At 36.2% G+C, this 72,089-nt stretch overlaps 1 pseudogene; it reads left to right on the top strand.

Moving 5' to 3' along the window:
- Positions 1 to 60,053: 60,053 nt before the first annotated feature.
- On the top strand, positions 60,054 to 60,534 carry LOC140531962 (cofilin-2 pseudogene; annotated as a pseudogene).
- The last annotated feature ends 11,555 nt before the right edge of the window (positions 60,535 to 72,089 follow it).

Genomic DNA, 72,089 nt, shown 5'->3' with positions numbered 1-72,089 from the left:
TGGAATGCTTGAAGGAAGTGAAGAATTTCCAAGGTTTTTTCCTAATTTATTTTCACATTTCCTTACTCTTATATGCTGCACAGAAGAAATTATTTGAACTTCTTTTCTTTCCTGAAAAAAATTCTAGTCTGAAAATATCATTTTAGGAAAACTAGCATGTGATAATTAGTGTTTATAGTTGAACAGAACCTGCTTGTTAGCTATAACAAACCTGTATCAGCTTCACAAGACATTGGGTGTGTAGCCCTTCTGAGGAACAGCACAGTCTATTTAGAAGAATAATCAAATGGGGGAGGAGTCAAAGGAGAACTGGGAAAGGTGAGAAGTAAGGAGAAGCAGTTTCTAGAATTTCTTCTTTATGGTCTCACTTTATAAAAGATGGAGTGGACTGTTTTGTGCCATGTTCCAAGACAAGAAATTGATAAGATTAATTCATTCAGCAAGTATGCAGCAAACTGCTACAGTGCTATATGGTATTCTCTCAAGGTTATGATTCTAGCCCCTCTGTCATCAGGGATGGACATCAATGGTGCAAGAGCCATCACAACTCTATACCACTTTTATAGCTTGTTGTTAAAGTTTTTATTGGTATTTTCTGTTTCTTATGTGACTATAGTAGCCCCAAGTATCCCTTTCCCTCCCCCTCCCAAAGAGCCATTCCGTATGACAAATAGTATTTTAGAGAGGAAAAAAATCAGCACAAGTCATCAAAACAGTGAAAGAGTCCAAAAATATGTCATGCCTACGCACCTCTCACCCACACATTCTGTAGTTAGCACAGATGTTGTATCCATTTTCTTTTTACTTCACTCTGCATCAGTTCATATTGATTTTTCCATGCTTCTCTGTATACATCATACATATCATTTCTTACAGCATAGTAATATTCCATGACATTCATGTGCCACAATTTGTTTAGCCATTCTCTGACCGATGAGAGTCTACTTTGTTTCCAATAATAGAATCTCTGTATCAAAGGATAGAAACATTTTAGTCACTTTATTTGCATAATTTCACATTGCTTTCCAAAACAGTTGTACCATCTTAAAACTCCACCAATAGTGTGTTACTGTTCTTGTCATTCCACAACTCTTAGCTTTGACTATTGCCACTTTTTGTCATTTTTGCCCATTTTCAGGATGTGAGGTAAAATCTCAGTTGTTTTGATTTGCATTTTTCTTATTAGTGATTTGGATCATTCTTTCATATGGTTATGAATACTTTACAATTTTTTGAAACTTTTTGTTCACATCCTTTCATAATTTATCTATTAGGAAGTGGTTACTAGCTATATATGTTCGTATGTACATAAATACACACTATATATAATGTGTCTTATACATAATTATAGATGTGTATATATCATATGTATATATATATATATGTATTATATGTATAATTCATACATATTGGATACCATACCCTTATCAGAAACATTTGATATAAAGATTTTTTTCCCCATTTGACCACTGCTACTCTTAGCCTTGGTTCATGAATATTATCGGTGAGTTTTAAGTAATCAGTTGTCTAGTTTATCTTTGCACTTGCCTTTATTTTGCTCTTGCTTTGGTTAAGAATATATCTCCTATTCAGAGGTGTGAAAAATATAACGTCTATTTCTCTACTAATTTTTAATGTTTCATTTTTAATATCAAGGTTGCACATCTATTTAAATTACATTGTGAAATATGGTGTAAGTTATTGGACTAAGTCTAATTTTTGCTAGACTGCTTTCCACATTTCCCTATACTTTTTGTGAAATAAGGAATTTTTCCTAATTAATTTGTGTTTTCCAGTTTATTGAATACTGGATTGCTGAGTTGTTGTTTCTGAATCTCTCTTGTTTATTTTGTTCCATTGTTCTATCTCTCAATTCTTTTTTTAAAATATGTAATTCATTTATTTTTAAGATTTCAACATCCACCTCCACAAGAATTTGAATTCCAAATTTTCTCCCCATCCCTCTCCATCCCCCACCCCAGGACAGCATGCACCCATCCACCCATTCCGTCAGTATGTCCTCCCTTCTATTACCCCACCTTCTTTCATCCCCCCACTCTGTTTTCCCTTAGGGCAAAATAGATTTCTGTACCCCATTACCTGTACATCTTCTTTCCCAGTTACATCCAAAAACAATTTTTAACAGTTGTTTTTAAAGCTTTGAGTTCCATATTCTCTCCCTTCCTCCCTCCCCACTCACCCTCATTGTATCTCTCAATTCTTAACAAAAAATACCAGATAGATTAGATAAATTCTACTTTATAATACAATTTGTGATTTAGAAGTACTGTTCCCCCTTTAGCACTACTACTCTTCATCATTTCTCTGCATATTACATAGATCTACTGTTTTTCCAAAGATATTTTGTTATTATTTTGTCAAGATCTATAAAACATCCTTTTGGTGTTTTGACTGGTATGGCATTAAAATTATAAATGAATTTTGGTAGTATTGTTATTTTTATCATATTGGCATGGCCTAGCCATCAACACATCAACTATCTATCTTCATTTCTTTAAAGAGTACTTTATAATTGAATCTATACAAGCCTTTTGTGTGCTTTGAGAAGTTGATCACTAGAAATTTTACACATTTAGTAGTTATTTGGGAAGGGCATTTCTCTTTTTATTATTTTTTGTTTTGTTATTATGTGGAAATGCTATTGGTTTTCTTTGAGAATTTATTTTGCAGCTTGCAACTTTGTTGAAGCTATGGTCTTGACTGGTACCTTTGCTGATTATCTAGGATTTTCCAAGTAAACCATCATATCATCCACAGAAATAGTTTTATCTCCTCTTTATCTGTATTTATTACTTTAATTTCTTTTTCTTGTCTTATAACTATTGTAGCATCTCCATTATTATATAAAATAATAGTGAGAAGATTCCTATATTTGTTGGGATAAGTTATAGTATATTCCTATTGCATATGATGCTTGCTTTTTTATGTTTTTTATGACATTAAAAAGAGGCCTTCTATTCCTATACATTGTAACATTTTAGCATAAAAGAGTATCATACTTTATCAAATGCTTTTTTGCTTCTATTTGAAAGGATCATGTGGTTTTGGATGTTTGGAATTTTAATGTTATCAATATTAATTATATTATTTAATATTATCAATAATGTTGGTTGTTTTCCTAATGTTAAACCATCTTTGCATTACTGGTTTAAATCCCACTTGGGCAGAATGAGTGATTTGTTTGATAATTCACTACAGCTTTTTTATAAGATTTTCTTTAAAATTTTTCAATCAGTTAATTGATGATATTGTTCTATAGTTTTCTTTCTGTGTTCTGTTTTTCCCCGTCTTAGTTATTAGGATGATACTTGTTTCACAAAAGGATTCGAGTAGGTTACTTAGTTAATTTTTGAGAATAATTTGTGAGATAGGGGCACTAAGTTTAAAAGTTTGATAGAATTCTACTGTGAATTCATGAGAATCAGAAGGATTTTTTCCCCTTTTGATTACTCGTTTACAGCTAGATCTATTTTATGAGACTGGGTTATTTAAGGTCTTTATCTGTTTTTCTGATAGTTGGATACTTCTATATTTTTGAAAATATTATCTATTTCTTTTGTGTTATCAGTTTTGTTGGCATATAACTGTGCATACTACATTCTAATTATTTTTTTTAATTTCTTCTGGTTTTGCTGTGATTTCACTTTGCTCAAGTGCTATTTTATTGATTTGATTTTTGACCCTCTTTTTTAATTGAATTAGTTAAAGATTTATTAATTTTACAAGTCATTTCTAAAGACCAACGTTTAGTTTTATTTTTCACTTCTATTATTTTTTATTTCTAATCTCTCTATTTCCAATCTAATTTTAATATCTCTTCTTTAATGCTTATTTTGCTTTTGTTTATTTGCTGATTTTCTATTTTTAAATGCATATTCAATTCATTAACCCTTTCTTTTTCTATTTTGATAATATATATTTATAAGGACATGACTTCCCCCCAAATACCACTCTAGAAATTTTATATGGTTTTATCTCTTTAATTTTCTTCCACATGCTTAACTGTGTCTCTGATATGTTCTTTGACCCACTCATTACTTGGGATTTCATTGTTAAGCCTCCATTGATGTCTGTATCTTTTGGTTTTGGTCCCAGAATCAATGACTATTTTAGTTGGATTATGGGTTATAAAGTGTATATTAATTATTTCTACTTGTTACATTTATTTGCAATATCTCTGTGCCTGAGTACGTGACCATTTTTTTGTAGAAGTTCTGTGTGGTGCTAAGAACTATGTATATTCTTTTGCTGTGCCTTTAGAAGATGCCATAGATCTTTTAACTCACTTCGCCAGCAATTTGTTCAGTCTGAATTTTTTTCTTTTGTTTCTATTTCTATTAAACTTATCCAAAACAGGGAAAGGGATATTGAAGTCTCCTCCAATAATTGTGTTATTATCTGTCTTCTTGTAGCTCACATAATGCTTCCTTTATGAATTTGGGTGTTGAATCAATTGGAGCACATAAGTTTATTGCTGATATTGTTTTGTTACCCATATAATTTCCTTCTTTAGCTCTTTTAATTTTTGAATGTTTTTGTTTTGTCAGATAGCATAATTGTAACCCTTGCTTTTTTTATTCACTTGATGGATAGTAAATTTTTTCTATCCCCTCAATTTAATTTTGTATATGTCTTTGTTTTATAAATGTCATTCTTGTAAGCAACAGATCGTAGGATTTTGTTTTGTTTTATTAGGTTGTTTAATTAGAACAGCAACCAAAGTAGGATTTTTTTTGCTAATGCTCTGGATTGAGTTTTAGCCAATCAAGTGCCTTTGACTTAGTCTTGCCTTTGATTGAATCAATCAAGAATCTTTGTTTGGAAGGAGTATGTATATTGTATTGCTTGGAGAGAGTAGAGAAGTCAGAAGCAGAGCTGAGAGAAGTAAGCCTGAGTGGGTTAAGGGAGCTTGCTTGTGAGGAGGCCTAACAGAAAGAATGTGATGTTGGGAGTCCTGTCTGTTGGTCTGTGTTAATTTCTCAGACAGAAGTCCTATCTGTTGGTCTGTGTTAATTCCTCAGACAGAAGTCCTGTCTGTTGGTCTGTGTTAATTTCTCAGACAGAAGTCCTATCTGTTGGTCTGTGTTAATTCCTCAGACAGAAATCTTATCTATTGGTCTTTATGAATGAATTGAGATGATAGCACTGGTAATGTATATAAATATTATTATAACCTTGTTAAGCTTTGTTTTCCTAGAAACAGAAGCTGTGGGCAGGAGACCCTGGATCCTATCAGGCAGAAGCAGGAAGAATTTAGAGTGGAACAGTTCCCATGAAATGAGACAAGGAGCAGAAGCAGAGAGCTGGCTGAATGTGAACCTAAGCAAGAGCTGGGAGTAGTTGGTCCACAGAGGAGGAGTCATGGGGTCAGCCTGGAGTCAAGATGAGAAAGGACTTTACTTGGACACTGTGTATTGATTAAGTAGATTGTTCTTACAGTAACTTAGGTATGGATGGTGTGGTATTTTCTGCTACCCTTTAAGGATGCATCGTGCTAGGGAAGACCCTTGCTTGGGACACCTTGACTTTAGGGATGCAACAATATATGAGATACATGTATGTATTAGATGACACATTTTGCTTAAGGATGTTGGATGACTGTTATGCTTTACTTTATTGAACAATGTTTAGTTTTGTTATGAATGTTATGCTTTACTTTACTGAGCAATATTTAGTTTATTGCTGAATAAATAGAGAGCTCATTTTATTATGCAATTAGATCCTTAAATCATTCACAGCAGCAGTCCTCAGGTTTGCTGCCACGATTGGCTTTACATTAATCCATTCACATTTAAAATTATGAGAGTTAGGTTCAGAGTTACTTTAGATTAAAGTTACTTTCTTCCAGTTATCTCTAATACTGTTGTTTTCTAGTTAAGATTTTCCCTTTCTCTGCTGTAAATTCTATATTTTATTCCTTCAATTACTTTATTTTAATCTTTTTTAAGGCAGATCTGTTCTCACTGGCTCTTTTCCCCTCACCCTTGATCTCCTCCTCTCATTTATTACTCCCTTCCCTTTGGAGTTTTACTTATTAGTTTCTTTTTCTATCCTTTCATCTGCTTATAGAATTCACACACACACACACACACACACACACACACACATTTTTCTTTCAATTACTCAAGTAAATTAGCCTTTCTCCTCCCATTCAACTAGACTTGTACATTGTTTTTTAATTCTCTTTTGTGAACCTTTCTAAAAAGTATTTCCCTCACTCTCTTCATTATCCCTTTATTCTTTCTGTTTACTCTAGACCCTCATGCTCATGACCCCTTAATTATCTGATCTCTTTCTTCTCTTTGTATTTCTCATGCAATCAAAGCTTCCAAGATATCAGTTCTAGGCTCTCCAGTCTAAGGAAGTTTCTACCACTGCCTGCCTGGTTGATCCCCCTTTTCCACTGTGTCTCACTCCCAGAACAAAGACAATTATTACAGGCATCAGAGAGGGTACTGCCCTTTGGAAGGGTCCCTTCCCTTCTACATATCTGTTATGTCAGCTGCAAGTCATGTCATCATCTTGATGTCATGGTCCTCTTCAAGAATGAAGGACAAATACAACAATCTCCACAAAGAAGTGTGGGAAGGACTTTCTAATTCCTCTTCTTTGGGGCCAAGTTTGGTCACTGTAACTTCACAGAACTAGCTTTAATTGTTTTGTGGACTCTTTCCATTAATATTATCATCATAATTGTTTATGGTATTTCCTTGGTTTTGCTTCAGCTCATATAAGTCTTCCCATGTTTTCCTGCATTCATATTCATTGTTTCTTATGGTGTTATAGTAGTCCCTTACATTTACATATAACAGCTTATAAGGCCATCCCCCAATAAAGGGGCATATACTTTGTTTCTAGTTCTTTGCTATTAATGCTTGTCTATATTTTGATTTGTATAGAAGCTTTCTTTTTATCATCGGCCTTTTTAAAGTTTTGTTTTAATTGTAGTTCATTTCTTTAGTCAATAAAATATCTGCTTTTTCACCCTCCCTTCCATCTGCCACCCCAACCACTCAGAACACTGAAAGAAAAGCAAAACCTCTGTTACAAATATGTAGGTGGTGCGGTGGATAGAGCACCAGTGCAGGAGTCAGGAGGACCTAAGTTCAAATCTCACCTCAGACACTTGACACTCACTAGCTGTGTGACCTTGGGCAAGTCACCTAACTCCAATTGTCTCATCCTGGGTCATCTCCAGTCATTCTGATAAATATCTGGTCACTGGATTTAGATGGCTCTGGAGGAGAAGTAAGGTTGGTGGCCTGCACAGCCCTCACTCACTGAAAACAAAGTCAAAGGCAAGTCATGTCATTATTTCTCTGATGGCATGGTCTTTTTCAGCAACGTAGGATGAACACATGCATTATGCAGCCCAGCACAGATTTATACTGACACAATATTGTTAGCATAATTGTTAATATGATGACAGAAAATTGTTAACACCAAATGCTACTTGCCATTCCCTTAAATGATCTTTGTAATGTCAGAATTTTAGTAATGTCCTTATATTCCTACTCTTAAGATATTTACTTTTGATTAAGCTGAGATGAATCATACTTTAAGCCCTCCCATCCAGGGAATTAATCTTTTAGTAAAGAAACCCAGTTCAAGCTGGATCTTAGTTTCTAATGTCCTTGTCCCCTTCCACTGGGATTCATGACATAAAAGAAAAAGTAGCCAGAATGAAGTGGTTTTCCTTGCCTAGATTGCCAAGGGCCACTCATGACCATACCTTACTACCTCATACTACTTTCTCCCTCTCCTCTTAAAGGCATGAGAAACTTTTGCATGGGCCCTGGAGTTAGGAAATCCATTGTGCTCTACTTCATGGGACATTCTCCAGGATGGCAGGTTTACTACTTTATTATCTCAATTAAAGATACTTTATTCCTGAACTCATGGCTTTGATTCATTTCAAAACTTGACAATACCTTCTCTTTGTTACCTTTGTTTCCAAATTTGCCTCAAAATCTCCCTGGGTTAATACTCTCCTACTCCCCCAGGTACCAGTTGCCCCCAGGGGTTTGAACTCAACCTCTAGTAACATAAGATGAGTAAACTTTTCAAACAAGTGCCCCAGACCACATCCAGGGCCCTATCTTCCTTCATTCATAGGAGCATTCATTAGTGGAACACATTTCTAATGCTAAAATAATGCCTCCTTCCTTTGCCTCCCCTTTTCAGTCCTTCCCCCTTGTCCTCACTCACTCCCCTGTAGGGTCTTCTCTTTCTAAGACCAAAGAGATCAACTTCCCTTAATTGCTAGCCCTTGATTTAATCCTAGCACATCAAACACTGCTCTCTATCTCCCTGTTATCCCCCCTTTTATGTTGCCTTCTATGTAGTAATATAGTCACACACACATGAAAACATGCATTCGCCTGTAGGCAGGGGATTGCCAGGTCCTCTCCATAATTCCTCCTGTCTATCTCTATACTGTTATCTCTACCAAATTTCCACCTTCACCCTTGACTTGTGTACATTAGGAAAGAAGCCTCTTACTGGTCTCTTCTGTCACTCTGTTGCTGTTTCTGTCTTTGATAATTTATTTTCTCTGCCTACATTTCTGTAGTTTGGAGGTGTTCAAGAAACAATCTCTTCCAATATTTCAAATGGCTATTATTGAATATCCTTCTGGTTTTTGGTATGGTGATCTTCTGATTTACAGGGTAGTTCATCCTGGGCTGCATTCTGAGCTCCATTGCTCTTTGGAACAGATTATTCATTCACTCCTACATTTTCGAATGGGTCCAGAAAGGATTGTTGTATTCAGATGTCCTTTCCTTTGTATTCGAAAGTCTTCCTGTGATCGCTTTCAGAACTTGTGGCTACTGAACTAAATTATTAAATTTAACCACTATACGTCTAGGAGTTTGCAGCATTGATTTTGGTTTTGGTTTTCTGGAGGCAATCTATGAATTCTTTCAATCTATGAATCTATGAATTTTTTCTATGTCCATAAGTTCTGGGCAGTTCTTTTGTATAATTTCTATATTATACTATTCAGGTTTTTTGACTTGTCATCTTCTTCTGAAAAACCTAAAATTCTTAGGCTGACTCTAAGTACCCTGTCTTCAAGTCTGGTGTGTTTTGCTTGGATAGAGAGAATATTTTCTTTAATTTTTCTCTTCTCTTCTTCTAGAATTTCCTTTAACTTCTATGCATTTGCATTCCCAATAAATTGTTCTTTCTTTTGTTTCTTTGGTGAGACTTGCCATGACATATTCAAATTTTTCTATTCTGTCAATTATTGTTTATGTGAAGGAAATTAATTCTGCTCTCATAATTATCTTTTATTTTTTTTAAGTCATTAAGTGTTAAGATGTTGTGGTTTCATGTTCTCCTCAAATTCCACAGAGACTTCTATCTCAAGTGTTAGGTTGTTTTCCTTTGTTTTTATTGTATTTATCCATAGACACCTGAACTCTTTCAGTAGATGCGAAAACCATATTTCCTTCTGCTGTTAAAATGTTTCTGTTTTGTCTTTTTTGTTCAAGGTCTTTTAGTTTTCCTCTTCCACAGATCTTTGGCAATTTCAGCCTCTCCCTCCCTTTTCCCTCCCTATTGCTCATTTTCCTACTTCCTCTGCTCTGATGGCAGTTTCCTCAGGGGTTAGATCTCAAAGGATTTCAGTTTCCTTCCATACTGGGCAATTCACAGTTAAACAGCCCTAGATTTTTGCCTCAAGTGACTTTTTGTAGGACAGAAGTGGCCCTATTTGGATGCTGGACTCTTTCCCTCAAACTAAATGTAGATTCTGACACTTGGCATCCTACACACACACACACACACACACACACATACATCCTGTCCTGTTCTGTTCTTTAGTTCTCTGAAATGGCAGTTCAAAGTGTTGCCACACTGCTAGCACTGCAGCTGGGTGGTGATTTCTGTCCTTTGCAGTTCAAGTCTCCAAGGCTCTGGGAGGCAAGCAGGGTTGGGCTGTTGAACTGAGCTCTATTTCAAGTGTAGGAATATGTCCTGTCCCTTTCTGTCTGTAACTCTACACTCCTACAGAAATCTTTTGTACCCCAAAATGCTGCCATAGTGCTGACCCCTGAGGCATCCTGGAAAGAGGAAGGAGAACCAAGGGATGGCCTTAGGTTTTGTTTCAAGCTTCTGGGTTGGGTTGACTAGTGCAGCAGTATGTAGCATGGTAGGCAGTATAGAAAGGGGTGCTAGTTGCCCTCTGGGTAGGCAATAGTTCATGAGCATTTTTTTAACCTTTTTTTGGTTTCCAAGTGTCCCAGATCATGCAGATGGCTGAAGTTGTTTTACCTTTGGTACATCATTTCTGTTTTGGAGAAATTTTAGGGGTCATGAGAATCAGAGAAAATGTATGGTTTTTGCATCTTTTTAGGCACAAGACAATCATCACTTTCCATCTCCACTTGATTCCTACTTCATTATTACTCGTTTAGCATTAGAGATATTTTGTTCCTCCAAGTGAATTTTGTTATTACTTTGTCAAGCTCCGTCAAATAGCCTTTTGGTAATTTCATTGATATAACATTATATCTGCACATTAATTTAGATAACTATCATTTTTACTATCTTGGTATAGTCAAGCCATAAACACTAAATATCCCTACCTTTACCTATTTAAGGAGCATGTTGCCTTTTTTCCTATACAGGTTTCTATTGTAAATAGATAAATTGACTTCCAGATATTTGGTACATTTGAAAGTCTTTTTGAATGTGAATGCCATTTCCATTATTTCCTCCTGGATTTTGTTATTCCTATACAGAAAGTCTGTTGATTTTTGTGTATGTGATTTTGTTTGTATTATTACCTTAATGAAGCTATTAACCACCTCATTTAGTTTATTTTGTTATTTTCTAGAATTTTCTAAATAAACAATCATGTCATCAAAACAGATAGTTTGTCCTCTTTTTGTCCATACTTAAGTAATTCATTTCTTTCTCTTCTTACTGTAATTATTAGTATTTGAAGGCTTGTTTTTATTATTGCTGTTATGATGTTCTTATTAACAGGAGAGAAAGGGGAAACTTTGCCTTACTCCTATATTTATTATGAGAGCTTCTAATGTTTTCTAACTGCATATAATGCTAGCTTTTAGGTTTACCTAAGTGGTATCACATATTTTCAAAAAAGTTCACTCAATGTTTATACTTAGTAAGGTTTTTGAATAATAATAATAATAAATAATCAATAAATAAGTGTCAAGAGGTGTTTTTGTACCTATTGATATCATATGTGCTTTTGTTTTTAATATAATTAATTATGTTGAGGCATAAATCTAAATTAATCATAATGAATAATACCTATAAAAGTATTCCAATCACAAATTTAGAGTGTATTTTGCACAAATACACAAAATGTCTAAGAGGAAAGTGTGCTCAAATTTACAGTATAATGATAGTGAGGACATACTTGTAGCAAAGACACCTTGCAATTCCTCTTACTTCAGGGCCAAAGTTCCCTTTCTCTCTTTATAAAATCTACATGCAACTTCCTTTGGGTACTGAGAGGGTTGCTCAGCTCTGCCCCCAACATCTCTTGTCAGTTTACCTCTCCTTGGCATAGTTCCCACTCCTTGAAGCTTCATTTAATGCAGAGCATTAATGGGGATCTGTCCCCCCAAAATGACAATGAAACATTTTAAAAGCACAGAAGAGAAAGAAGTTTAGAAGGAAACACAGGGCAGGGCAATTTTGACAATAATGTGTGGTTTATTTGCCCTAAATGAGACTAGTTTAGGTCCACAGAAAGTTTGCAGGTCTCTAGGCTGAGAAGCCCCAGAGAATCTTGAAGAATGTAGCAATCTAGTAGCTGCCACTCTAAAGGAGTGGAGAGCTTGGAATATAATATTCCAAAAGGCAATATTATTTTGTCATTATTAATTCCTGTTGTTTTTCTTACAAACAAATACCAAAGAAATCAGCAGCAAGATTACGAGTACAAAAACAGACCAAACAAAGCCCTGTTATTTTCTCCTAATGTGAATTTGTCAAAAGACAAAGTTCCAATTCAAAAAGGAAGAATAAGTAAACATGAAAAAAAAGACTTCCACAGTAGAGCTATTTTGGTACAATGGGATCTTAAGATACAGCCCCAGAAGAAGAAAATAACTCCCAAGCAACTATAAGAAAAGGCTTAAAGAAACAGAAAGCTTGGCCATGAGGTCAACTAAAATTCCTAGAAGAAATAAAGCTAGATTTTTTAAAATGGTTGTAAAAGTATATTATAAATGAAATTAGAGGACTAGAAGATTATAAGATAGATCTCAGAGAAAACATTTGAAAGGAGAATTGATAACTTAGTACAAGAGGTACAGAGCTCTACCCAAATTAAGAGATACTTTGAAAATCATAAAGGACTAAAAAAATAAGGACTATATGAGGCAACAAGAAATACTGAAAATAAAATGAAAAGACAAAAGATGTATAGTATCTTATAGCAAAAACAATTGAAGTAAAAAACTGATCAAGAAGATAATAATTTAATAGTCATTCAACTACCTGAAAACCATGACCAAATATTGAATATGTATATTATTTCAAGAAATTGTGAAACTGTCCAGATCTATTAGAACTAGAGGGAAAGTGAACACTAAAAAAATCTATCAGTTACCTCTTGAAAGAAACTTTGAAATGAAATATCCCAGGAATGTCATAACCAAATTCAGAGCTTTCTAGTTAAAGTAAAAATACTGCAAGTAACCGGAAAGAAAAAATTCAAGTACCAAGGAGCCATAGTCAGGAACACACAAAATTTAGTAATTAACACTCTAAAGGAGTAGACAGCTTTATAAATGATATTTCAAAAGACAATGTTGTTATTGCCTTTGTAATTATTACTGGCTATTATTTTTCTCACAACTAAGAATAACTTACCCAGACAAACCAAGTACAATTTTGTAGAGGAAAAAATGGCCCTTTAATAATATAGAAAACTTCTAAGCACTCTTGATGAAAATGCTAAAGTTAAGTAGAAATTCTGAAATAACAAACACAGAAATCAAGATGAACATAAAAAAACAAAATACAAGTGAGCAATATGTATGGACTATTTTAGGATGAAATGTTTATGTTCTAATGGGAGAGAAGATGCAATTGTTCCCTCAAAACTTTAATGTCATTGGGGTGAGAGAGAGTTAAACAAAACAGAGAATCTAAGAGGGATTTCATTATATTTTGATGGTTTTGAAAAGAAAACAGGAAAGGGTTGGGGACAGAAACACAATAGAGAAAGTAAAGGAAGAAGAATGGGAGGATTTATTATGTCATAATCAGGGTCCATGAATAGAAGAATATTCAAAAAAAAAAGAAAAGTGTTCAGGGAAGGATGATATAAACATTTTTATCTGAACTAGTCAAAAGAGGTTACAAAACTTAATGACAAATTTTAAAAGAGGGGAATGGTGAGAAGGTAAAAGTAGGAAAAGGGAGGATAAATTCATGGAAGCTTCACAAATAAAACAAATTGCAACCTCAGAGTGTGGATTGTGAAGAGGGCTTTCAAAGAAAGGAAAAAATAAGACCCATGATTTGGGACCTGTTCAAGAGAAACATAAGAAAGACAGGTTAATGGATGAAGAGTGCATGTAGTATGCAATACTAGCACCATGTAAGCACTGCTGTCACAGTCCTCATAATCTTTGTAAAGGGGACTGAGAGAAAATAAGACAGAGGGAAATACACAATTAATGATCAATAACTATAAATGAGATGAATTCACTCATAAAACCATTCCAAACCCACCCCATACCCTTTTCAATAAACTCTATTAACTTCCTATTACCAACAGAATCAAACACAAAATTCTATTTGATTTTCAAAGTCCTTCACAATCTGTCTTCACCTTCTACCTTTCCAGTATTCTTACTTTACTCCTCTCTACCTACTCTATAATCCCATGGCACTGACCTCTTTACTGTTCCTCAAACAAGAGATTACAACTCCAAACACTTTCTGATTTCACTGTCCCCCGCCTGGAATGTTTTCCCTTCTCATCTCCATCCCTTGGTTTCCCTGGTTTCCTTCAAGTCTTGGCTTTTAGCCAACCTTCTACAAAAAGTGCTTCCCAGTCTTCTGTAACCTTAATGTCTTCCCTCTGAGATTATTCCCAATTTATGCTGTGTATATCTAGTGTGTACGTAGTTGTTTGTATATTTGCAGGCACTTTCTTTTACCTTTCTTTGTAGTCCCAAAACTTAGCACTGTGTGTGGTATTTAAAAAGATTAATTACAAAATAAGAGCAGAATAGATTGGAAAACGTAATCAAATAATCCACTAATATACTATTTACAAGAAACACATTTGAAGCATAAGAACTCACAATGAGTTAAAATGACAGATTAAATTAAACTGTATTATAGTATAAATGAACGGGAAACCTATATGATTGTGGTAAGAGCAATATCCTAGCCCATTCCTTAAATGCAAATTAGGCTAATTTTAAGACTTTAGTCTTTTAAAAGATAAAAAATCTCAAGCATTGGTTAGATCAGGCTGTTGACATTATTTCCTGGTCATCTGAGTACAAAGCAGGCACACATTGTTCCAGGGGCTCTCTGATGCTTGGCTGGAAGATCAGGTCAAGTATCTTTCAGGCAAGGGAGCTTCACTCAGCTGAATCAACTCAAGGTGTCCTCAATATCTATTTTTGTTAACTATTCTCCTACTATGGCTACAGAAATCTTTTTGTTAACTGTTGAATGACCTATGTGGCCCATTTTGTTCTAATATTAAAAATAAACTCCACAGGAAAATAGAGAGGAGGAAGAAAGGAGAAGGGGGGTGATAAAAAGGAAGACAGACTGGGGAAGGGGTGAATGGGGTGCATGCTATCCTGGGGTGGGGGGTGGGGAGAGATGGGGAGGAAATTTGGATTTCAAACTCTTATGAAAGTAAATGTTGAAATCTTAAAAATAAATGATATATATTTAAAAAAATAAACTACTAGGTGAGTGGGTGGTAAACTAAGTTCAGGGAAAACCAGTACCTCTGGTGGGAGGGCCGCTGAGCCCTTTTCAGGGCTGCTTTCTACCTTTGGTGTCTACCTGATCCATCTAGCTCTCATGTGTGGCTCAAGAAGCTGTAGCATACATAGCAGTCAAACACCAGTAAACCATTTTCAACTGACGTGCTAAACCAGCTTGAGGGTTACTTAGGGGTCTCAAACCTACAGGGGTATTAGGGAGGTATCTACCCCAAGAATGTGAAGACTTTTGGTAGAAAGGGTGGAGGAGAGCAATTTGTTCCAATGATCATGAAGGTAACTGAAGCAAGTGCTGTGGAGTGCTTAGAGCTTGATTAGCCATTGAAGATACCAAGGTCATATATTGCATCTTGAGCTATCACTAGTCATCTTTACTCTTTCCTGCCACCAGACTACAATGACTCTGGAAGAGGCGATGAAGCTGACTTCATGCAACCCTGCCTCGCTTAAATCCAATATATGCACAGATAAAAAGACATCACCCATACCATTTTTAAATATTTCAAAGTTCTATAGCAACAGGCAAGTGACAAAACAGCAGGTGTGAATAAACCGAGAGCTGTAATCACAACCTCAAGGACACAGCCTGCCCTAGCAACAACTGTTATCTCCTTTCCTGATATAGCAGCCAGCTGCACCCGTAGGACTTATTAGTTTGAACCAGCTATGTATGGGCTGAATGGGCTGTGCACTGAATCATAATGACATTTACTACACACTGACCAGTCATTTGTATCCTAGACTTAGACATATGTACACACCCTTACATTTATCTTGTCTAACAAGACATTGTTGAGAGCAACCTAGTATTTCTGAGCCAGCCCTGACCACTGGTTGATTTAGTGATGTTTCAGGCCTAAAACCACACCTCCACGTAGCCTCCTCTTGGGCTATTTACCCATGAATTTTAGGTAAACTATCTGCACAGTAGATACCTAAAGTGCATGTTCCTTTAAGAACTGACCACTCCTTAACCACTCCCTAACTCCACCCCCAAATACCTAATTAGCATATTTGGCACATGTTTCACTATAGAATATTCTACATAAACTTTCCCTATACCCCTCTAAGGTTGCAGGTTCCCTAAGAACTCTTGCCTGCTGAAAAGCGTAATAAATCTTTACCTGACCTCAACAGTCAGGGTTGGCTCAGAAATACCAGGTTGCTCTCATCAATATTTCCTATACAAGATAAAAGTAAGAGAGTTTACGTATGTCTAAGTCTAGGATACTTATGATTGGCCAGTGAGTAGCAAAAGTCATTATGACCCAGTGCACAGTCCATTCAGTCAGTCCACTGCTGGTTCAGAGTAATAAGTTCTATAGGTACAGCTGGTTACTATAGCAGGAAGGGAGATAAGAGTTTATGCAGGGATAGGCTGTGTCCTTGGACTGGGGAGAAACTGCCTGGTATAGTGTTTTGAGGCTAAGGAGAAATGTGATTTTTAAAGAGAAATGTGATTTTAGAATTGGTGCCCAAGCACATGTGTTCAAGCACCCCATCAGAGCCACACCTTTTCTCAGCTCTCTCCTCTGCCTATGAGTAAAATTTTTTTCTAAAAATCTTTTCAAGTTTGTTTTTAGGAAACTGAAGCTGAGAAAGTTTAGATGTCTTGCCCAGAGGCAAACAGCTAGTGTCTGAGGCAGGATTCAAACTCAAGTCTTCATGATTTCAAGTCATAACTCTTAACCTCTCTTTTGGGGGTAGAAAGGAAAGAAAATAAATGCTTGTGAATTGAAATTTTTAAATTTTTAAATATTTAAATAAATAAATAATTTTTAAAATAAAAAAACTGCATACCTTCTGATCCTGAAATACTACAACTGTATCTATCCCAAAGAGATTTTTTTTAGAAAAGGAAAAGGACCTATATGCACAAAAATAGTTATCAGGGCTCTTTTTGTGGTGTCAAGGAATTGAAAATTGAAAAGATGACCTATTAGGAAATAGCTGAACAAGTTGTGGTATATGACTATGATAGAATACTATTGTGCTATAAGAAATGAAAGAAGAATACTTTCAGAAAAACCTGGAAATACTGACATGAACCCATGTAAAGTGAAGTGAGCAAAACCAGGAGAACAATGTTCATGGTAATAGCAAAATTGTAAAATGATTAACTGCAAAGAACTTAGCTATTCTCAAAAATACAATGGTCTAAGACAATTCCAAAGGACATGATTTTAAAAATATTATCCACCTACAGAGAAAGAACTAATGATGTCTGAATACAAATTGAGGTACACTTTTTTTTCCTTTATTTTTCTTTGGTTCTGTTTTGTTTTAGTCTGTGCTTTCTTGCACAATGTTACTTATATAGAAATATATTTTGCATGACTGCTTGTGTATAACCTATATCAAATTGCTTACCTTCTCAATGAGATTATAGAGGTAGAAAGGAGACAGGGAGAGAATTTGGAACTCAACATTTTTCAAAATAATGTTTAAAAAATTTTACATGTACTTGGAAAAAATAAAATATTTTTAAAAGAATAAAACACATCTAGTTTTGATTCTTAGTTGAATTTTGTTGAGTATGTGAATATGTATGTGAAACTGGAGAAATATTTCTTTTAAGTGATGAATATATCTATGTGGGTGAAGCTAGGAAGGTGGGTTTAATTTTATGTGCTTCTATTTTTATATGTTGAGTTAAACTGGAAACTTATCTAAGCATAAATCTTTTTTCTCTTCACCTGGTCAACCAGAAAAAATAGTAGCCATATCTGTACCATCTGTGCTTTCTGTGCCCATTTTGTGTTGATGTGGTTTATAAATATAAATTAATTTAGCTAATGTCAATTTTAGAAGGAGTGAAAGTTTTTCAATAAGAAAGTCCTAGCTTCCCAAATACCAAAGTTATTATGTCCAAGATAATTTAGGAGCTAGGCTAGGGAGATCTGTTACATTGGGGTGGGAGCAGGCCTGGAATAGTTAGAAGTAAATGCTGACCTGAAACAGGCCTTGGAGGTGGTAACCACAGCAACTGCTTCAGTAACTCTCAGTCTAGACATAGTAAGAGAGTCAGACAATGGGTCAGACAGAGATTACAAGGGACGCTTTGCTGGCACCGGCTACTGGCTCCTGTTGTAAGGTCCATATGCGGTTCTGGGTAGCAGTACCAGGGTGAAGAGGAGCTCAAGCACTTGTGTCTGCAAGGGAACAAAGGCCCTGGATACCATTCCTGTATAGAAAAGAATGCTGGTGGTTGCTCACAAGGGAGCAGAAGGTCTGGTCCAACTTCTAAGGCAGTAAGGAGAGCAGGGAATCTGATCATAGTTCCAGGGTCAAGAAGAGCACTAGCACATGGGGCTATGGGAAAGTGAACTCCCTTCCTGAGTAAAGACCAGAACACATGCCAGGAGAGCAGTGACCACATGCCTCCTTGGATCATACCATCTTGGTGGTGCCAAAAACTTACAGAACCCCAGAATTACCTCTGCAAACAGCAGCACAAAATAACTGAAGCTTGGAGCAATGCCCACCCCTACCCCAAGAGCAGATTCCAAATTTAAAGCACTAATTTAACTCTTGCTTAGATCATGGAATGACTACAAATTCAAAACAAAACAGCAAGATCTTTCCCACTTGTACCTTACTATAGCAGTTCAGATGCCGTAGTATTAGCCTAAGTAATAGATTCAGTACTGCAAAAGCAAACTCATTGTTTGTCTGCCCTGATAATAGAAACTTGCTATGAAAATTAGAAGCGGGGACATCGTTATAATAGAATCAATAATGATCCTCAAGGCCTATAGTATTAGGAGTAGTCTGGCATACAGGTCCAAGTATACAGATTTATCAATACCATCAAATTATTGCAATAAATTAAGTTGCAATTAAAATTTATGAATCCTTCCAAAAAGCACACCAAAGATTTTTAAACGTGTACACAAAATAATATTTTACTTAAACATTCTTTCCTAAAAGTATCTCTGTTTCTTAAAAACAGCTTGAAGCTTGTCCTGATGTTAAAAGGAAGTCATTAGAATCTATGGAAGTAAAACAATTGGCAACCTGTAAACTGACAGGCATCCCTCTTTTATTCAACCTTAAAGCAAAAATAAATCTTTAAAATTGGAATTTATCAAAGCTAAGTTGGTGTAAAATGTCTTTCAGTATCATAAATAAATCCCAAAACTACCTTTAAAAAACTAAAGTCCAATTCATCACAAATTCCTAAGTACCACCCCACTCTATTCAAAAAATATTTGTAATGCTGAGGAGATTCAGTTTTTCACATGAAATGTAGAGTTAAATTAGCTTTATCACAATAACAAAGTTTGCCGGGCCTTTAAAAGTTTACTAAATATCTTTTTTTCTTCCTTTTATCTGCTCCTAGAGTATAATAAACTCATCCTGGTATAAAAAATATCACTAGAAATCAAGAAAATATTTACATTCTAGAATCTTACATAGATAATGAATATGTGATTTGTTTTAAACCAAAATCTGATTTAACCCCGCCCCCCAAAAAAAACAATACTGGCCAATTACCGTAAACCTCCAGATACAACATGTATATGTATATATGTGTATTGTATTATATCTGTTATACATACATACAATCCTTAGATGTGGTGGATAGCCTGCGTCCCGACGTGGCTAGGTGATGTGGTGAAGAAGAAAGACATGGGCAGGCGGAAGAAGATAGGGCAACTCCATTTATTGATCCATGGGTCAGGGTATTTATAGACAGAAACTGCAAGTCTATGTGACATTCTGCTCGTCTCCTCTCCTAGTGATTTGGCCAGTCTTATTGTGTTAAAGACTGTTAGCCTAGAGGGCATCTATTTTACATATCCCTTGTATTCTGTAGTTCTCTTGTTTATCCCAGGGAGACAGCAACATCTGGGGGCATGGAGAACCATTTGGGATGATAATGAGCACAGTCTCAAAGAACAGTTTCTCCGAAGGTCTATCCTGAACTTGTCAACCACACTCCATCCTGGCCCTCAACACTTAGATGAAACTCATTCTTCATTATATATAAACAGATTTGAAAATTATACCCCCAATTATTGTTGCAAGGGGTATTTGTATTCCATTTATCCAGTTGGAAATACACAATATAGGCAAGCTCTTGCACAGGGTCGATACAAATTTATGACTAGATAGTTACAAAAATTTAATGTAACTTTACAAAAGGGATTTTTACAAGGCCTTTTCTTTGTACCTTTTCCCACATATTAATTGATTATCAATTTTCCTTTTAAAATGCCTACGTGAACACTTGACAAACTATAACCTCACAACAATAACTCCAAATAGCTTAGTTGACAATCTCATAATTTTCATAAGTGATAGCCAAGTAATTTTAAATGAAACTTCCTCTTAAATATAGGCAACACTGGAAGTTTAAGTTCCCAATTATAGTATTTCAGAATATTACATGGTCAGTATGGCTGATAAAATAACCTAACAGCTTTCTAACCCATTTTTTTTTACCTTCTTTTAACAATATAATTTTCAATCTAACAATATGTAGATTATAAGAAAAGTTGCCTTGTTAACAACAAAAAGCTGATACAATAGTTTACCAAATTTCACAATAAAAGAAATTTTGGAAATATAACAATATCATAAATGATATCACATATTTGAACCTTGAAACAAAACCCATTACCAATCAAGTGAATCAATTCAGTTGAATGCTTTTCCAAATTATCTTATACAGAAAATCATTCATCTCAACACCATTGGAATTGCATACTGATCACATCTAAAAATCTATACAAAGTTATAAAGTGTGAAACAATTACATCTACTTAAAGAAATAATAAAAATCGTTAACATTAATGTCAAGTACTGTTTTAAGTACTTTACAAGCATGTGATCCTCATAAAAACACTAAGAGATGTGAAAAAATAAGCACACTAACTGTTGGTGGAGTTGTGAATTGATCCAGCCATTCTAGAAAGCAGTTTCAAACTATGCTCAAAGGGCTATAAAACTCTACATACCCTATGATCCAGTAATACCACTACTAGGTCTGTATTCCCAAAGAGATCATAAAAATGGGAAAAGGACCCAAATGTACAAAAATATTTATAGCAGCTCTTTTTTGATGGCCAAGAATTGGAAATTGAGGGGATGCCCACCAATTGGGGAATGGCTGAACAAGCTGTGGAACATGAATGTAATGGAATACTGTTATTGTTCCATAAGAAATGATGATCAGGTCGATTTCAGAAAAACTTGGAAAGATTTACATGAACTGATTGTGAATGAAATGAGAAGAACCAGGAAAACAACGTACACAATAACAAAAACATTGTGTGATGACCAGCTGTGGTAGACTTAGCTCTTCTCAGCAATGCAAAGATCTAAGACAATTCCAAAAGACTTATGACAGGAAATTCTATTCACATCCGGAGAAGGAACTGTGTAGTCTGAATGCAGGTTGAAGCATACTGTTTTCTCTTTTATTTTCTACCTCATGGTTCCTCCCATTGGTGCTAATTCTTCTTCACAACATGACTAATTTAATATGATTATACATGTATAAATATATCAGATTGCATGCCATTTTGGGGAGTAAAGGAGGGGGGAAATTTTAGAACTCAGAATGATATAAAAGCGAATGTTGAAAACTAAAAATAAGTTAATTACTTAAAAAAACATATGCCAGAATTTATCTAGTCATTCACCAACTGATCATCCTCTCAATTTTCAACTCTGCCACTCCAAAAAGAATTTTCATAAGCATCTTTGCACAAATAAGTTTTTTTCCTTTTTTCTTTAATCTCTTTGGGATACAGACCTAGCAGTGGTTTTGTTGGGTCAAAGGGTATACACAATTTTAAAGCCTTTGGATATAATTTCAAATTATTCTCCAGAATGGTTGAACCAGTTCACTACTCCGTCATGAGTTTGTTAGTGTATCTATTTTTTCCCTCAACCCCTCTACCATGTTTTCCATTTCTTATACGTGGCAAGTAGTACCTCAGAGTTGTTTTGATTTGCATTTTTAAGCAATAGTGATATAGAGCATTTTTTCATATTACTATGGATAGCTTTGATTTCTTCTTCTGAAAACTCCTGTTTATACCCTTTGACCATTTATCAGTTGGTCAATGGTTCTTATTTTTAGAATTTAACTCAGTTCAATGTTCATTATACATTTGAGAAATGAGGCCTTTATGAGAGAAAGTTGGCTGGAAAATTTTTGATATTGCATCATTTTGTTGGATATCCTTTAGCAAAATGAAATTTTCCTAATTATCTCTTTTAATTGGTCTCTTTTTTGCTTTTGCTTTGTTTGAGATCATGATTACTACCCCTGCCTCTTTTTTCATTTTTGATTTATTTATTTAGTTTTAGTTTTCAACAATCACTTCCACAAGATTTTGAGTTCCAAATTTTCTCCCCATCTCTCCCTTCTACCCACCCCAAGACAGCATGCATTCTGATCTCCCTTCCCTCAGTCTGTGCTCCCTTCTATCACATCCCTCTCTTACCTTATCCCCATCCCCTCTATCTTCCTATAGGGCAAGATAAATTTCTATACCCTATTGCCTGTATATCTTATTTCCCAATTGCATGTAAAAACAATTTTTAACATTTGTTTTTAAAACTTTGAGTTACAATTTGCCTCCCTACCTCTCTCCCACCCTTCCCAACTGAAAAGGTAAGCAACTTAATATAGATGATACATGTGTAGTTAGGCAAAACACTTCCATGACAATCATATTTTGAAAGACTAACTATATTTCCCTCCATCATGCCCACCATATATTTTATTCTCTCTTTTGACCCTATCCTTCCTCAAAAGTATTTACTTCTAATTACCCCCACCTCCCATTTCCCCTCCCTTCTATCATCCCCCAGCCCCCACTTATCCCCTTCCCCCCTACTTTCATACCCTTTTGAGTGTGTATGTTATTCCCTCTTTAGGCCAAATGTGATGAGAGTAAGGATGACTCTTTCCCATTCACCTCCCCATTGAAAAAGCTTTTCCTTGCCTCTTTTATTTGAGATAATTTGCCCCATTCTATTCCTCCCTTTCTCCTCCCAATATATTCCTCTTTCACCCCTTAATTTTATTTTTAGATATCATCCTCTCCTATTCAACTCACCCTGTGTCTGTATGGTTGTAATTCCTCCAACTATCCTAATACCGAGAAAGTCTCAAGAATTATAAATATGATATTTCCATGTAGGATTGTAAACAGATCAACTTTAGTAAGTGCTTTATGACTTTTCTTTCCTGTTTACCTTTTCATTCTTCTTTTGATTCTTGTGTTTAAAAGTCAAATTTTCTATCCAACTCTAGTCTTTTCATCAAGAATGCTTGAAAAGTCCTCTATTTCATTGAATGACAATTTTTTCCCCTGAAGTATTATACTAGGACTTGGTTTTTGCTGGGTAGGTGATTCTTGGTTTTAATCCTAGCTCCTTTGATTTCTGGAATATCATATTCCAAGCCCTCTGATCCCTTAATGTAGAAACTGCTAGATCTTCTGTTATCCTGATTGTGTTTCCACAGTACTTAAATAGTTTCTTTCTGGCTACTTGAAATATTTTCTCCTTGAGCTGGGAACTCTGGAATTTGGCTACAATATTCCTAGGAGTTTCTCTTTGGGGATCTCTTTCAGGAGGTGATCGATGGATTCTTTCAAAACTATTTTACCCTCTAGTTCTAGAATATCGAGGTAATTTTTCTTGATAATTTCTTGAACGATGATGTCGACTCTTTTTTGATCATGGTTTTCAGGTAGTCCAATGATTTTTAAATTGTCCCTCCTGGATCTATTTTCCAGGTCAGTTGTTTTTCCAATGAGATATTTCACATTATCTGTTATTTTTTCATTACTTTGGTTTTGCTTTATAATTTCTTGGTTTTTCATAAAGTCATTAGTTACCATCTGCTTCATTCTAATCCTTAAGGAATTATTTTCTTCAGTGAGTTTTCAGAACTCCTTTTGCATCTGGCTAATTCCTCTTTTTAGGGCATTCTTCTCCTCATTGATTTTTTGTATCTCTTTTGCCATTTGGGTTAGTCTATTTTTTTAAAGTGTTATTTTCTTCAGCATTTTTGGGTCTCCTTAATCAAACAGTTGACTCATTTTTCATGATATTCTTGCATCACTCTCATTTCCCTTCCCAATTTTTGCTCTACTTCTCTTACTTGATTTTCAAAATCTTTTTTGAGCTCTTCTATGACCTGAGACCAGTTCATATATTTCTTGGAGGCTTTGGATGTAGGAGCTTTGACCTGATTGTCTCCTTCTGGTTTTATGTTTTGGTCTTTCTTGTCACCAAAGTAAGATTCTATAGTCTGATTCTTTTTCTAGTTTTTGCTCATTTCCCCAGCTATTCATTTGACTTTTGAGCTCTTTGTCAAGATAGTTCTCTGCTTCCAGAGGGGATGGGAGGTATACTGTCAGCTGTTCTATCCCCCCACAACCTTTGGATGTAGAGTTCCTGAAACAGCAGCTGCCTCTGCCTCTGCCCCTGTTGCTGCTGCTACAGGCTCCTCCACCCCCTCTGCCACTCTGGGGCTGGGTTAGACCACTCTCCTCTCTCACACAGGATAGACAAGTTTTTTTCCACTGACTTTCCAATTTGTCCTCAGCCTTTTGGGGTCATGAAGTCTGAAAACTGCCACAGGTACCAGAGATTCAGTCCCCCAAGACCTGCTTAGGTCCCATCTGTGCCAGTGTACCCCATGCTGACCTGAACTATGCTCCCCAGAATGGTGCAATAGACCCTTCCCATTGATCTTCCATACTGTCTTGGGTTGGAGATTTGCTTCACTCTGTCATTCTGTGGGTTCTGCAGCTCCAGAATTTGTTTAGAGTCATTTTTAAAGGTACATGACTGGGTTTGGGGGAAAGACCTATAGCAAGTCCCTGCTTTTACTCCACCATCTTGTCTCCACCCCCTATCCCTGCCTTTTTTACTTTAGCTGAAGCATAATGGATTCTTCCCCAGCACTTTATTTTAATTCTGTGTATGTCCTGTTTCAATCACGTCAATCATGCCAACATTGTTGGACTGTGATTTCTAATCCATTCTGCTATCTGCCTATGTTTAATGGGTAAGCTCATAAATATTCATGGTTATAATTATTGAGTGTGTATTTCTCTCCATTCTGCTTTTCCTCCCTGTTTATCCTTCTCTCTCTCTCTCTCTCTCTCTCTCTCTCTCTCTCTCTCTCTCTCTCTCTCTCTCTCTCTCTCTCTTTCTCTCTCTCTCTCTCCCTCTCTCTCTCTTTCTCTCTCTCTCTCTCCCTCTCTCTCCACTCTGTCCTTCCTCAAAAATATTTTCATTCTGACTATACCATCCCCTAATCTGTCTTCCCTTCTATCAACCACACCCTTCTCTTGTTCTTCTCCCCTTTTATTTGCCTATAGGATAAGATAGATCTCTATACCAACTGCATGTAAATGTTAATCCCTCTTTTGAGTCAATTCTGATGAGAGTAAGGTTCTAGCATTGCCCACCACTCCCCCACTTCCATTTTCCCCTCCACTGCAGAAACACTTTCATGACTTTTTATGTGAGATAATTTGCCCCATTCTACATCTCCCTTCATCCTTCTCTCAGTGTATCCCTTTCTCATCCCCTTAATTTTATTTTTTATATTATTACATCATATTCAACTCACACTGATCCCCTCTACCTATGTGTATACTCCTTTTAACCCTAACAGTGATAAAGTTTTTAGGAGTTACAAGTATTGTCTTTCCATGTAGGAATATAAACAATTTAACCTTGTTGAAACCTTCATGATTTCTCTTTCCTGTTTACCTTTGTGTGCTTCTCATGAGTCATATCTGAAAGTAAAATTTTCTATTAAGCTCTGGTCTTTTCATCACTTCTCCATTTCATTAAATATCCATTTTCCCCCCTGAATATAATGCTTATTTTGCTGTGTGGGTAATTCTTGGTTGTAAGCTCAACTCCTTTGACCTCCAGAATATCACATGCCAGGTTCTCCAATTCTTTATTGTAGAAGCTGCTAAATCTTGTATTAGCCTGACTTGTGGCTCCATGATATTTGGATTGTTTCTTTTTGGCTTCTTGGAATATTTTCTTCTTGATCCAAGAGCTCTGGAATTTAGCTATAATATTCTTAGGAGTTTTCATTTTGGGATCTCTGTCAGGAGGAGATCAGTAGATTCTTTCAATTTCTATTTTACCTTCCAGTTCTAGGCTATCAAGGCAGTTTTCCTTGATAATTTCTTGAAAGATGATATCTAGGCTCTTTTTTTAGCATGGATTCCAGGTAGTTCAATAATTCTTAAATCATCTCTCCTGGGTCTATTTTCTAGGTCAGCTATTTTGAGAAAGTGGTATTTCACCTTTTCTTATATTTTTTTCATTCTTTGGACTTTGTTTTAATTTTTTTCTTGATGTCTCATATACCCATTAGTTTCTACTTGCCCAATTCTAATTTTTAAGGAATTATTTTCTTCAGCAAACTTTGCATCTCCTTTACCATTTGCCCAATTCTGTTAATTATTTTCTTCAGTATTTTTGTGTCATATTTTTTACCAAGCTGTTAATTCTCTTTTCATAATTTTACTGTATCACTCTCATTTCTTTTCCCAATTTTTCTTCCACCACTCTTCTCTTGCTTTAACTCTTCTAGGAATTCTGGTTGAGTCTCTGCCCAATTAGCATTTTTGAGGCTTCTTTTTAGCTGTCTTTACATTGTTGCCTTCTTCTGACTTTATGTCTTGGTCTTCCCTGTTATTATAGTAGCTTTTTATGGTCAAATTCTTTGTTTTTGTTGTTGTTTGCTCATTTTCCAGCCTATTTTATGTTAAATTGAATTTGAATTTTATGTTAAAGGTGGACTCTGATTACCTTGAGGGATAACAAACATTTTCCAAAGCTTCTGGCTTTGTCATGCTGCTATTTTCAGAGCTAGTTCTGAGGGTCTGAAAGTTTTTGATGCTTCCAAGGTGATGTGATCCTAGGAGAAGTATGGTTACTGCTCTCCTAGTCTGTGCTCTGGTCTTTACCCTGTCGTCATAAATCCTAAAACTCCTCTTTATTCAGAACTGTGACCAGGATCTCTACTCCATTGTAACCAACCACCAGTTCTTCTCTTCATTCTGAAACTGTGACCCTAACTGTGTTTGGGCAACAGAGTTGCCAATCATCACCAGCTGTGCCCAGTACCAGCAAAGTGATCTCTTTCTTACCACTGCCTCTCCCCCTTACCATCTCTTTACGTCTCACTGCAAACTTTTATTAGATTTACCACTCCAGAATTTAATTTAAGGCATTATTTTAAAATTGTTGGGATGGGAATATCGAGAGAGTTCAACTGGGTGGCTGCCCCTAATCCGCCATTATGACTCCACCCTCCCAGGCTTTCCATCAATTGATCAGCAGTTGCCAATCAAGTTCTTCTCGGCCCCCCCCCCCTGCAATGCATCAGTATTGCCTCCAGGTGGGTTCTCTATCTTCAATGCAATGCTTTTCAAGGTTGTTATCAGTTCTACCATCCTATTAGTTCCCAGGAAGGACTAGTGACAACTGTTGATAGCAGCAACTGGCAACAGTCAGTCATATGCTCCTGTAAGTTCTCATTTTAAATGGCAAATGGACAAAAATCTAGTGGTTTCCATTTCTGCTCCCTATGCAGTCAAAAAAAAAAAAAGGGTTATCAGTACGGTAAAAAAAAAAGTATCTCAAGGGCAAATGGAAAAGAGAGGGGGAGAAGAGAAGTATCCAAATACAGATGACCCAGTATCTCTTTGTCAGGATTTTATCTTCTCTGTCCTACTCCAGAACAAGTGCATGTTCCCCTACTCCTAGGAGAGTGGAAAAATGTCAAGAGCTAGAGAACAGAATTGTAATGACAAAGTGGGAGATTATGACCTACAGATGATCTTTGTTAGCCCTTTTCTGTTCTCCTCATAGTAGCATGGTGCTGGGCCCTCAGATAAATAATAATTGAAGAGGAGCTAAGGGAGCCTGGCATGGCTACTAGCTATATTGTGATTATCTAAAATGCCCCATACTATACCTAAAATAAAGAGGGGTGCCATAGTTGAGAAGGACCTACACTTAAGTGTCAAATTAGAGAGGAATCCTAAATCAAATCTGATTAAAGTGCTAATTCTCTATGATCTCTAACACTATTCTATTCACTAAAGAGTCTGGGAAGGGAAGGGAGCAAGACTGAAATATGCATCAATTCTCTCTTTTGACTGAATTGAAATTTTATGCAAATTGACTCAACATGAAACTGACTAAGGTCATACTGGGCATAGATTACTATTCTACTCTCTGAGGGGAGGTATAAAGATTAGATAAGACATAGTACCTGTCCTCATGGAGCTAAATAGAGAGATATGACACATAGAAAATTATAGTGTTGTGATACATAATAAGCATATTAGAAAGGGGAAGGCAAAATGTAATAAGGGATACTAAGCAAAGAAAGTCAAGAAAATCTTTGTGGAAGGAACTACATTTCATTCATTATTTGAAGGATGGATAGTCTTTCAACAGTCATAGAGAGGGTGTGGGACATTCAGACATAAAGAATATCATGGCCAAAGTCACAGAGGTAAGAAAGCAGTATATCTCTAAAAAAAAAGGTGAAAAGTCTCGTTTGACTGAAATATAGAGTATAAGGAAGAGAGTAAAATGAGATAAAACTGGAAAAATTATTTTGCACTAGATATGGAAGGCCTTAAACACCAAGAAAAAAATTCTGAATTTTCTTCAATAGACAACAGCAGTCATAGAAAAGTTATGGGATCAAGTGTACAAGAAAGTTGTATGAAAGATGGGGAAGAAAGTTAAGATGAAAACAAGTTAGGAGAGTGCAGTTTTACCAGATATATGATAATGGTGACCTATTCCAGGATAACCTCAGTGAGAATGGAGGGGAAAGCAAAGCTACAGAGGAGGTAGAACTGTCAGAAATTGAAAATTAATGAGGCATGGAAAGTGAGGGAAAAGGAAGAATCAAACAGAAACATCACTTATAGAAAGGGTGAACCCAGAGTAGTGAGTTTGAGGAGAAAAACAAACCAAGCTCAATTTTGTTCTTGATGATTTTGAGGTGCTAGCAAGGACATTCAGAGAATGTTATCCTTATCCTATAGGGAGTTGGAAGTGTAGTTCTGGAGTAGAGAAGGACAGGAAGAAGGAAGGAAAGAAAGAAAGAAGGAAGGAAGGAAGGAAGGAAGGAAGGAAGGAAGGAAGGAAGGAAGGAAGGAAGGAAGGAAGGAAGGAAGGAAGGAAGGAAGAAGGAAGGAAGGAAAGGAGGAGAAGAGGGAAGAAGAGAGGGAGGGAGAAAGGGAGGGATTATTTATTTAAGTATCTACTGTGTTCCATGGATCATGGTAAGTACTTTACAAATATTTTCTAATTTGATCTTCACAATAACACTGGGAGTTAGATATTATTTATCCCCAATTTGTAGTTGAGAAAACTGAATCAGAGGTCAAGTGAATTGACCAAAGTCTCACAGTTATTGAATGTGCACATTTTGACTTAGGTCTTCTTGGTTTTCTGTGCAATGCTCTATTCATTATGTCACCTAGCTGCTTCTAGGATGAAAAGAATGAAGATATGTTGGGGAGTCATACAGTCAAAGTGTTGGGTGTTAATAATATTACTCACAAAAAGAAGAAACAGAAAAGAAAGGAATCTTAAAGTATATGGGTATTTAAAGGTCAGTGAGGAAATAAAGAATGAGCCATAGATATTGAGAATATTCTCAAAAAGCAGAAAGAGAAAAGAAAGCCAGTAATAGAACCTAAGAGTATTAAAAAGAGTATTAAAAGGTCAGTGGGGAAATAAAGAATGAGCCAGCGACATTGAGAATACCAGACAGCACAGAAATAAGAAAACCCTTAGCTTTCAAAAGTAGTAAGTAGTCAATAGTGTTAGTTGCTGAAGAGAAATAAAAAATAAGAAATACTGAGAAAGGGACTTGAACTATCTATGCAGATGACTTCTAACTAGCCTTCTTGGATCTGGTAATGACAAAGTGACCTTTGAGAGAACAGTGCTTGTTTAGTGGTAGGGACAGATTGCAGAGTTTACAAAATGGCAGGTGAGAAGGAACTGGAGTGATCAAATATCTAAGTAGCTTGCCTAATGTCATATACTTAGTAAATGACAGAGTTGAACTCAAAGCTAGATTTTAGGAGAAGTCCAGTACTTTTTCAAGCACTCCAAGCTACTTTTGGCATGAAGCAAACCTTCAGTGGGTGTGAGAGAAATGTCACTAAGTCTTTTTGTATATGTGCAATAGGTCGTGAAAGGAATCTTTGCCAATTAACTAAATCAATACCTTCTGCAAAGGCAAGAGTCAAAAATTATGTTGGGAAATAGGTTCTAGAAAGACTGAACAGCCTTGCCAAAGTGAATTTACCTTATAACTTGGGAGCTTGGGTTAATGCTCACATTTAGATAGAATTAGAGGCATTTGGCTTATCAAACTCAAAAAATAAATGAACAAAAAATCGCAATTGTATGGCAGTGATTGTTAAACATTACAAAATAAAAAAAAAATGCAAAAAAAAAATAAATGAACAAGGAGACACAGAGATTATACAACAACTGTTAACTATGAAAATACCAAAGAGCTCACAGAAGTTATAAACAAGAATCCTTGTTTATTCCATTAAAGGAAGGAAACTAGACACATGTGCTGGGGTCCCATCCAGGAGGCTAAGCCTTGATACACCTGATAACAGCAGCAATCAGGCAAGTAAGATTCATAGCTGGGCTTCAAACTGGGATGTGGTTCGTACAAGTACTTGTCTGAGCTCAGGGACCACCTGGAGCTGGTGTGATTTAGGGTTTCTAAAGTTTCTTCCAGAGAAGACTTAGTCTATGGACAATTAGTCCATTAGAAGAATTAGTCTATGGACAATTTTTTTCGGAAAAAAATTGTCCATAGACTAATTCTATAAATGATGTAAAGTACAAAACCTAGATGGTCTGTTCAAATAAAGGGAAATAAGAATATGCCATATACTTAGTTACTATTTCTTTCCTCCTTAGTCTGTCTTGGGTTTTCATTTGCATTTTAATTTGCACATGGAGAAAATTAATAATAATAATATGTTTATAAAATGCTTTAATATTTAAGTACTTTCCTCTGGAAAAAGAGATGGTAAACTATTGCAGTATCTTTGCCAAGAAAATCCCATGGACAGTGATAAAAGAAATCATATCAGAAGATGAGCCCTTCAGGTTGGAAAGTATAGAATATACTGTTAGGAAATAGTGAAAGACAGAAACAAGTAGCTCCAGTACTGATGAGTGGTTAGGCCAAAACTGAAAGGAAGCTTAACTGTATATGCATCTGGTAACAAAAGGAAGATCCAGTGCTATAAAGATCAATATTGCATAGAAACCTGAAACATAAGATCTATAAACCAAGGTAAGCTAGATGTGGTTGAACAGTAGATGGGAAGATTAAACATTGACATTTTGACTATCAGTGAACCTAAATGGAAAGAAACAGGTGAATTTAACTAAGTTAAGTGATCATTGTGTATACTACTGTGGGCAAGAATCCCTTAAAAGAAATGGAGTAGCCCTCATAGTCAATAAAAGGATGAGAAAAGCAGTACTTGGAAATGGCCAAATGATATTTGAATCCAAGGCAAACTATTCAACATCATAGTAATACGAATCTGTGTTCCAAACACTGATCTGGAAGTTGATCAGTTCTATGAAAACCTACAACGTCTTATAGAAATAACACCAAAAAAATGATGCCATCTTCATCATAGGGGATTGGAATGCAAAAGTAAGAAATCAAAAGATAATTGGAATAACAGGCAGTTTTGCCTTTGGAGTGCAAAATGTAGTGTCCTAATAGAGTTTCATCCACTAGTAGGGGAGGCAGACACTAGTAGAATTCTGTTACTCAGTGGTCATAACATAGACTCTTTTTCAACATTGCTCTTGAATGTTGAAAGAGCAATGACCCAAAAGGTGACTCTACACATGGATATCACCAAATAGCCAAAACGGAAATCATATTGTTTATATACTTTACAGTCAGTGATGGAGAAGCTCTATATAGTCAGCAAAAATAGATCCTGCAGCTGATTGTGGCTCAAACTATAAGCTTCTTCTTTTTAAAATATATTTAATATTTTCCTTTATCCCCAATTATGTGCTAAAACTATTTTTAACATTTGGATTTTTTTTAACTTTTGAGTTCCAAATTCTCTCCCTCACTCTCTTTCCTTTCCTCTCAATGAGACAGTAAGCAATCAGATATAGGTTATATATGTGCAATTATGTAAAACATTTCCACATTAGCCATTTTATACAAGAAGACTCAAATAATTTTTTTTAAAAGAATGAAAGAAAGTGAAAAAGACCTTGTTTCAGTCTGTATTCAGATAATATCAGTTCTTTCTCTGGAGGCAGATAGTATGCTTCATCATTAGTCCTTTGGGATTGTCTTGGATCATTGTATTGCTGAGAATAGCTAAGTTATTCACAGTTCTTCATCATACAATATTGATGTTACTGTGTACAATGTTCTCCTGGTTCTTCTCATTTCACTTTGCATCAGTTCATGTAGGTCTTTCCAAATTTTTCTGGAATCATCCCATTTGTGATTTCTTATAGCAGAACAATATTCCAAAATAATTGTATACCACAGCTTGTTTAGCCATTCTCCAATTGATGAGGATCCCTTCAATTTCCAATTCTTAGCCACCACAAAAAGAACTTCCATAAATATCTTTGTACAAATATATCCTTTTCCATTTTTATGTCTAAAATATAGACCTACCAGTGATATGGCTAGATCAAAGAGTATGCACTGTTTTATAGCTTTGAAGACCTAGTTGCAAATTGCTCTCCAGAACGGTTAAGATCATGAGCTTCTTATTGGAATATTCAAACTTAAATTGAAGAAAGTAGGAAAAACCATCAGACTATGTCAGTATGAACTAAATAACATCCTTAATTATTATGAAGTGGAGGTGATAAATAGATTTAAGGAATTAGATCTGGTAGGTAGAGTGTCTGAAGAACTATGGACAGAGGTTTGCAATACTATAGAGAAGACAGCATCAAAAACATAACAAAGAAAAAGAAGAGGAAGAAAGCAAAATGGTTATCTGATGAGGCTTTACAAATAGCAGAGGGAAAAAAGGAAAGGGAAAGGAGAAAGGGAAAGTTATGCCCAACTGAATGCAGAATTCCAGAAAATAGCAAGGAGAAGGAAGTTTTTGTTAAATAGCAATGCAAAAAAATAGAAGAAAACAATAGAATGGGAAAAACGAGATCTCTTCAAGAAAACTAGAGATATCAAGGGAACATTTCAATTAAAAATCAACATGATAAAATACATTAATTGTAGAGATTTAACAGAAGCAGAAGAGATTAAGAGGAAGCGGCAAGAATACACAAAAGAACTATCTGAGGAAGATCTTATCATCACCAATAAGCACAATGGTATGGTTGCTATCTAGAGCCAGACATCTTGGAAAATGAAGTCAAATGGGTCTTAGGAAGCATTACTAGCAGTAAAACCAGTGGAGGGGATGGATTTCCAGCAGAGCTATTAAAACCCTAAAATATGTTAAGTGCCACACTCAATATACCAGCAAATTTGGAAAACTCAATAGTGGCCAATGGATTAGAAAAGATGTTTGTCCCAATTCTAAAAAAAAGCAATGACAAGAAATTTCCAAATTACTAAAAAAAATATTGTATTCATTTCACACACACCAGCAAGGTTATCTTAAGAATCTTCAAGCTAGGCTTCAGCAATATGTGAACTGGGTATTACCAGACAAGCAGGGTGGTTTTCAAAGAGGCAGAGGAACTACAGAGCAAATTACCGACATTTATTGGATCGTAGAGAAAGCAAGGGAGTTCCCCCAAAAATCTGTTTCTGCTTCACCGACAACACTAAAGCCTTCATCTTTGTGAATCACAACAAAATGTGGCAAGTCCTCAAAGAGATAGGAGGACCAGATCATCTTACTTATCTCCTGAGGAACTTGTATGTGGGTTAAGAAGTAACAGTAAGAACCAAATAGGAAACAACTGTTTGATTTAAGATTGAAAAAGGAGCATGACAAGTCTGTATATTGTTATCTTATTTATTTAACATACATACAGTGTTCATCAAGAAAAATGACAGACTGCATAAATCAAAAACCAGAATTAAGGTTGTCAATAGTAATGTCAATAGTCTTAGACATGGAGAGGGTACCACTCTGATGGCATAAAATTAAGAGGAATTAAGAAGTCTCCTGATGAAGGTGAGAGGGAGAGTATAAAAGTTAGACTGAAGTTTAACATAAAAAAAATACCTAGCATCTTGAAAACTTGTTACATTACTTCTTGGCAAATAAAGCCAGAAGAAATGGAAGCAGTGTCAGATTTTATACTCTTGGGCTCAAAGGTCACTGCAGATGGTGACTGTAGTTATTAAAGTAAAAAATGCTTGCTCCTTGGAAGGAAACTTATAGAAAATCTTGACAGCATTCTAAAAGGCAGAGATATTACTTTGCCCTCAAAGGTCCATGTGGTCAGTGATATGGTTTTTTCCAGTCACAATATATGGCTACGAGAGTTGACTAAAAGGAAAGTTGAGCACTCCATTATCAACACTTTATAACTGTGGTACTGAAGAAGACTTTGAGAGTCCTTTGGTCAGCAAGAAGATCAAGAAGTCAATACTTAAAGAACTTAATTCATTGGGAAAAGCCAATGCAGAGAAAGAAAATTATACACCAATTTCCCTAGTGAATATAGACACAAAAATTTTAAATAAAATATTAGGGGAAAGATTATGGCAACTTATCATGAGAATAATATATTACGATCAGGTAGTATTTATGCCAGGAATGCAGGGCTACTTCAATATAAGGAAAACCATCAGCATAATTGATCATAACAATAGAACTAACAGAAACATATGATTATCTCAACAGATGCAGAAAGAACTTTTGACAAAATACAACACCCATTTCTATTGAAAACACTGGAGAGCATAGGAAGAAATGGAGCCTTCCCTAAGATAACAAGTAAAGGAGGTAGAACCAAGATGGCAGAGAAGAAGGACTGACCTACTCAAGCTCTCCCCCCATAACCTATAAAATACCTGTAAAAATGGCTCTAAATAAATTCTAGAGCAGCAGAAGCCACAAAATGACAAAGTGAAACAGAATTTCCAGCCCTAGACAGCATAGAAGGCCAACAGGATGGGTCTATTGCACAGGGCTCAGAGAAGAGTGCAGCCCAGCCTAGGCTACTCAGCACAGACAGGACTGAAGCAAGCTTCAGTGCACAGAATCACCAGTAGCAGCAGCGGTTCCCAGATTTCTCAACCCACAAACTCCAAAGACAGCTTCAAAGATCAGAAAGAAAGCTCTTTCACCTGGGTGAGAGGAGAGTGTGGTCTGGCCCTAGCCCTGGCCCCAGGGCAGCAGCAGCAGCCACTTCTGGAGCCTTCAACATAAAGACCCTGGGAAATCAAGCAGCTGATCTGGGTCTCAGTACTGAGTAGTGGTCCTGAGGTGAGGAGGAGCACTGGCATTGTGGAGCTAGTGGTGGCTGTGGAAAGGGAACCCTACTTGCAGTTCCAGGACAGGAAAGAGTGATTATGGTTGTTCACAGAACACAATGCAGGCCAGGAGTGGAGTAAACTCCTCTCCCCTGATTGTGCCATCTTGGAGGAACTGAGAACTTACAGGTCCTTGGAGATATCTCAGAGAACAGCTACATAAAACCTCTAAAGCCTAGGGTAGTACACCCTCCACTTGACAAAGGACTCAAAACTCAAGTAATTGGCTGATAAAATGCCCCAAAAAAGAAGACTATAGGTCACCTTCTCTATGAAAAGGTATTTTCTTCCATCCCTTCAGATGAGGAAGAACAAAGCGTACCATCAGAGGAAGACATCAAAGTCAAGGCTTACACATCCAAAACATCCAAAAAAATGTGCATTGCTCTCAGGCCATGGAAGAGTTCAAAAAAGATTTTGAAAATCAAGTAAGAGTGGTGGAGGAAAAATTGAAAAGATAAATAAAAAAATAACACTTTAAAAATAGACTAATCCAAATGGTAAAAGAGATCCAAAAAGCCAATGGGAGAATGCCTTAAAAAAGCAGAATTGGTCAAATGGAAAAGGAGATTCAGAAGCTCACTGAAGAAAATAGTTCTTTAAAAATTAGAATGTAGTAGATGGAAGCCAATGACTTTATGAGAAACCAAGAAATTGTAAAACAAAACCAAAAGAATGAAAAAATAGAAGACAATGTGAAATATCTCAGTGGAAAAACAACTGACCTAGAAAATAGATCCAAGAAAGATAATTCTAAAATTATTGGTCTACCTGAAAACCATGATCAAAAAAAGAACCTAGACATCATCTTTCAAGAAATCATCAAGGAAAACTGCCCTGATATTCTAGAACCAGAATGGAAAGAATTCATTGATCACCTCCTGAAAGAGATCCCAAAAGAAAGCTCATAGCAATATTGTAGCCAAATTCTAGAGTTCCCAGATCAAAGAGAAAATATTCCAAGCAACCAGAAAGAAATAATTCAAGTATTATAGAAATACAATCAGGATAGCACACGCAGTTTCTACACTAAGGGATCAAAGAGCTTGGAACATGATATTCTGGAGGTCAAAGGAGCTAGGATTAAAACCAAGAATCACCTACCCAGCAAAACTGAGTATGATGCTTCAGGGGAAAAAATGGAATTTCAATAAAATATAGTACTTCCAACCATTCTTGTTGAAAGGTGAATAGAAAATGTGACTTTCAAATACAAGCATCAAGAGAAACATGAAAAAGTAAACAGGAAAGAAAAACCTTAAGGAATTCATTAAAGTTGAACTGTTTACATTCCTACATGGAAAGATGTTATTGGTAACTCAAGAGACCTTTTTCAGTAGTAGGGTAGTTAGAGGGAATATATGTGTGTATGTATATGTATATATGTATATGTGTATATGTGTGCATGTGTATATGTGCATGTGTGTATATATATGTAAGTGTGTATGGGTGTGTATGTATGTGTATATTATATATGTGTAGGTATGTATCTGCGCATGAGTGTGTGTTTGTATATATATGTATGTTTATATGTGTGTATGTACGCATGTATACATACATATATATGTGTGTGTGTGTGTATATATATATATATATACATACATACACATACACAGAAGGCACAGATGAACTGAATATGAAGGGAGAATACCTAAAAAAAAGTTTACTGTTGAATGGAATGTACTAGGAGTAAAAGAAAAGAAGGGGTAGAATGTAGCAAATCATCTCACATAAAAGAGGGAAGAAAGAGCTTTTACAACGGAGGGGAAGAGGGGGGAGATGAAATAAGTGAGCCTTGCTCTCCTAGGATTTGGCTTAAGGAGGAATAACACACACTCATTTGGATATGGAAATCTATTTTACTCTGCAGGAAGGCAAGGGGGAAAGGATAGGAGAGGTAAGATAATAGAAGGGACAGAAAATTGGAGAAAGGAATAATCAGAAGTAAACACTATTGGGGGAGGGCAGGTCAAGGGAGAGAATAGAATAAATTGAGGACAAGATAGGACAGAGGGAAGTGTGGTTAGTCTTTTATAACATAACTACTATGGATGTGCTTTGCATTGTTACACATTATGAACTATATTGAACTGTTTGTTTTCTCAATGAGGGTGGTTGAGGAGGATGGGAGAGAATATGGAACTCAAAGTTTTAATATGAATATTAAAAATTGTTTTAGCATGCAACTGTAAATTAAGATATACAGGCCATGGAGTATAGAAATCTATTTTGCCTACAGGAAAATAGAGGGGAAAGGGGACGGAAGAAGGGTGGGTAATAGAAGGAAGGACAGACTGAAAGAAGGGATGGATGGGGTGCATGCTATTCTGAGGTGGGGGTGGGGAGAGATGGGGAAAAATTTTGAATTCAAATTCTTGTGGAAGTGAAGGTTAAGAACTGAAAAATAAATAAATTATATATTAAGTAAAAAAAATAATAAGTAGTATCTACCTAAAATCATCAGCAATCATTATATGTAATGGGGACAAGCTAGATGCATTTCCAATAACATCAGGGGTGAAGCAAAAATGTCCATTATCACCACTGTTATTCAATATGCTATTAGAAACGTTAGCTTTAGCAACAAGAAAAATTGAAGAAGTAGAATAGGTGAAGAAGGAACCAAACTATCATTCTTTTCAGACAATATGATGATATGCTTATAGAATCAAGTAAAAAATGACTTGAAATAATAAACAACTTTGGCAAAGTTGCAGGATACCAAATAAACCCACATAAATCATCTGCATTTCTATATACTAATAACAAAGCCCAACAGCAAGAGATAGAAAGAGAAAATCCATTCAAAGTTAGTGTAGACACTATGAAATATTTGGGAATCTACCTGCCAAAACAAATCCAGGGACTAAATGAACACAATTATAAAACTTTTCGCACAAATAAAGTCAGATCTAAGTAACTGGAAAAACTTCAATTGCTTATAGGTAGGCTGAGATAATATAATAAAAATTACAATTCTATCTAAATTAATTTACTTATTTAGTGCCATATCAATCAAATTACTAGAAAATTTTTTCTAGAGTTCAAAAAAATAATGTCAAAATTCATCTGGAAGAACAAAAGGTCCAGAATATCAAGGGAATTAAAGAACAGAAATGCTAGGGAAGGTGGCCTAGCCATACTAGGTCTCAAATTGTATTACAAAGTAGCAATCAAAACCTCTCAGTACAACTAAGAAATAGAGGGGAAGATCAGTAGAATAGGTTAGGTACACAAGGTAGAGTAGTCAGTGATTATATCATTGTACTCCTTGATAAACCCAAGGACCCCAGCTTCTGGGATAAGAACTTACCGTTTGAGAAAAACTGCTGGGAAAACTGGAATTATCCAGTGTGGCAGAAACTGGGCATAGACCAATACCTGACACTGCACACAAGAGTAAAGTCCAAATGAGTACATGATCTAGGTATAAAAGCTGATACTATAAACAAATTAGGGGAGCAAAGGATAGTGTATCTATCAGATTTATGGAGAGTGGAGAAATTTATGACCAAATAAGAGACAGAACTTTATGAAGTATGAAACAGATAATTATGATTACATTATATTGAAAAGGTTTTACACAAACAAAACCAATACAACCAAGATTAGGAGGAAAGCAGAAAACTGGGAAAGAATTTTTACTATTAGTACCTGTTATAAAGAATTCATTTCTAAAATCTATAGAGAACTGAGTCAAATGTACAAGAATACAATTCATTCCCCAATTGATAAAGGGTCAAAGGATATGAACAGGCAGCTTTGAGAGGAAGAAATTAAAGCTATCTATAGTCATATGAAAAAATACTCTAAATCACTATTAGTTAGAGAGACACAAATCTAAACAATTCTGAGGTACCACATCACACCTATCAGATTGGCTAACATGACAAAACAGGAAGATGATAAATGTTAGAGAAGACTGGATAGAGTTGAAACACTAATTCATTGGTGGTAGAACTGTGAGCTGATCCAACCACTCTGGAGAGCAACTTGGAACTATGCCCAAAAGGCTACAAAAATATACATACCCTTTGACCCATCAATATTGCTTCTAGGACTGTAGCCCAAAGGGATCATAAAAATGGGAAAGTGTCCCACAGGTACAAAAATATTTATATCAGCTCTCTTTGTGGTGTCTAAGAACTGAAATCTAAGGGGTACCCATCAATGGGGGAAAGTCTGAACAAGTTGTGGTATATGAATGTAATGGAATATTACTGTACTATAATAAATGATGAACAGGAAGACTTCAGAGAGGCCTAGAAGGACTTATATGAGCTAAGTGAAAGGAGAAAAACCAGAAGAACTTGGTACAGAACAAAAACCACAGCACGCAAGGAATTTTTCTAGTTGACTTAGCCCTTCACAACCATGCAAGGACCTAAAAAATTCCCAATGGACTCGAGGCAAAATGCCTTTGACATCTAGAGAAAGAACTATGGAACTGGATCACAGAATGAAGCTGACTATTTTCTCTTATTATGTTTTGTTTTGTTTTCATGGTTTCTCCCATTCATTTTAATTCTTCTATGCAACATGACTAAGGTGAAAATATATTTAATAAGAATGTACATGTAGAACCTATATAAGATTGCATGCCATTTTGGGGAGGAACAGGAGAAAGAGAGAGGAAGGAAGGGGAGAGAGGGGGAAATCCAAAATATACGGAAGTGATTGTAGAAAACTGAAAACAAATTAATTAATTTTTTAAAATAATAAAATAAAATTGAACCAACATTATTGCTTCTAGGGCTGCATCCCAAACAGATCATAAAAATAGGAAAAGGTCCTACATGTACAAAGATATATATATATAGTAGTTCTTTCTGTGGTGGCCAAGAACTGGAAATCAAGGGGATGCCCATCAATTGGGGAATGGCTGAACAGGTTGTGGTATATGAATGTAATGGAATACTATTTGTGCTATAAGAAATGACAAACAATTGAACTTCAGAAAAACCTGGAAAGACTTATATCTTCTGATGCTGAGAACATTGTACACAGTAACAGCCACAGTGTGCGAGGACTGTTTCTGATAGACTTAGCCCTTCACAACAATTCAAGAACCTAAAACATTCCCAAAGGACTCGAGGCAAAATGTCATCTACATCTAGAGAAAGAATTATGGAATCAGAATGCAGAATGAATCAGACTAGTTTCTCTCGTGTTATGCTTTCATTTGGTTTGTTTTTCCTCATGGTTTCTACCATTCATTTTAATTCATCTATGCAACATGACTAATGTGAAAATGTGTTTAATAGGAAGGTATGTGCAGAACTCATATAGGATTATATGCCATCTTGAGGTGGGGGAGGGAGGGAGAGAAAATTTAAAACTTATGGAAGTAATTGTTGAAAACTGAAAACAAATAAATTAAATTTAAAAGGTAAAAAGAAAAGAAATGAATTCAAACTTTTCATTGGAATAGCTAGTGCTTAAGTACTTTGGCCACACAATGAAAAGATGGGACTCACTGGAAAAGACAGATGTTGGGAGAGATTGAAGGCAAAAGTAAAATGGGGTGGCAGATGATGATAGATAGTATTCTGGAAACAACAAATATGAATTTGAACAGACTTCAAGAAATAGGAGAGGATAGAAGTTCCTAGCATGCTATGGTCCATTGGATCATGAAGTGTTGGACATGACCGAATGACTGAACAGCAAGTACTTTGAAGTAGACAATCAAAACATTATTACTGCCATTTTTCAGATGAGGAAACAGACTCAGCAAAGGGGCTTTCTCAGAGCCAATCCAAACTTGGTTCTCTGAAGTGTTGTTTGCATTATATAATAAAATTACATGCGATCTATGACTAAAACTGTGTAATTTTTCCAAAGTCAAAAGAAATTCATCAATTAAAAAAGATTTAATAATTACCTACCATGCTCCAGGAACTGGGTATACACATACAAAAGAGAGACAGTCTCCATTCTCAAAGGGTTTGGTGGAGGTAGGAAGACAGAAGAGTGAATTGGAAAAAAAAGAAAGAAGAAGAACAAAACCAGCCATTGTGTAACTTCTGATGCTTCTGTTTTGATGATCTACTCAACTGAACCAGCTGCCTCCCAATAACTTAAAAGTAGGAATAGTGCAGAGGTGAAAAGAGAATATGTAAAGACACTATGACTTAGATCAGTAATGATTGTATTTGAACTCAACATTTGAAAAGCCTGATGTTCAGAGTCTGTGATGTAGGTAAAGTCTGAACAAGCATAATAGAAATGTGTCAAAAGTGCAAAGTCAACTGAGAGATTCTTACACAGATCATGTCATTTGAAAGAAGAAACAAAGAAAAGAGAAGGAGCAGTAAGTTACAAGAGAAAAGCATTTAATTCAACCAACAGAACAGCTTGGTCAACAGAAACGCACGGTAAGCTTCAGAACGACATATTTGGCTATTATCAGCTGAAACCTCCATGCCTATCCTTTGATCCTCCATTCCCCACTGACACAGAGCACAGCCCTTTGATCACATTGGAAAAGGGCTCTTAATTTTTCTGTGTGCCAGGGATCTTGGAGGCAATCTAGTGAAGCCTATGGAGAGTTCAGAAAAATGTTTTTAAATGCATAAAAAAATTACATACAATTGCAAAAGGAAATCTAGTATATTGAAAAACAGTATGTATATGTGTGTACAAGTGTATGTAGTAAATATTAATATTTCAAAAAATTTAAAATATATATTATTTCAATGATCTCAGATTAAGAACCTCTGATTTAGTACATGGTTTTCATGAATTTCTATGTTCAGAAAATATCACCTGAAAGCCAAACCTCAAGTCACGATCCTCTCCGTACTTAGATGCCTGGTCCTCAAATGAGAGCTATATTGAACTCAATGACTATTCAGCTTAGTAGCAGTTACCAGAGTTTGCAATCTACTGGTTCACACAAGAACCCAGGGACATATCTTCAACATGATGAACCACTGGGATAGGACTTTAATGGAAAATATAGAAGATCTATATCATCAAAAAAAAACATGTTAGAGAGATCTTGTTGTGTTGTTTTTTTTTTAAAGAAAAAAGATGCTCCTTTGTTGTGGTTATGTTTTAAACATTTTACTAGAAGAATCCATTTCTAAAAATCTTTGTTGTAAGGAAATATCCATTCTATTGTGACTGTATTTTCATATGTAGAGTAGGGGGGGAAAGGGTTGTATGTGCCCATAAGTATGTTGTCCATGTAGGAGAGTGGGAGAGTATACTGTAGGTCAATAGCATGCACGCACACACACACATATAGTTGCATAGATAAATATGGATCTCAAAAGAGGAGAGTTTACTTAGAGATGGTAATAGAGGGAGTGAATGCAAGTGGTGATGGGAATCAAGGAATATTTCAATTCTTCTACCCACAACCAGTGGTCACCTACCACAACAATATAGGGAACAAAGGTAGAGTATTAGTGAAAATTCCATCAGTGATGGAGAGGGAGGCCAATGTTGCCATGTAATGAGGAGGAGGCCATTTTTCAATAAGTTTAAGATGAAAGGCATGAGGAAAGACAAAGTTTAAAGTGAAAGCAAGTTTATTACATGTGAAGTAAACATTCCAGACAGCATTGTAGAAGGGTAAGGTAGATCTTGAATGGGGTTAGAGATATGTTAGGTTGGGGAGGATAGGAACAAGGATAGGAACAAGAGAGGGAATAATAGGCATAGAGGAACACTCTGGGGTTCAGATTTGCTGCAATGGGCAGGGTATGAATGCATTGGGGTATGATAATCATTAAGAAATGAGTTCAAGCAAGCTATACAGATCCCAAGGGGATCAGGCAGCTGGTTTGAAGGTGGGTCTAGCTGGAGAGCTTTCCTAAGGTATTGAGGTTCCAAATAGAGAGACTGATCATTGAATTAATTATTGATGTCCCGGAGCCCAGACAGTGGTGTGCAGCTGGAACATGGAGAAGAGAAACAGAGGAGACAGGATGGTGTAACAGTCCAGGGGAGGTCCGATGAAATAGTTGATCCAGGCAAGACCCTGAAGGCAAACAAGCAGGGTGCAGTCGTAGTAGGTCGAGATCAAACAACTCATGCTGCATTAATTTGTACTCATGCTTTTCTGCAAAGCATTTTGGATTTCCTCCCTATATTTAGAATCTTAGCTACTAGAGGGTGTTCATCATGGTTTGTTAGTTTATTTGTATTCGGTTAGCTAAAGAAAAATCCCTATATTTTCAAGGCAATTTACTAGACGGTTATTAAATGCTGATGTGAGTTCTCTAAACAACTCACCAGTAACCTTCTTCACTGTGAGAACCTATAGCACCGCTCCAAATTCTCCACATGAAAACCTTTCTCTGACAATTAAAAAAAAGCTTTTACAGACTACTTTATGTGAACTATTTCAAGGTCACTTGATTTTCCTCCATCTATTAAAATAACTATTTTTTTCTTATATCTTGACTTATTTTTCTTGATATTAGAAGAAAAGTATTCTACCAATCAGGGAAACAAGTTTTTAGTGTAAAAGATTGAGAATTTGCTTTTGTGTGCAATAGTTATTCAAACCAACACACACACACACACATATATGTATATATATGTATGTATGTATATATGCGTGTATGTATGTGTGTATGTATACACAATTTTCCTGGTGACATATACTGAATATTACTTTATATTCAAAGGATCTATTTTATGCAAAGATGAAATACTTAAATATAGCACCATGCATTGAGAACTTACCAACAACCTTCTCATGTTTTTATTAATACATGTTGATGAGCCAGGTGTTTGCAAACATACCACCTTTCTCCTATTTCCTCAATCACACACTGGAGCTAGTCTCTCACTAAGGGATGAAGAAACGTTTCTTTTTTATTTTGCTGGAGGCCAGGCTAGTCCTCTACAAAATTACAAAGGAAGTGAAGTTTGTCTTTAGGGACTCATTCTCTGTCTTCTTCACATTTTCTGAACCCATCCAAGCCTAGTAATTGAAAGTCCATAGTAAGGCTTTTACTAGGAAGGACATCCCAAACTGGAGGCATGTAGAGACCCAAGGAGTCTTTGGAATATTTCCATACATGTCTTCACTACTTTGCATTATGTATGGGGAAGTGAAACTAGCTATGAAAATGGCACGTTTCTCTTTCATTAGTCTATTTCTTTCTCTCCCTTCTGTGGCCTAGGTTTAAGCCTAGGTCAAATGATTTCCACAACATGAGATCTACCTTCACTTCAGAGATAGGCACTTCTCACTTGTTTCTATATAAGGAAATAAATAACCAAGTATTATGACCCATTTGTCCCATAGGGTACTAGGCCAGGAAGAAAGGAAAATAAAAAGAAGATAGTTTTGCCAGATAAATAGTCTCAATGGTACACAATAGGAAGGGTAAAAAAAGAGGATAAAAGTTTCAGTCTGGGGGACAGAGAAGCCAATCACAACAGGAAAAGCAGAAGAGTCAGAGACAGTGGCATAGTGTCCTAAAATGGGGAGAAAGGAATAAGGATGGATTAAGCCCCCACTGTTTTCCAGGCCCTATGCTAAGCACTTCACAAATATTATCTCATTAGATCATTACAATCTTGTGAAGAAGGTGCGATTATTATCCTCATTTTACAATTGAGAAATGCCAAGCCTAGAGGCCTGTATTGGGCTACCCGAGTCTTTCTTACCTGTCCCAGGTCTTCGGTTGGCCACACCAGATAAACGTATGAGAGAAAGGACGTTCCAGAGTCGAACAGGGGTTGAGCTTTATTTCAGGGAATCGGTTACAAGAGCAGGGAGGTCTTCCTTAGGAGGAAGAGGGGGAGATTTCCTAAGGAGGCTAAGCTTAAGGGATTGGAAGTAGAAGTACAAGCGGGGAGAGAGGGAGAGGGGAGAGAGGAAAGAAAAGAAGCGGAGCCTGCTGTCCTCTTGGCTCCACACGTGCTAAGAGAGAGCTTTCTGGCTTCCTCAATCCTACTTAATCTTCAGCCACACAGTTTGCATCTCAATACCATGCTGTTAGGTAACTAGGTGTGCTCCAATCCGGGACGACCTCGAGGGCAGGGAGACTCCACCCATCAGGTATCTCCGGGGGAGAGGCGGAAATACCCGAGCTAGCCGAGCTAGCTCAGTCTGACCTTCTCGAACCCCCGCTGTTCATGGAGGGCCTCGTAAGACTCTAAGATTTAGAAGTCCCACTTTTACCCGCCCGAGACCGTCCACACGGAATTGAGCTTCCAGTCCCAACATATCCCCTTCTTTGTTATGCGCGGAGCGCACCTGGCTCTGGAGCAAACAGTGGCTGGAGGCTGAGTGGATTAGGAAGGCCTTTAGCATATGAGTACCCTACAACAAGACTTCATTCACACAGAAATCTGCAGCTAGCACAACTGACAAAGGGAGGCATCAAATAAAACAAAGATGAAACTAAATGGCTGAGTTACAACAGGGGAAGTGCAATCAACTAATCCCAAAGCATATTTTAAGAGGAGCAGCTGGTGTAGGCGCCTTACATCACCACTCCCTCAGTCATGCAAATGGATCTATACAGGTGGAAAATTGGTCACCTCCTCCCCACCCAAGTGTCCTGGGTTTGTGATATCAAAGTCCTCATTCAGCTGGCGAAAAAAGGATGCCTAGATTGAAGCTGTCAGCAGCAGTGTCTGCGGTTGTGATGAGGGCTGCTTCCTCTCTGGGCAGCAAGGTTAAAGATGTCAGCAGCAGGCTCAGGTGGTGTATGATCCTTCTCCGGGGTCTCCGGGCTCTCCGGGGTCTCCGCCATCTCTGACATCGGTTCCCACTTACGGATCCTTCTAATGGGAATCCACGCATGACCTTTTCCTATGGAGACACAAACATACCCTCGACCCCCTATTAGTATCTTAAAATGTCTCATAGCTGGAGTAGTATGTGCGCTTTTTGAGACAGCTGTATCAAGCTCTGATTGTATTAGGCCTCTTGATCTTAGCTCTGATTGTATTAGGCCTCTTAATCTTAGCTCTGATTGTATTAGGCGACCTTTTCCCCTTCTTTGTTTAGCGAGGATAGCCTTAAAGGTGAGATTGATAAGAATGCATACTGGCTCTTTACTTAGGTATAGCTGCTGCCAGGTGCTCACAAATGCTTGATTAACATTTGTAAGGAACCTGAATTTCCCAGATTTTTTCTTTATAGCAAACACAGGAGCATTCCAGGGTGCTGATTGCTCCTTAACCAGTATTTGTAGTGCCTGGAGTTTTTCTGGAGTCAGGGGCCATTGCTCCACCCAAATCGGGGTGTCTGACTTCCAATTCAAGGGTGGGGACTCCAGTACAACAGCAATGGCCCTTACTAAAAATTTGATAACCTCATCCCGAGGCGGCTAATAGCCATTCCGGCAATCAAAACATAATCGGAGGCTGAGTACTGTAATTGATTTCCTGTAGCCTCAAACTGCCCTGTTCCTGTAAATTGCTGATAAGCCTGGGGGGGCCTGAGCCCCTAGCCCACCGGTAGTGCTCTTTACCTTCTGAGAAAATTCTGATACCCAAATCACATTCTGCCCAGGGGTAAGGCAGGCTCTGGCTAAGCTCTTCCAGTCATTAGGAGTCAGAACGAACTGACCACTGAGAGTTTCAAGCATGGCTATGACAAAGGGTGAATTAGGGCCATGCTTGGTACAAGCCTCTTTAATAGTCGCCACTCTCTTCCACTCTATAGGTATGTGGCTCCTCCAAACCCCACCGGGGACACTGGGGTCCGCTATTTCTAACACAGGAAATGTCCCTACATCTTCTCCATTCTCTATAGCCTTTCTTATTCCTTTTTCCAAACTGGACTGTGGCCCTGAACTGTCTGACCAATGGAGCAGGTTATAAGGAGGCGCAGAGGGAAGGCACGGCGTATTCTCCCCTGCCTCGCCTTTTCCATCCGCTAGATGGAGCTCCGAGTCTATTTTTTCTTTACGCTCCTTAACTTTCCGCTTAACTTTCTGCTTGCCTGGGTCCTCCCCTCTCCTCTCTCCACTTCCACTCTTATTCCAGTCCTCCCTGGTCTCTCCGGCCCTTCTAGCAGGCTCCTAATTACACCGAATATCAGGAAATCTAAATCCTCCAGCTCCCCAGGGTATTGTTGCTCATGAGCAGTCATTTGCTCTCCGACCGCTCCCCATTTTTCTCTTGATATTCCTGCCTGCTTGAGCCAAGGAGAAACTTTCCAAATCCTTTCACAAAATTCTCGGAGGTCATCTAACTCTATTGTGACCCCCGCCTTCCTGCATTCCCTGTGAAGTTTCTCAGCCCAGACCTCCTGTTCCTCTGGCTTTATTACTGGCAATAGATTCCCCATCTCCGCCCTTTTCCCAGGGGTTTGGGAAGCTTCTCTCCCCTTTCTCTCCTTCCGAATCTAGGATTCGGGACTCGCTTCTTTCACAGCCCCTTCCGGGTGTACCCCAAAAGCACCCAGGATTATCTATGCTCCCAATCCCTGTTGGGGCGCCAACTGCCAAGCCTAGAGGCCTGTATTGGGCTACCCGAGTCTTTCTTACCTGTCCCAGGTCTTCAGTTGGCCAAACCGGATAAACGTATGAGAGAAAGGACATTCCAGAGTCAAACAGGGGTTGAGCTTTATTTCAGGGAATCGGTTACAAGAGCAGGGGGGTCTTCCTTAGGAGGAAGAGGGGGAGATTTCCTAAGGAGGCTAAGCTTAAGGGATTGGAAGTAGAAGTACAAGCGGGGAGAGAGGGAGAGGGGAGAGAGGAAAGAAAAGAAGCGGAGCCTGCTGTCCTCTTGGCTCCACACGTGCTAAGAGAGAGCTTTCTGGCTTCCTCAATCCTACTTAATCTTCAGCCACACAGTTTGCATCTCAATACCATGCTGTTAGGTAACTAGGTGTGCTCCAATCCGGGACGACCTCGAGGGCAGGGAGACTCCACCCATCAGGTATCTCCGGGGGAGAGGCGGAAATACCCGAGCTAGCCGAGCTAACTCAGTCTGACCTTCTCGAACCCCCGCTGTTCATGGAGGGCCTCGTAAGACTCTAAGATTTAGAAGTCCCACTTTTACCCGCCCGAGACCGTCCACACGGAATTGAGCTTCCAGTCCCAACAGAGAAAACTGGGACAGAGAAGTTAAGTGACTTCCCCTGGGTCACACAACTAGGAAGTGTCTGAGTAGGGTTTTTAACTTAAGTTCCTGATTCCAAGCCCAGTGCTATCCACCGTGATACGTAGCTGGCAATTTGTGTTCCTTAAAGTCTTATTAGTGTTATAGTTGAAGCCAAGGCATGTTTATCACACCCCCACACTGTTTCCCACAGTGCAGCAGTTGGCATCCTGACAGTTTAGATAGAAAGGGTCCTTGGAGCAAAGAATCCAACTCTCCACATTTCAGTCATTCAGTATTAGAGGCAATTCTAGTGTCTCTTTTTTGTACAACCCAAGGTACAGGCTCTCTCTTCTCCCCTCATCCTTTTACTCTGGTGGTTAGTTTGTCTCTAAGTATGGTTGGTTAAGAATTCACCCCCTTGTATAACCAAGTGAGACAATGATTTCTGATTTCTATTTCAGGGAAAGGGCATTATCCTGAAATCAGCAATGAACATGTTCTGGAGTCAAATCTTGGGGTGACTGGCACCTGAATGTTCAGTGTCTACAACATTCAAGTTTCTGGGGCTTTGGGGTGGCTGCTGAGCTACTGGGAATGTCCCAGGGGGACTAGAGGACTGAATTTTGTTTTTTTCAGGTCCCAAAACTAGATTCTAGTTATAGGACAAGGCACTATTTAGAAGGAGCAGCTAGGTGATACAATGAATAGAGTGCCAGACCTTCACTTCCTTAGTTCAAATGTAACTTCAGACATTTACTGGATGTATGACCCTGGGTAAGTCACTTAACCCTGTTTGCCTCAGTTTCCTCATCTGAAAAATAAGCCAGAGAAAGAAATGGCAAATTACTCCAATATCTTTGCGAAGAAAACCCCAATTGGGGTCATGAAGAGGCGGATGTGACTGAAAAACAACTGAGCAATAAATTGTTTAGAAATCATTATGATTTATATACATATATGTTTCTTTTAAACTGATATCTACAACCATATTTGATTTATCACATGTTAATAAAATTAAACTTTTCTTGGGGAGGGGGAATCTGTCTGTTTTATTCCTGTGTGTGTCCCAGTCTCCATAAAAGCCAAAGTATTATATTTTCAAAATTAAGACTGGTTCCAAGAAGAGATGTGATGCCCTGTGGCATAGAAAGCAGTCAACAATGCTGTTAGAGCTTTTCCTTGCCATTAACTGCATTATTAAATGAGGTGTTTGCCACTGAGACCTGAAGCTTGTTTTTGCTTTTTTTCTTTTTTTAATCTGAAGTGTTATATCAAGAGAATTCTAAAGCTTTGCTGGGATTCATTTTTAATTTTGAAGTGTGACTTTTTCAAAGCCAAAAAGACTTTCTCTGAACTTATTCCTTTCCTGTGAGGTCCCAGAGAACATGCTTTCCAAATTCAAGACCCTGAATTGCTTCAAAGGGAAAAGGTAACCAAGTGGAAGAGTATAGTCCAGGAATTAGCCTAAATAAAACTCCACAGAACCATGCATATTATTGCTGTAAAACTATGCACAAAGGATCTCAGGGATAGTTGTCAATCCCCTGCTTTCCCTAGTCCAGGGCTGGGAAACCTTTGGCCTTGAGGCCTTGTAGGTCCTTGAGTGCAGCATTTTGACTGAGTCCAGGTTTTATAGAACAAATACTTTTATTAAGGGAATTTATTCTGTGAAGTTTGGATTCAGTCAAAGGGCCACACTTGAGGACCTAAGGAGGTCACATGTGACCTCAAGGCCACAGGTTCCTCGCCCCTGCAGTTTGAGGAAAGGACTCAACCAGCAGGTCTGTGAAGGAAGCTTGCTTTGGTTTGGAAAGCTGAATAAGGCTCCCAGCCAAATACTATCTCTGCAGAATAATGTGTTGTTCTAACTTTTGTATGCACTTGGCCCTGAATGCTTTCAAAGTAAGCAATAAATTAAACAGCCCTGGATTTCATTGGGATCAAAGTGCACCCAAACATTTACTACAGTGTTCATGCTCTTATGAGTCCTCTTTAGCAAGCAGTGCAATATTTATTCACTTATTTATTTAAGATTTCCGTGAGCTCTTTAAGGCAGTTCCCCCTGAAGTCAGTAGCAGCTGTACGCATCCCAGAGACGCAGGCAAAAACTCCTACCTGCAGATACGATGGCAGCTCAAATTTCCCAGCTCAAACCTAAAGAGAAAGTATGTGTGTACTTGTGGATACAATTTAAAAAGAAATCTTCTTGTGCTGCATGTAGAATCACATGGAAGAAGGAAGTTTTTTGATTTGGTAGTAGTCACAAGCCAAAGATTTTGGTTTGATTCTGGTCCTTTGAAAAGTGATGGGGGAAAGGAACAAGCATTTATTTATTAAGTATATACTGTTCACCTGGCACTGTGTGATTCTACAAATAGCATTTAATCTTCACAAAAAAGTAAGATTTTTGTTACGCTAACTTAACTGCCATGGTCTAGGGAGAGAAGGAAAGGATTATAGAGAGTTATGGGCGTCACAAAAGGGCAATTAGATTTGGAATCAGAAGACTTGAGTTCAAAAACTATCTCTGCTACTTTCTACATGCTGGACTGGGGCAAGTCACTTATCCTCTCTGTGCCTCAGTTTCCTGTAAAAATGATTGGGTTAAAGTATTAATGCTTTCTAAGATTCCTTCCAGCTCTAAATCCTGTCATCTTATATAGTAGGATCATAGAACTGGGATAAAGTTTTAGAGCTGAAAATAACCTTAAAGGTCATGTTGTCCAATCTCCTCATTTTTACTAATGATGAAACCAAGGCCCTAAAAGGTAAAGTGACTTTCCCAAGAACACACGGTTTTATCAAAGCAAGAATCTGAACATGGGTCTACTGATTCCAAGTCCAAAACTCTTCCTACTAAGTCAGAGTTGTATCAGGAATACAAATGAAACTGGAAAATAACTTGCATAATTAAGTCCAACCTCATGTTACAAATAAAGAAACTGAAGCCCAGAGAGGTTGATTGAGATGATCAAGGCAGGACTTGGATTCAAACCCAAGTCTTCTCCCTTTCTCCTGAACTATTCTGCCTCTCTTTGGTTAATTCTGTGCTAGATGTCAACATCCTGTTTGGCAATAATATCACCTACTTAGCACCCACTCACTAGATCTAGGTCTTAGTGCCAAGTGGGGAACCTTCAGTTTCCAGGCTATATGTGTCCTTCTAGACCCTCAAGTACTTTGACTGAATCCCAACCTCACAGAACAAATCCCCTTATATACTCAACCCTCACTTAGTGTCTGGAAGGTCAAGCATCTAGAAGTCACTCTGCTGTGATGCCAAGAGGGTTAATAAATTATCACCTTTAGTTCTAAAAATATGGGAAGGATGAAACAGGGATATTGATCGATGAATCATTAAGCAGTTAGATAACACAAGTGGTAGATCTGAGTCAATAAGACTTGAATTTAAATCCTACCCAAGATACTTATCAGCTATATGATCCTAGGTAAGTAAGTTAACCTCTCTCACCCTCAATTTCCTCATCTACAATAGTGAGAATAATAATACTTCACTAGGTTGTGGTGAGAATCAAATGAGAAAATATGTAAAGTGATTTTCAACCTCTAAAATGCTGTCTATAATTATTCATTTCATGAAAAGATATCGAAATGATTGGTATTCACTGCTAAGCACTTCACAGAAAGGGAAATCTTTGTAACAAGCTAATACAAGTACAAGGTCTTCTTCAAACCAAAGTGTATTCTTTGGTTTTGTTTTTTATGTTTGGAGTTCTTTTTTGCAGTTAACAAGTGCTTAAGCACTGCCAATGTCACAAATCTTCTTGGTCAAGCCTCTGGAAGTTCATCTTGGGCAAGCCACTAGTAGCTTAGTGTCACCTTGCTAGAGTAGATTAATCATGTACAAAGAGCTAATGGCTCCTAACATTGTGAGCCATCACACATCTACCTCATGAGATTATCTTTCTTTGGCATACCACTTTTTATAATATGTGTATACAGAGATTAACTCTAAGCCATCCTAAAGAAATCTCTAACTATGGAAAAAATTCCACAATTGGATGACCCATTTGTTGATTATGACCTGCAACTGAGAGAAAGAGAAGTCCCAAATGACTGCTAACTCCTACAAATAAAGCCTTTGTACTAAGATATCAAATGGTTAAGTTTCAGAAATTGTTTACTTCAGAATAACAGGACTTTAAAAGTGAAAGATTATTACAACTGATTTTATTTATTTACTTTTTAAATTTGTTACTCCATTTTATTTTATTTTTAGTTCCAAATTCTCTCCTTCCCACACCCATTGTGAAGACAAGAAAAACAAATATATTACAAATGTGTATAGTTATGCAAAACAAACTTTTCCATTAGCAGAAGGAAGGAAGGAAGGAAAAGGAAGGAAGGAAGGGAAAGGAAGGAAGGAAGGAAAAGGAAAGAAGGAAGGAAGGAAGGAAGGAAGGAAGGAAGGAAGGAAGGAAGGAAGGAAGGAAGGAAGGAAGGAAGGAAGGAAGGAAGAGTCAGACAGAGAGGGGGAAGGAAAAAGGGGGAGAAGAGAAGAAAAAGAAAATTGCTTCAATCTATACTCTGACTCCATCATCTCTATATCTTAAAGTAGATAGTATGTTTCATCATGAGTTCTTTAGAATTATGATTTGTCATTGTGTTAATCAGAGTTATAAAGTTTTTCAAAGTTGATTATCTTTACAATGTTGCTATTATATAAATTGCTTTTCTGGTTCTTCTCATTTTACATCAGTTCATACAAGTTTTCCTAGGTTTTTCTGAAACTATCACTTTCATTTCTTCCACAACAACTTCTTCAGCCATTCCCCAAATTAAAAGAATTTCCAATTATTTGCCCCAATAAAAGAGCTGCTATAAATATTTTTGTACATAAGGGCTCTTCGCCTCCTACTTTAGTTTTTTGGACTATCAACCTACTAGCAGTAGCTTAATGCCTTTTTCAGCATAATTCCAAATTGCTTTTCAAAATGATTGGACACAGTTCCACCAACAGTACATAAGTGTACCTGTGTTCCCCTAGCCCCTTTAGCATTTGTCATTTTCTTTTTTTTGTTAACTTAGACAATCTAATGGGTGTAAGGTAGCATCTCAGAGTTGTTCACATTTCTCTAATTATTAGTGATTTGGAGCATTTTTTGATAGATTGGATTTATAACGTGGATTTCTTCCACTAAAAAAATGCCTAGTCAAATCCTATGACTATCAATTGGGAAATGGTTTTTATTCTTATAAAGTTGACTCAGTTCTCTATATGTTTTAGAAACTAAACCTTACTCAGAGAAACTTGCTGCACAGATTTTTTTCTTTTCTTTTAATTTTAGCTAAATTGATTTTGTTTGTGCAAAAACTTTACAATTTTTATTACAGAAAATGAAATTTTATGCAATTATGCATTTTATTTTCTGTGAACCTTTCTACTTCTTGTTTGATCATGAACTCTTCCCCTACCCATAAATTTAGCAGACAATTTCTTTCATGCTCCATTAACTTGCTTATATTACCACTTTTGTCTAAAACATACACCCATTTGGGGTTTACCTTGATATATGTTGAAGTATTGATCTATACCCACTTTCTACCAGACTACCATCCAGTTTTCCCCCATGGTTTTTTTTTCAGATAGTGAACGCTTGCCTCAGTAATTGGTGTCTTTGGGTTTGTCAAACAGTTAAGTTACTGAATGCATTTGCTACCATATATTGTGTACCTAATCAACTTCTCTATTTCTTAACCAGTACCAAACTGTTTTCATGATTTCAGCTTTGCAGATATGATATTGCTAGCTCGCCTTCCCTTTGCACTTTTTTATTGATTCCCTTGATATTCTTGACCTTTTATTCCTCCAAATGAATGTTATTACTTTTTTCTCCCTCTTTAGAATAACATTTTGGTATTTTGATTGGTATGGTACTGAATAAATAAATTAGATAGTATTGTTGTTGTTATATTGACTCAGCCTACCCATGAACAACTAATATTTCTCCAATTATTTAGGTCTGTCTATTTATATAAAAATAAATAATGTTTTTGTACTACTACTGTTTTGTACTATGTGTGTCTTGGCAAATAAACTCTTAGGTACTTTATTCTCTGTGTAGTTACTTTAAATGAAAAGTCTCTTTCAATTTCCTTCTGATGCTTGGAAGACAGAGAAATGAGGGTGATTTATGTGGATTTGTTTTATATCCTGCAACTTTTTTAAAATAGTTTTTGCTTAGTTTTTTAGCTCATTTTCTGGGTTCTCTAATTAAGTCATGATCTGCAAAAAGTGATAGTTTTGTTTCTTCTTTGCCTATGTTTATCCCTTCAATTTCTATTATTTTTCTAAATTGCTCAATAGTTAGCATTTCTAGGACATTGTTGAATACTAACAGCAATACTAGACACCTTGCTTCATTCTTTTCTTCAACATTTATTCATTTATTTTTAGTTTTTGAAATTCATTTCCACAAGATTTTGAGTTCCAAATTTTCTCTCCATCTCTCCCCTCCCCCACCCAAAACCATCATGCATTCTGATTATCCCTTCCCCCAATCTGTCCTCCCTTCTATCACACCCCTCCCTTCCCTTATCCCCATCTTCTCTCTTTTCTTGTAGGGCAAGATAGATTTCTATACCCCATTACCTGTATTTCTTATTTCCCAGTTGCATGCAAACACAATTCTCAACATTCATTCCTTAAACTTTGAGTTCCAACTTCTCTGCCTTCCCCCCTCCCAACCCATTCCCACTGAAAAGGCAAGCAATTCAATGTAGCCTATATATGTGCAGTTTTACTAAAGTCTTCCATAACAGCCATGTTATGAAAGATTAATTATATTTCCCTCCATCCTACCCTGCCCCCTATTTATTCTATTCTCTCTTTAGACCTTGTCCCTCCCCTAAAGCAATTACTTCTTATTACTTCCTCCTCCCATGTGGCCTCCTTTCTATCATCCCCCCACCCCACTTATCCTCTTCTCCCCTACTTTCCTGTAGTGTAAGCTAGATTTTCATACTAAATTGAATGTGCATGTTATTCCTTCCTTAAGGCAAATGTGATGAGAGTAAGCTTCACTTTTTCCCCTCTCACCTCTCCTCTTTTCCCCTCCATTGAAAAAGCTTTTTCTTGCCTCTTTTATGAGAGATAATTTGCCCCATTCTATTTCTCCCTTTCTCCTCCCAATATATTCCTTTCTCACACCTTAATTTTACTTTTTTTGATATCATCCCTTCCTATTCAACTCACCCTGTGCCCTCTCCTTGCATATATGTGTGTGTATGTATGCATGCATGTATGTATGTATATATGTATGATCCCTCCAACTACCCAAATACTGAGAAAAGTTTCAAGAGTTACAGATATTATCTTCCCATATAGGAATGCAAACAGTTCAACTTTAGTAAGTCCCCTATGATTTCGCTTGCCTATTTACCTTTTCATGCTTCTCTTGATTCTTGTGTTTGAAAGTCAAATTTTCTTTTCAGCTCTGCTCTTTTCATCAAGAATACTTGAAAGTCCCCTATTTCATTGAATGGCCATTTTTCCCCTGAAGTATTATACTCAGTTTTGCTGGGTAGGTGATTCTTGGTTTTAGTCCTAGTTCCTTTGACTTCTGGAATATCCTATTCCACACCCTTCAATCACTTAATGTAGAAGCTGCTAGATCTTGTGTTATCCTGATTGTATTTCCACAATACTCAAATCCTTTCTTTCTGGTTGCTTGCAATATTTTCTCATTGATCTGGGAACTCTGGAATTTGGCTACAATATTCCTAGGAGTTTCTCTTTTTGGATCTCTTTCAGGAGGTGATCAGTGGATTTTTTTTTCAATATTTATTTTGCTCTCTGGTTCTAGAATATCAGGGCAGTTTTCCTTGATAATTCCATGAAACATGATGTCTAGGCTCTTTTTTTGATCCTGGCTTTCAGGTAGTCCCATAATTTTTAAATTGTCTCTCCTGGATGTATTTTCCAAGTCAGTTGTTTTTCCAATGAGATATTTCACATTGTCTTCTATTTTTTCATTTTGTTTTGTTTTGTTTTGTAATTTCTTGGTTTCTCATAGAGTCATTAGCTTCCCCCTACTCCATTCTAATTTTTAAAAAACTATTTTGTTCAGTGGGTTTTGAACCTCCTTTTCCATTTGGCTAATTCTGCTTTTTAAAGCATTCTTGTCCTCATTGGCTTTTTGGGCCTCTTTTGCCATTTAAGTTAGTCTACTTTTAAAGGTATTATTTTCTTTAGCAATTTTTTGAGTCTCCTTTAGCAAGTTGTTGACTCGCTTTTCATGATTTTCTTGCATCACTCTCATTTCTCTTCCCAAATTTTCCTCTGCCTCTCTTACTTGGTTTTCAAAATTCTTTTTGAGCTCTTCCATGGCCTGAGACCATTGCACATTTATTTTGGAGGTTTTAGATGCAGAAGCTTTGACTTTTATGTCTTCCTCTGATGGTGTGTGTTATTCTTCCTCATCTGAAAGGATGGAAGAAAATACCCATCACTAAAAAGTACCCTTCTGTAGTCTTATTTTTTTCTCTTTTTGGGGGCATTTTCCCAGATGGTTGTTTGACCTTTGAGTCCTTTGTCAAGTGGAGGGTATACTCTGGGAACTTGTAACTTCTCAGTTCCTCCAAGGTGGCACCATCAAGGGAGAGGAGTTTATTCCTCTTCTAGCCTACGCTCTGGTCTGGAGCTACCAAAGCTTTTCTGCCCAGGATCTGCGACTAGAATTCCCTTTCCAGAGCTCCACCATGCCAGCACTCTTCCTCACCAAAGGGGCCACCACTTAGTATTGAGACCTAGATCAGCGACTCAATTCCCCAAAAAATGGACACTGCTACTTCTGCTGCCACCTGGGGCCAAGGCTAAGGGAGGATCCTGCTCCCTTCTCACCCAGGTGAAAAAGCTTTCTCACTAACCTTTAAAGCTGTCTTTGGTGTTTGTGGGTTGAGGGATATGGGAATCACAGCTGCTGCTAGGGATTCTGCCCCTGAGGCCTGCTCCCACTCTGTTCCTTCTGGTACTGTTCAGCCAAGGCCGGGCTGGGCTCCATGGGCTGCCCTCTGCTCCACTCCCTGTGTGATAGACCTTTCCTATTGGCCTTCCAGGCTGCCTTGGGCTAGAAATCTCTTTCACTCTGTCAGTATCTTCTGTTGCTCTAGAATTTGTTTAGAGTAATTTTTTACAGATATTTTATGGGTTATGGGGGAAGAGCTAGAGTAGGTGCATCTTTGTACTCTGCCATCTTGGCTCCACCCCTCAACTTGCTTCATTCTTGACCCTATTGGAAAGCCTTCTAGCTTATCCCTATTACAGATCATACTTGTTCTTGGATTTACATAGGTATTTGTCACCATAAGGAAAACTTCCATCTATTCTTGTGCTTTCTAGTGTTTTGTTTTTCTTTTTTTTTTTTTTACAAGAATGGGTATTGTATTTTACCAGAAGGGTTTTCTGCATCTATTTAAATAATCATAAAGCTTTTGTGGCTTTTCTCATTAACACAGTCAATTATGTTTAGATTTTCTCAATATTAAACGAGTCTTATATTCCTGGTATAAATTCAGCCTGGTCTTAGCTTAAGAGTTTTATGATACATTCCTGTAGTCTCATTGTTCACATATTTTACTTAAAATTTTAACATCAATATCATTAGAGAAATTGGTCTTTGTTTTCTTTCTCTGTTTTGACACTCTCCAATGTAGGTATCAAGACCATATATATGACATAAAAGGAATTTTGTAGAACTATTTTTTCAAACAATTTATATAGAATTAAAATTTTCTTTAAATGTCTAGTAGAATCCTCTTATAGTATCATCTAGTCATGGTTTTTTTTTTCTTTTTTATGGCTTGTTCAATTTGTTTTTAAGTAAATTTTTAACATTCTGAACTTAAATTAAACAAGCATTTTCACTACATAGTAGAGCAGAAAAAAAAGATAACGCACTTGAAAATGTAGATCTGTTATATTACAACTTGCTCCTCCTTTTATCCTCACTTAATAGTATTTTATTTTTTGCAATTCATGTAAAGATAGTGTTCAAAATTTATTTTTATAAGATTTTGAGTTCCAAATTTTTCTTGCTCCTTTGCTCCTCTCTACCATCCCAAAGACATTAAGCAATCTGATACAGGTTATGCATATGTAATCATGTGAAACATTTCCACATTAGTCATGTTGTGAAAGAAGTATCAGAACAAGAGAGAAAAACTGTGAGAAAAAACAAAAATAAAGAAAAAGTGAAAATAGTATGCTTTGATCTGTATTCAGACTCCATATTCTTTCTCTGGATATGGATAGCATTTTCCATCATGAGGCATTTGTAAGTGTCTTAGGTCATTGCATTGCTGAGAAGAGCTAAGTCTATCATAGTTGATTATTGCACAATGTTGCTGTTCCTGTATGCAGTGTTCTCCTTGTTCTTCTTCAGTTCATGATGCTTCAGCATCAGTTCATATAAGTCTTTTCAGGTTTTTCTGAAGTCTATTTGCTCATCATTTCTTATAACACAACAATATGGCATTACATATATATACCACAACTTGTTCAGCCATTCCCCAGTTGATAGGCATACTTTCAATTTCCAATTCTTTGCCACCACAAAAAGTTGCTATTCTTTTAAAATATGTATTAAAAGTTATCATGTACCTTTTTCCCTTTTTTCTTCCCTCTCTCAGTCCTTTCCCTAGATAGGTGTCATTAGACACAAGTATGTATGTATATACATATATATATACGTGTGTGTGTATGTGTGTGTGTGTAAGCTCATTCTACATGTACTTCTATTTATCAATCCTTTCTCTAGATGCAGATAGCATCTTCCTTCATAGGTCCTCTGTAGTCAGTTTGAATAATTATAATAGTCAAAATAACTTAGTCTCTCAGAGTTGTTCTTAAAATAATACTTCTGTTGCTGCATACAGCATTCTCTTGGTTCTGTTTATTTCACTCTTCATCATTTCATGCAAGTCTATCCATATTTTTCTAAGGTCATCATGATCATATACCTTAACTTGTTCAGCCATTCCTCAATTGACAGGTATCCCCTCAACTTCCACTTGTCACCACAAAGAGAGCTACTATAAATATTTTAGAACATACAGATTCTTTTCCTTTTTTTCCTAATCCTCTTTGGAAACAGACCTAGTAGTGGCATTATTGGTTTAGAGGTTATAGGTAGTTTAATAACTCTTTGGTCATAATTCCATATTGCTCTCCAAAATGGTTGGATCATTTCATAGTTCCACCAACAATGAATTGGTGTTCCAATTCTTCCACAGTCCCTTCATTTTTCACTTTCCCATGCATTCATTTTACCCAATCTGATACATATAAAATGATGTCTCAAAGGTATTTTAATTTGCATTTCTCTAATCAATAATTAGAGTATTTTTTCATATGATTATAAATTATTTCGATTTCTTCATCAGAAAACTGCCTGTTCACTCCTCTCTCCTCCACTTCTCCTCCTCTCCCCAGTGCCTTTGAATGAGGATCTGCTGCCACAGCCTTTACCATTTCAGTAACTATGGCTTCTGGAGTAACCTTGAATGATGAAGTAATTTTTTTTGCTTTTAATGACACAAAAGTAAGGAAATCTTCTGCATAAGAGGACATCAAAAAAATAAAAAGAAAGAAGTTCTGTTTAAGTGATGACAAAAAAACAAATAATCATAGAAGAGGCAAAACAGATCTGAGTGGGTGGCATTGGTGTTACTATAGAGGTTCCTACACATCTTTTGGGAAGTTGTTACCTCTGAATGATTGCTGTTATGCATAGTATAATGCCACATATGAGACAAAACAGTTAAGAACGAAGACCTAGTTTTTATATTCTGGGCTCCTGAATGTGCACCTTTAAAAAGAAAGTTGATTTATGCTAGTTCTCAAGATGCCATTAAAAAGACAGTTACAAATATTTAACACAAATGGCAAGTAAATTGCTTGGATGATATCATAACAATTGTTCAATGCTTGGAGAGAAATTTGGAGAAAATATAGTAGCTTGAGATCAAACTCCCCACTCTCACAAAATTGACTACATTGCACTTGTAGCTTATTATGAAACACAGACAGAGAGAAAGAAAGAGAGAAAGAAAGAGAGAAAGGGAAAAAGAAAGAAAGAAAGAAAGAAAGAAAGAAAGAAAGAGAGAGAGAGAGAGAGAGAGAGAGAGAGAGAGAAAGAAAGAAAGAAAGAAAGAAAGAAAGAAAGAAAGAAAGAAAGAAAGAAAGAAAGAAAGAAAGAAAGAAAGAAAGAAAGAAAGAAAGGAAAGAAAGGAAAGAAAGAGAAAAAGAAAGAAAGGAAGGAAGGAAGAAAGGAAGGAAGGAAGGAAGGAAGGAAGGAAGGAAGGAAGGAAGGAAGGAAGGAAGGAAGGAAGAGAAAGCTGCTTGTGCCTATTCTTTGATGATTTCTTAATTGGGGAATAACTTGTATTCTTATAGATTTTACAAATCTGTATGTGATATGAAACCTTTATTTGAGAAACTATAATTTTTTCCCAAAATTTTCTGCATTCTTTGTGATCTTCATTTGTTTTATTTGTACAAAACTATTTTAATGTAATGTAATCACAATTATCCATTTTACACTTAACATTGCTCTCTATCTCTAGTTTATTTATAAATTATTCACCTGTTCACAAGTCTGATAGGTGACATTCTATGTTCTTTGAATTTTCTTGAAATATCTCTCTTTATATCTAGGTCATGTATCCATTTTGACTTTATCTTGGTAAATAGTGTAAGATATTGGTCTATGCCCAGTTTCTGCCAGGCTGCTTTCCAGCTTTCCCAACAATTTTTAACAAATACTGAATTCTTATCCCCAAAACTTTTCTTTACACTGGTCAAATACAAGGTTACTACATTTATTTGCTGCTGTGAATTATATGACTACGGTGTTCCACTGATCTACCTATTTCTTAGCCAGTATCAGATAGTTTTGATAATTACTGTTTTATAATATAGTTTAAGATGCTATTGCTAAACTGCCTTTCTTTACAGGTTCTTATTAGTTCTTTTGATATTCTTGACATGTGTGCTGCCAAAATAATTTTTAATATTTTTTCTAATTCAGTAAAAATATTTTTTTGGTAATTTAATTGAGATGATATTGAATATGTAAATTAGTTTAGGTAAAATTCTCATTTTTTATTACATTGTCACTGCCTATCCATGAACAATTAACATTTCTCAATTATTTGAATCTGATTTGATTTATATAAAAAGATTTTTTATAATTTCATTTATATATTTCCTGGGTTTGTTTTGGCAGGTTTACTCACAAGTATTTTATACTGTCTAGGGTTATTTTAAATAGGATGCTTCTTACTATCTCTTCTTGCAGAGTTCTGTTTGTGACATATAGGAATGCTGATGGTTAAGGTCCTGCTACTTTACTAAAATTATTGCTTCAAATAACTTTATAGTTAAGCCTTTCAGATCTTCCAACTATATCATCATTTCCTATTCTGATTCTTTCTTCTCTTATTCTTTTTTCTAGGATTTCTAATACAATGTTGAACATTAGTGACACTGGGCATCCTTGTTTTACGCCGGATCTTACTGGGAAGGCTTCTAGTTTTTTGCCATTATAAATAATGCTTGCTGATGGTTTTAGATGAATGCTTTTTATCAATTTGAGAAAAATCCATTTATACCTGTGCTTTCAAGTGCTTTTAATAGGAATGATTGCTGTATTTTAGCAAAAGCTTTTTCTGCATATGTTATTATAATCATATGATTCTTATTTTTATTATTGATATAATTATGTTAATAGTTTTCCTTATGTTAAGCCATCACTGCATTTCTGCCAAATCCCACTTGGTCATAATGTAAAATCTTTGTAATATATTGTTGCAAACTTTTAGTTAGTATATTATCTAGGGGTTTTACATCCATATTCATTAATGAAATTGATCTATAATTTTCTTTTTGTTTTTACTCTTTCTAGTTAGTTATCAGTATCATATTTGTTTCATAAAAGGAGTTTGGGAGAATCCCTTCTTTGCCTATTCCAAATAATTCATTTAATATTGAAACCAGTTGAACTCCAAATGTTTGATAGAATTCACTTGTGAGGAAATGATTAATTTAGACCCCCTTTTTATGCCAAACTTATCTCCAAACAGTATTACCAAATTTTGGTTTTTTTTAGAATCACCCCTGCATACTCAACTCAGCTCCAACCTTTCTTTCAAACTACCTAAGTAATGATGACAGTCTTAAGAATATTGGTAACCATTCTCATATATAAGAAGTAAATAGTTTGACCTCAATGCGTCCCTTATAATTGGTCTTTAGGGTTTTCCTTATATTTCTTCTGGATCTTATATATCAAATTTCTATTAAATTCTGATCTTTGGTCAGTTTGTTAAATGTCCATTTTTTTCCGGGTTATACTCAGCTTTGCTGAGTAAGTTATTTTTGGTCACAACCCCTGTTCTTTTGATCTTTGAAATACAATGTCCCACTGTGCATACTCTTTGATCCAGCAATACCACTACTAGGTCTGTACCCCAAAGAGATCATAAAAAGGGTGAAAGGACCCAGATGTACAAAAATATTTATAGCACCTCTTTTTGTACGTAGTAACAGTAACATTGTGTGATGACCATTGTGTGATAAACTTAGCTCTTCTCAGCAGTGCAATGATCTAAGACAATTACAAAAGACTCATGATGGAAAATGCTATATACATCCAGAGAAAGACGTAAGGATTCTGAAGCATACTATTTTCTATTTTTTTTTGTTTTTGTTTTTTCTTTCTTGTGTTTTTTTCCCTTTTGTTCTGATCTTTCTTTTACAACATGGCCAATATGGAAATATGCTTAATATTTAATTAAATTAATGAGTTAATGTTGTGTACATTTATATAACCTATATCAGATGCATGCGATCTTGGAGAGGAGTGCAGGGAAGGAGGGATTTAAAACTCAGAATCTTATGAAAGATAATGTTGAAAACAAAAAAAAAGATAAATATTTAAAAAGAAATATAATGTTCCAATATCTATAGTCTTTTGGTGTAGAAGGTACTAGGCCTTGTGAAATCCTGACTTTAGTCCTGCTGTATTTAAATTGTTTTTTCTTGTCGCTTATAATATTTTCTCCTTAATCTGGGAGCTTTTATATTCTAATGTTTTCCTTTTGGTATCTCTTAGGTGACAATTTCTTTTTCTTTTTTTTTCTTTTTTTTTTTTTTATTTTGTAATGTTTAACAATCACTGCCATACAATTGTGATTTTATCCCCCCCACCTACCCCCCACTCCCCCCCTCCCTCCCCACGACTGCATACAATTCTGTATAGATTCTACATATACTTTCCTATTGAGTATATTTTCACTATAGTCATGCTATGTAGTCAGACTAAGATAAATGAAAGAAATCATATAACAAATCAGAACATGATATACAAACACATACACATACACAAACATGATCTGCTACAATATGTGAGTGACAATTTCTTTTTCTAAGATAAGGTTATGTAAGTATCCTATTTCTTGTTCTGTTAATCAGGACAATTTTTATTTTTGTAAATATTCACCCACTTTCTTTTGATTATCAATTTTACTGGGATATACTTGAATAAAATAGCTCCTAATAATTGTTTTTATTTCTTTCTTCTTAATTTGGTTGTGATTTCATCTTCTCAGTTTTTGATATTGTAATTTGGTTTTCTTCTGTTTTAAATCAAATTAGATAATGGCTTTTCTATTTTATTAATTTTAAAAAAACAGCTCCTACATTTATTTATTAATACAAAGGAGTTTTTACTTTAAATTTTGTGATTCTGTCCTTTGATTTTCAAGATTTCTATTTTCATGTTTAAATAAGAATTTTCAGATTGTTGGTTTTGTTATTTTTTTAGTTGGGTGTCCATGAAAAGATCTATTCTTTTTCCTTTTTATTGGTGAAAGAGTTTAATGATATAAATTTTACCCCTCCGTACCTCTTTCACTGCACCTACAAATTTTGGTGTATTGTCTTCTTGTTATCATTACCTTCCATGAAATTATCATTGTTTCTATAATTTGTTCTTTCTTTTGGTGTTCAATCATGCTTTACGTTTGTTATTTAGATTCCAAGTAATCTTAAATCTTTGCTTTATATTACATAATAAATAATCAATAAATCATATGCATTTTATTACATAATAGTTGAAAAAGGATGCATTTAATATTTCTTCTTTCTTGCATTTGTTTATGAGGTTTTTATGTGGTAACACAATCAATTTATTTGAAGGTGCCATACACAGAAATCATTTAAGTCTTTTCTCTTCCCATTCAATATTCTTCAGATATTCTCCTATATCTACCTTTTGTAAATTCTATCCAAGTCCTTAACTTCTTTCTTGTTTATCTTTTGGTTAGATTTATTTACATGTGTACAGGTGAATTGAAGTTCTCTACTAGGGGTTTTACTGTCATTTCTTCTTAATATTTAATTTTTCCTTTAAGAATTTAGATACCACATGATTTGGTACTTATCAATGTGATATTGCTATTAATGTATTGTCTATGGTACTATTTAGCAATGTGTAGTTTCCTACTCATCTCTTTTAACTATATCTATTTTTGCTTTGGCTTTGTCTGAGACCATAAGTGCTACACCTGCTTTTTTTTTTCCCCCTTCAGCTGAAGCATGATAGATTCTGGTTCAGTGTTCTCATTTCTCACCTCACTGCACTCCTCTAATACTTTTGTTGTATCTCCATTACATCCCAGGAAACTAATTATTGGGAAAGCCTCTTTGTCCTGCAAGATGCCATCAGCCTTGATACTCTGCTTCATTACACTCTTCTGACTGGTGAGTGTAGCCAAGAAATCCCAAATCCTCTATTTAAGCAAGGAGCTCAGCTCAGATATCTTTTTTCTTATCTGATTACACTACTCTGAGACTTATTTTACTTCTACAGCTGCCCTTATATTGGAAACCTTCTCCACCACCACTCCCACTTTTCAACTTTTTTTGCATGTTGTCTTCCAAAATTAAATTGTAAGCTTCTGAGGGCAGAGAATGGATCTCTCTTTTAATATTTGTAGCCTCTGTTTATCACAATACCTGTCACATAATAGGTATTTGTGTAAATATTTCTATTAGAAGTGTTTCTTGCAAACAACAGGGTTAGATTCTAGTTTCTACTCCATTTTGCTATTCTCTTCCATTTTATGAGTGAGTTGATCTCATTCATATTCACAGTTATGATTGCTCACTATGTGTTTCATTCATCCTATTCTCTTAACCTTCTCTTTTTTTACTCTGTCTCTTCTTTAGGCATCTGTTTTGCTTCTGACTACTGCTTCCTTTAATCTACCCTCTTTCTTATTTCCCTCTTTTCCCTTAATCCCCTTTCCTCCTATTTCCCTATTGGGAAAGATATGTTTCTGTACCCAATTGTCTGTGTTTGCACATTTCTTCCATCTTTTAATCAATTCAGATAAGAGTGAGGCTCAAAGGTTGTCCCTTCCCTTGCCTAGTTGTATAAACTCCTCTTTGCATACACTATTTATATAAAATAATTTTCCCCATTTTTCCACCTTTCAATGCATTTCTTTCCCCTTCCCTTTCTATTCTTTTAAGATCACCCAAACATCAGGACAAATCCAGACTCCCTGTCTAATTAGACTGCTTCCATTACCCTTTACGAAGATAAAACTCTGAGAGTCTACATGTATCATCTCTCCATGTAAGAATGTACACAGTTTAACCTCGTTTAGTCCCTTGTGATTTCTCCCTCATGTTAACCTTTCTGTGCTTCTACTGATTCCTGTGTTTGTATGCAAGTTTTTCTACTCATATATGGTCTTTCATCAGAAATGCTTGGAAGTATTCTATTTTGGTAAAATTCCATTTTTCCCTTTGTTGGATCATGCTCAGTGTTGTTGGGTTAGTTATTCTTGATTATAAGCCAAAATAATTTGTCTTCTGGAATATTATATTCTAAGCTATCCACTCCTTTGCAGTGGTGGCTGCAAAAATCTTATGTGACCTTGATTGGTTCCTCAGTATTTGAATTCTTTCTTTCTGGTTGCTTACACTAATTTTCCCTTGACCTGGGAACTCTGGATTTTGACTAAAATATTCCTAGTTTTCATTTGGGGTTTTTTTTTCATGAGATCACCAATGGATTATTTTAATTTGTATTTTGTCCTACACTTCTAAGATATTTGGACAGTTTTATGATTTCTTGGAAAGGGATGTCTAGGCTCTTTTTTCATTCACGAATTTCATTGGTCTAATTATTCTTAAATTATCTCACCTCAATCTGCTTTCCAGGTCCATTGTTTTTCATGTGAAATGCATCACATTTTTTTTCTTTTCAGCTTTTAAATATTACTTCTTGATGTCTCATGGTATCATTGATTTCCATTTGGCTAATTCTAATTTTCAAAGAGTTATTTTATTCAGGAAAGTTTGAGACCTCTTTTTCTAAGATGTTAGTTCTCTTTTCAAACTCTCTCCCAGCTCTTACTTCTTTTCCCATTTTTTCCTCTCCTGCACATTTGGTTTTCAAAATCATTTTAAGCTTTTTTTTCACTTGCCTTCACTCTTTCAGGAATTCTTTTAGGACTTGTGTCCAAATTACATTTTTTTTTTGAGCCTTTGCTTGTAAATTTTTTCATGTCATTCTCTTTATGTTAGTTTGTGTTTGAAGCTTCCCTATTGTAACAGCAGCACTTTGTGGTTAAATTCTTTTATTGTTTGCTCATTCTTCCAGCCTACTTCTTGACTTTGGATATTATGTTAGCACTGGGTTCTGCACACCTGTTGCAGGGTTAAGAGTCTGACCTGAATTTTTGTCCTGATTTTGAAAAGTTTGGCATAAACAAAATCATTAGTTAGAATGTAAAAGAGCACACTTACCTGGGGAATATTTTTGCAACAAATTTCTCATTCACTTAAGATCAGAAAAACAAACGCAAATGCAAAAAAGGCAGTCAGAAGCCTGGGTGGAAGCATTCTTGTATGGGTCTCTGGGCACTAGCTATTATGTGAGCAAGGTTGCCATGATATTGGGAGGTAGAAAAGCCAGACCTATACCCTTCCCTGGAAGTCTCAAAGTTACATGATACTACCTGGCAAGTTGAAAGAAAAGAGACTGAACCAGAAACTTTCTTTTTTAAATTGACACATCCCTCTCACTGTACCCCTGCCAGTGATATAGGGTGAGAAGAGAGCACTCAGAGTTTGCCCAAATGCTAAGTCATTATATGCCTATAAATAAGACCAACACTGCCAACATGTTCAGCCAAAACCATGAAGGGCAACTCTAAGCATGCTCCAAGGGCTCTGCTTGTATGGAATGTTGAAGGCATGTCTTAGGAGATAAAGCAGAAAGAAATAAAATTATTACTCTCATAAAATTAGGTGTACCACTCTCCTTATCTAATACAAATACTTCCTTTTGGACAACTGTGACAACACAGGAAAACATATATTCTTGTACTGCAGGCTGAAATTTGAAGTTGTTTCTCATATAAATAAATGAGTGAGAATGCTATATAATTGACACTCATATCTGGCATCATTTGGTTAGGTAAATTGAAAGGTCAATGCTAATTAAATAGTAAAAATCAATCAATGTGTATTTGCTAAATGCCTCAAGAAGACTCTCACTCAGATTTACACAATTTCATAGAATAAAGACAAGACTAATTTTGCAAAACCATTCTAAGAACTAATTTTACGATCTAAATTGTCTAAAAACAATTTACCTTAACAAATTTTTATACCAGGAAATGAGGCTCTTTTCTCCTTTGGCAGGGTAAATTTGCTCCATATAGATATATTCGGTAGTAGAGAACAGAGTGAATATACATTGAAGATACGTCAGGGACTTCTGACAATATGGTAGAATGAATGGTCAAGTTTGAGCCCAGCTTCCCTAGATAACCATACAATCATCATAAAATTATCATAAAAGAATAACAAATGTGCCAAATAATGCAAAAGAATCATTTTAAAAGCAGGAAAAAGAAGGTCCTAACTAAGAAATATGATGGAGACTAAAGAAATGAGTAACATTTTAAAGGGCTCCAATATACAATGAATAAATGTCATAGAATGAGGAGATGCCTACTCAGGATGTGGGTAGAACTAGACCCCTGACATCCTATTATACTAAGATTGTTATGATTCAGTTTATATAAAGAATATCTTAAAAACAGGAGCCAGAGGACTTGGGTTCAAGTCCCAGATGGGTCATTTACTAAATAGATAACCTTAGTTGACTCATTTAACTTGTGAGTCTCAATTTCCTCATCTATAAAATGAAGGTAAAAATATTGCTCTACCTATTCCAGTGTTGTGGAGGTAAAATAATATAACAAAGTGTTTTGTGATAATAATGAAGTACTATACAAACATGAGCTATTATTAAAAAGTTATTTGAACATATTTATAAAAGATAAGCTTTTTAGTATTCTCCCAGGAGTAGTAAAAATGGACACATTTATGACCATAATATGCCATGTAAGTGTTCATGTACATGAATAACTGCTATTCTTTTGATATATCTATTCTCCTAAGTAGTTAGCATGAGAAGATCACAAGAAGAAAACATTATTGATTCAAAGTTTTCACTATGAATTCATTTAAAAATGGAGATTTAATTGTTTCATGTACTTTTCATAAATGATTCATAAAGCAGAAATTTAACCACATGTAGGGCACTAACTTATGGTTTCTTTCTTCATATCGTCTGACTTTTTCCAGAGTTCTACTTTAGCCTTCAGGTTATATAAATTTCAAATCACTGAAAAAGAGATAAAACTATGTCAAAACTATCATTTCCAAATTATATGTGTATGTATAAGAAGTGTGGCTTTTTTGTGAGTACATATGTGTATATCACATATATCTATATATACAGATGAGTTAACTCATTCTCAAAGAAGTGAAGTGATATTCATATAGTAGCAAAGTAAATTTAAGTGGCAAACCAAAGAGTTGAGCACAGAACTTGACTTAGTCCAATGTTATTTTCACTTTTAGATATTGCCTCTTTGTTTTCATTTCTTTCAATTACCTCATGGTAATAGACAAGTTTTGTTATACATATTTGCAGAATATTAGTTGGAAAGAAGCTACCCCCATCTAATCATAAATAGGACATTCCTAGACAATATTACTAACAAAATGGTCATTTAACTTCCTCTTCTTGAAGACTATCTTCTATCTCAGTAGAATCTTCAGTAGCAAAAGTTTGAGTGAAGATTGTAAATGTTTTGGGAAGGCATTTCCATAAAACTCAGCACCAGGCAATATAGTTATATCACAATATCTAACTTTCAGTAAGTTCTCAGTTACTATTGTGAAATTCAACTTCTTAAAGACAGATTTCCTCTTTCACTATCATTTGTGACAGTTCAGATCTCTATAGACCAGTCTTTGAAGCCAGCCATTTCTAGGGCTCCACTTACACAAAATAAAGACATCCTTGTCTATATTTCAAGTATTTCTGATCTTCCCACAAAACCAAAGATTATTGGTAGAGCAAGCAGTATAAAATTAGTACTGTATTTTAGGGGTAATATTTTTTACCTTTGGGTCAGAAAACTGGTCAAGATAAAAAAAAAGGATAAGGATAAGGATAAAAAAATTACCAGCCATCTTATTGGTGCCTTTAGCATAAGGTTCTCATTTTAATATCTAATCATTCAGTGTGTTTAGTAATGTTTAGATAGCCATATAAATGCACAAGCCTGCATTATTTTAATGCAGAAGCTTCAAAATCTTAGGGATTTGATATTTCAAAGCCTATTCTAACATCTCCTTACTGGCATTAGGATTCAATACCTTGTTAATCAAAAAGGAGTTAGTGGAGCCACAAGAATAGGAAGACTGTAGAGTAAGCAGGTTTCAGCATAATTCCCAAATTCTACTACCAACCTATAATCAACAAATTGTTAGATATATAATAACTAAAATATAATTAAGAAGAGAAAATACACATATTGTAAAAACATTTTTAAAGACTTCTAGAAAAATAATAGGAAGCCAAATCAAGAACTCACTCTCATAGTCCTATTCCAGTTTGCCCCATATCCTAAGTAATCCATTATAGCTTCTCTTATTCCTGTCTCAAAAATGATCTAGTCTGGATTCTTATTTCTATTCTTTAACTTGAAGAAAGGATGGGGAAAATATTGCCTTACCAGAAACAAAACTAGACAAGATTAATAGTTGTGTCTGTTTGGGTAGGTGTGGGGGGAGTAGATCCAGCAGAGTTGAGTCAATGTTCTGTGCTAATCAAAGTGGGATTAAGACAGTAAGACATTTTGGGTGTTTTTCATAGAAGAGAAGCCATCAGACACTGTAATTTCTCAATCTAAAAAGAATCTTGAAACTGCCTACCATGGTGGTCTGGACAGCAGAAAAGCCAAGTCAATGGTTTTGGGTGTGAAGAATCCAAATAATGCAAAGGCTGCCACAAATATATTGAATGTGGCTATAACGACAGCCTCCAAACATTTAAAAATAAAGAAAAAGAAGAAAACAAGTAAAATATTAAAAGTCATAAGATAATGAAGGAATGGCAGAAAGCAGGCAAAGAGAGCAAAGGACCAAATTCTATAAGTTTCCCCAAAAGATTGGAGCTAGAAATTCCAGAGTGGTGCAAAAGTCCCTAGACCCTGTGAGAACCAAACTGACTCCATTTTGTGAACAACCTCCATTTTGAGATTTCACTTCCATTTTCCTGTAAATCACCTGATTTGGGGAATTCCATTTGTTCAGCCTACCCCTCACATCCCACAGAGTCCCAAGTCTTTCCTCCAATAAGAAATGTGATTACTCAAGACTGTCAAGATATTAGGAGACACTCTGTTTTGCAGAGTTAAGGCCCAGCAAGCAAGCTGTGCCCTGAGCTTGGCATAACAACAGTCCTTTGTGATCACTCTCTGGATGGTTTAGTCACCACAAAATCCCAGAATTGTTTCTGGTCATGAAGCCCTGCTATGAATCAAACTTGTTACATTGTTACTGTTACCCCTTATTATCAGGGCTACTGCTCACTGTGTAGCCATAGGTATAAGTATTGAGATCTCCCCACACTTCCTCAGCCCTACCCCCTAGTAGGGACAGAGCACAAGCATATGTGTTCTTTCTTGCAAGCTATTTCCCTCAGTTTGAAATTAAACTTCTGTTGGCTTCCTTACCCTACTGCCTATAGCCTGCTTTGTTTGGCTCCAGTCACCCACAGGTTGGAGACCAGTTCCAGTCCAATTCACAAGCCTTACATCCTGTTCATATTTTGTTTCTTTGGGTTTTATTTTTTTTCATGTATAAAACTCTCTACTCAGGATCCTTGTGCCTGCTGAAGGGCCCTGGACCTAAATGGTTATGCAACTGCATGCATGCTTCACTAAAAAATCTCACATTGCTCATTTTTGTCTTCTCAAATTATTACAAATCCACTCACAACAAACCAAGATCAGTGTCTAGCACACAATAAATGCTTAATAGATGGTTGCTTTTTGATTGAAAAGACAAATAATGATAGGGACTAGAATCTTGATTTCTTTGATGCAGGGAACTCCAAAATAAGGAACACACACAA

This window comes from Notamacropus eugenii, chromosome 3 (genome assembly GCF_028372415.1).
Source record: "Notamacropus eugenii isolate mMacEug1 chromosome 3, mMacEug1.pri_v2, whole genome shotgun sequence".
Classification (NCBI taxonomy): domain Eukaryota; kingdom Metazoa; phylum Chordata; class Mammalia; order Diprotodontia; family Macropodidae; genus Notamacropus; species Notamacropus eugenii.
This window is presented reverse-complemented; position numbering and strand designations above follow the sequence as displayed.